The following is a 72,089-nucleotide window of genomic DNA, read 5'->3' on the forward strand; positions in this document are numbered from 1 at the left end:
TCAACGTTGCTCACACAAAAGCAGAAACTTATGTATATCACTACATAGGCAATAAAGGGTCCTCCTATTTTATTTTACCTAATTGCATGCGTTATGGATCTCTTGATAACTAACCTTATAGAGGCTCGCAGGAAAAAAAAAAACTAACATCCGAGTGGGCCGAACTATATAGGGGTAGAATTGGCTAGCTCAGTTCGAACTTCATTAGGTGAAGTGAACATGCAGGTTTGCCAAAAAAAATCTATATGAATACTTGTCCCGTGAATATTCTACACATGGTTGATTCACTAAAATACTTCTTGCGTTAACTTTCAAGACATTGTTGTATGACGCAACACAACAATTGGAGGAGAAATGGATGAATGCCTTGTCAGTCACATAAGCAAATAGGGGGGCGTGGCGGATCTAACTTTAGGTAGCAGGGTGCACAGGACCCCGGTAGAAATCAAAATCCTTTGTTAAACATCATTTTTTCACCACTAATGCACCCCCTAAATTTCCTTTTTATGTGTCGAGGCACCCCTTATGCACCCGGGTTTCAAATGCTCTGTCTCCGCCACTGGGGGCTGGGGGAGAATTAATATGAAGGGAAGAAGGCTAAGTGGTAGAGAGTGAGAGAGGATTGATCAGCAAGGTGGGAAGGTCAATGGAAACAACAGTGAGTGAAAATGGCGATTTATGTGGTCACAAAAGGTGCCCCACAACAGGTAATGTGTGTCTTGGCAGACAAGGCTTTGTTGGGGGTGCAATTTTCCGTCTTGGCAGTGTAACTAAATCGTGGAAGACAATAGTAGGTTGGGGAGAGGCATGATAAATTCTAAGAGTGGGAAAAAACGACAGAGGCATCAACGACATGAGAGAGGGAAGCATGTGACATACACTGGCACTCGATGCGGCTCTCACGGCTAATATTCTACATTGCGTGTCATGGTGCAATACAACCCTAGATCCATTTAAGAAAATGTTCCTCCATGGTTCTGAATCTTTTTATATTTTGTTCCTAGTTCTTGAAATCCTAACAATTGAAATGTCACAACACACAACCTATCTCATTTGCGAACAATGCTATGGGCGTAATGCAGGGAGATACTAGATAATATCCTCTCAGCAAAACACAAGTAGATGAAGATGGGCAACACAGGTATTCTAATCCACGGAGAGATTAAATAAAATCAATGGTAAAGAAAGGAGGCACTATTTCCCCCGAGAAGTGATGCACAGTCTTTGCATCAATCGATGCATTTGTTTCGTTAAAATTCCACTTGTTGAGCAGAGAAAATTTCTTGTCGCCGTCGCATCCATCATTACTCGGTAGCAGCATGCATGAAGTTCCTGTAGTATTTCAGCTCGCGCATGGCGCCTCCTTTCACGGGGTCGAACTCGCACCGGTAGAAGCTGAAGGCATAGGGTCGTTGTGAGCATGTAACGGTAGGCTACTTCAATTCTAAACAAAATGCATGAAAGACTGGCATATATATCTACACACGCTCGTGTGAGTGTGTGTGTTAAGATGTCCAGCGAGATTCTACTCGCTTTTAGTTTTTTTTTTTATTTCTAGGTATGGAGTAAGTTTTTCACGCACCTTGTGTCGACGCCTACGATGGTAATGGTGTTGGGGCTCTGCTGGTCAAAGGCGATGGAGTACTTGGTGGCTTTACGAACTCTGAAATGGGCGAACGACCACTCTGAACTGAAATAGGTCGGTAGGTAGCCTGCAGAAGGTCGATAGATTCAGTGAGATTCAGAGATAAAAAAAAGTGTAGATAGATTGTTTGGCAGATTCAGAGGTTTCTGTAGGAGTACCTTTCAGGAAAGACAGGGATGAGCCCTGTTTTGCAGAAGGAGATGTCATCGGTGATGCGGGCAGGAGCACGAAATCGCCGCCGTCCTCCGGTGACGAGCTTGGTAGGTCCAAGTCGGCGAGCCTGAAAACGTGCACCGTCGTCTTGTCGCTGGTGACGGCCAGCCATTTAGAGTCCGGGGAGAAGGCGATGCAGTGGATGGTCGCTCTGTCAGTGCCTCTCCTTAGCTACAAGGTAGTCAATGTCACCGGAACGTGAATAAAACGAAGTTCTGGTGTAGCACGACAAAGTAGAAAGTACTTTCACACTGCATACATACCTCTTGCAGCTTCGAACCATCGGCGGTGCTGAAGACGCGCACAAGCGTGCCCCGGGTGCCGGCGGTGGCGAGCAGCCGGCCGTCACGGGACAGCGCGATGCACGCCACGGCCGAGTCGTGCGCGCGCACGTCGACGCTACCGGGTGTGCGTCGCCGCCGGACCTGCACCTCGCCCAGCAGCTTCCGCGGCAGGGCGTAGGACACGAGCGACGACCCCGTGCCTTGCCCCTCCGTGGTCCCCGCCGCCATTGCGCACAGCCCCAGCGGGTTCGGCCCCGTCGTCACGTCCTTCTCCCTGCTGCCGCCGAAGTACAGCCTCGCCTTCTCCTCGCCGGCGACGAGCATGTACTCCCCCTGCAGGCGGATCCCGCCCACCGTTCTATGGTGCGAGCTCGTGACCGAGGCGACCTTCCCCTCCTTGCACATGCCGTTCCAGAAGTCGATCGCGTCGTCTTCGTTCGGCCGACTCGTCACGACGGCCAGCTGCGACCGCGTGAGCAGCTCGGCGGAGGACACCATGCCGCCGGGCGAGGTTACCGTGGGGCCGGACCGGTGCATGACGCGCTCGAGCGGCTCGCAGGAGAAGACGTGGAACCCGGTTTCCGTGGCCGCCACGAAGTGCGTGCCTTGCTGGTTGAAGGCGACGTGGACCAGCGGATCCGAGGCTACGACTACTCCGGCCGCGGGCGCGGACGAAGACGTAGACGCCATGACCGATGGGTTGCTCGATCGAAGCTTTGATTCAGGATTATATTCCGATCGATTTCCTAATTAATCAGCAGCCCGCCGTCGACGACGTCCGCTGTCGTTACCTATCGACGATCCGTGGTAGGGCATAAATCTTCCCCTTGGAGATTCATTAACCTGGTAACCATGTCGAACTAGGACATGCATGTCCGGAGCGGACTACAATGTGAAGAATTTAGACTCGGTACGGGACTATCGGCGTACCGCAAACTTACTTTTACTGACTCGTATATGGCCCATGGATCTTTGTGGTTTGTGGCCACTAGTAAGCATGCACGTGCCCGCACGTCTCGTAATATATAATATAAATATGTCCATTGAATACTATTTTTATTTATTAAGATTTTATTATCGATGCCACTTAAAATGGTCTCTATGTCTAACAGTGTGCGTGCGTGCAACAAAGAGATATTATTGTCTTTACAGAAAAAACTTTGAAGAAAAAAATAGTAATATTATCCACTATTTAGTTTTTAATGATATCAATAATGTTTCATGCGATCAATAATGTTTTGTACCACGATCATGACTTTTATAACTTCATTCCATACCAAGTAGTAATCAGAGTTAATTTTAAAATAATGATACAACGTTAAATAAGTATCATGATACAAAGCGAAATATACATGTTCAGTTGCGTCGGTCATAAAATTTTCCCTAAGGTACTCCATAAAATTTAAACACATGATAATCTGTAAGATTTTAAAATTTTATTGGCATCAATGTAAAAATCAAATAACTGAATACACTTTTACAAAAACCGTGAATGATTATGACATTCTTTTTTTAAACACTTGTGAGTCTGATCGGTCACATCCACTCTAAAAAAAACTCCCACACTCACTCTCAGTCTCTATCGTCACCTACCTCCCACCGCCCCCCGTGAGTTCTTGTGCGCTCCTCCCCTGTCTCAGTGTCTCACCGGCGCTCCACATCCGTCTAATCCCAAGCTCCTTTTGTCGATCTCGTCAGGCCGGCACTCCCCTTCCTCCCCACCATCGACGCGAGGAGCCCTCCTCTACCCGGCCCTCCTCGTTGAATCGGGTCGCCAAAGAGCCCGAGGAGGCGCTCAAGCTCAGCATGCTCACGGGCGACCCAGCCCGAGGAGGCGCGGGCCTCGCCTATGCTGGATCGGTGACCCCGACCATCGCTTGTTGGAGGGCTCCACAGCACCTGCCCCTCCTCACTTAGTACAATCGGATAAATGTTAATAATCTCCGAGGGCAACAGCGAGGACGCTCTGCTCCGGGAGGATGGATGTGCCGCAAGCTTTCTGGGCATCAAAATCGTGCTGAACTAAACCATTAACAAATTGTCGCATCTGCATCTGGCCCGGCTTGCTAGGTTCTCGGCCTCACCTGCGCCATGGACGATGGTGGGAGGTGACAGGCGAGGCTGCATCGGAAGAAGAACAATACGTACAGGCCCCCGACGGCGGGCGGCTCCACCTTCCGCGACAGGGTAGCCGGGGCGCCAGGGGCAGCGACAGGTTCCAATCTGGCGGGACTATCATGGTGAGCGAACGAACTGCTACTACCTCTCTCTTATGGGTGTTGCCGCTATTTGATCATCTTTAGTATGTGATTGATTCATGCTGTACATGTAACGCGGTTGGAGGATTGGTGAATTCGGGATTGAGGCTTGTACTGTATACTGCTCATGTTGGTAACATTGTAGTGTCAGTAGCCGAGTCATGATCTTTCTTTCAGTTTCTGAGTTCTAGGTTTGGCTTTTACACAAATGTTATTGATTGCAGGATTATAAACTGTTGGTCAATTTTGTATACTTTCAAAGCTACTCTATTCTCAAGGGTGTTGTACCTAACTACGAATATCCACGTGATGCTCCTTGTACTAAACTTGGACCTCTGATTTCATATTTTATTGTGTCTTACACAGTTGTTGCCTCTATCTCTGCTAACATCTACAAGGAAAAGAACAAGGAGCACAAGCGAACATCAATGCACAATGAAAATTAGTACTGGTGAGTTTCCATAGTTTAGAAATCTTTTTTAAAATGTTGATTGCCTTTATTAACTTTGAGTTTTGTCATCAGCATCGACCATTGAAACCTGATTTGGTAGTTCAGTTTGTCCATAGGGATCCAAGTGTAGACCCGGATGTTTGGTACCTTACTGAATTTTGCTGCTGAGATATAAGCTTAGAGATTTAGCATAAACATCGAATCTGAAAGTAGTTGGCGGCAAACCAAATGGAGCTGATAGCAGACAGTACCAGCTTATGAAGATTGCAGGAGTCCCTCATAATATTTTTAGCTCAGTTCCGGCTCCCCGAAGGCGTCAAGTACTCGGTTGCGTTCGAGCCGAAAAATAATCATGCGGTCTATATATGCTTCTCTCATTTGCTGAACATGGCATTTGTATGACGCATTTTGTTTGCACCCTGTGGTTCTGATTTACCGTATTCCTGCTTGCAGGTGTGGTGTGGCTGTGATACTGAAAAACGTGTTTCCTCTGTGGTTACTAAAAGGCGTGTTTCATCTGTCCCCTACTTGCATTAGTGTGGAATTCATCCACCGTTCGGTATTATGCAAAAAAAAAATCCTTGGGCAAGGATAAAAGGATACAAAGAATGGGTGTCTGGTCTATTAGCTGTCTGGTCTATTAGCTGTCATAGAATACTAGTAGTACTCTTATTAGACACTCCCTCCGTTCATTTGAACAGACAGATAGATCCGGTGACTATAAACTGTGTCACGCTGTACTTCATTTGAACTCCCAAAAACATCATATATTTAGGAACAAACAGATAGATCCGGTGAGTACAAATTCTGTCACGCTATAACTTATCTGTGGTTTACTAATAGAGCCTGATGGCTACTGCATTGTATGATGTGAACTAAGATTATGATCAAAATGTTACTTTCTGTGCATTGTATCTGTGAATTGTGAACAAAGATTACAATCAAAAAGAGGCATTCTCTTCTATCGTGGAGGCCTCAATGTATGGATATTCATTATTTTTAGTTGACAAATTACATCGATGAGCACTTCTGAATATTGTTAGAGAAGTCTTACCAATTAGCTAACCTGATTGCGTTATGATATCATTTGAACCTGTGGAAGTCAACCGTCCTTATGTACTTTCCTTCAGGATTTGGTGCAATGTTAGCAGATTTGATGTTTACTTAGCTAACCTTATTGCATTATTGTCAAACATCTGTCAGTCATATCATCTGTCAGCCAATTTGATTCAATGTTTGGTGATTAAACATACAAGAGATTAATTTAGTTCTTGAATAAGGAAGCATATGCAGAAAAATAGTTATTAAAAGAAGGGAAAAATGATGTTCGGTGATGAAACATACAAGTAGTTAATTTAGTTCTTGAATAAGGAAGCATAAGCAAAATTATACTCTAATAATTAAGCCAAAGGCAACCAACTCACCGATCATCAATCGATCAAAGAGCTGGACCGCCACCAACTGTCCAGCATATCCGCTCACCGCGCCGCTGCCGAAACTCCACGATCCACTGTGCATCCCTTTTGCCGGCGAGCACGAGGCTCCTCTTCAACTTTCAATCGATCTAAAAAAAATATGATAGCATCAGGATCAGATGGCACATGAAGACGAAATTCAATCATCAAAGGAGGAGCACTCACGAGATTGATCGATGGATCCTCTTCACGGCAAGCCAGACAGCCATCCCATCTCTCACGACCTGCGTGAATGGAATCATGTCCACCGACAAGGACAGACCTTTCCCTCCCCTCCCCTCCCCTCGCCGAGCAAGAGTCAAAGTCTAAGTCGTCACACACGACGCACGCGTTAGCTTGACCCCTCCTCTCATATTTATAGATGGAACATCATCAAGTTGGAGGTTTGAATTTCCAAGAATTCGGGTCACTGCTATGGCGGCAAGAAGAGGAGGTTTCACAAAATTTCAGTTATCTCCCTCTTAGTCGGCTGTTGTTAGAGGCATCGATTACATGGATGGACCGCTCAGATCGATCAATACGCAGCCCTGTGCCACGGATCGGTGACGTGGAGGTGTCTAACGTGACTGAAAACAGCGGGGCATGCAAAGCGGAGAATTGATTCTCTCGCATGTAGTAATTGCTCACAGATTCTTTTTGCCTAACTGTTCCGGCATGCATGCTAATCACATCCCCGTGTTAATTATCTCATGGTAATTGCCATTGATTTGTTTCCAAATAACTGCTCCGGCCTGCATGCTAATCACATACCCGTGATGAACGGGATTCTCAAATCGGTCAGTTGCAATGTTAGCGGAAGCACCGATGCTTGGACACATTCAGCGTCCGTGCACACGTACTTGCCGTGAAACCTGGCCGTGAAATCCACATGTAGCTACCAAAATTTTACATACGAGCTCATATATAGGTCACTCATTTTATTTAGCTATGTTCTTTGCTAGATTAATCAATTTGTTGGCTACCATCTGATGGATCAGCTGTTGGCTATTGCTTCTACTCTCTCCGTTTATAAATAAGTGTACATGCTGATTTTTAAGATATTATCAAATGGAGAGACAATTACATTGAAAAGATGGAAACTAACATCTCTCTTTAATTCTTCCACCTCCAATAAGATAAGCGCATGTAGAAAATGAAGATAATATGTGCTGAATATTATTGGATTTAATTTTCTTGCAGTGAGAGAAATAACTTTTGCTACTTTAAAGTGCATTGAAAATCTAGAAGTATTATAGACAAATTTTAAGACTAAGCGTCCGCTTATTTGAAGACGGGCGGAGTAGTTAACAACCAAATCGGCCATGAAAAGGCAGATGTAATTATTTTTGCTTTAGCTAGCAACATCACTTGAAGTCAATAATCATCACTACAACAAGAATCCCATTCAGCATAACTTTATTTCTGAAGATTATACACAAGTTGATCTTCAATTCCTATACTCGTGCATGTATAAATACAAGGAAAAATACATATAGTGGGATTAATCGACAGCCACCAGATTTTTCAAGCACACTGGCCAGAAAACACAGTGATTTTATACAATCAAGTCAGGTGGATGACAGAGTAAGCCCTCTCTCCTCTCCTCTCCGAGCAAGAGTCAAAGTCTAAGTCACACGCGACGCACGCGTAGATCCCCCACTACTCGTATATGTAGAGCCAATAGGTTAGAGGGGAGATAGGTTCGAAATTTCAGGGAAAAAAGCTGGACGCCAATTATCTATGGATTATCTATCTCTTGACACTAAGGAATGGAGGGCTGAGATGACTACTACCACGGATCGATGAGTGGACACTGGTATTTTAGAAGTTGGAACCAATCTGGGTGGACGCATTTTTTTGGCGCCCCAATAATTATGCCATGGTATAGTTATGGATTGACTAAAAAACAACCCTTAGTCTCTGGAGATTTCCTTACCTTGTAGTAGACCGGAAACAATTAGCCTCTTATGATACGCAAGATCGATCCGGATTTCCACTCTCTAGGGAAATAACTTAATTGCAGATAATGCTCAACCAGAGCCGTGCATGCATGCCGGGTAAAATGGATGGTATTTGCTTTTATTATTCATGTTGCCAAAACACTAATGCCTCACATTTTGGTTTTAAAATCGCTTCCATGATTTCAGGATGAAAACCTCTTGGTCGTCTTACCAGACCCCACCGGAGTTGGAGACGAGGTCCAACTATGTTACCCACCAGTTTAACACATGTATTTCAATTCAAACAAAAAAGTGGTACATACGTACATACAAGTATTCACACACTAAAATGAAGTACATGATCGGCAGATACTAGTGTGTCGTCGCCGGCGTCCGGAAGGAAATGGCACGATTGGCAAGAGTATGAGCAATCATGCTTTCTGGGTGGCGACCGTCAAGAACACCGCCTGCACCCAAGCCAGGCGAGTGAGAGCTGAGCACAACGTGAGGCAGATCTCTTGTTGATGTTCCTGCCTGCTACTATGAGGAAACTACAAGGCGGTTACGACTTTGAAGAAGATGAGCTAGCTTCTGCACGTTGTAATTGAGTTCTCACTCATGTGGTAATATGGCTGAACAAAACAATGCACTTATCTATTAGAAGCAGCTAAGCACATTCCATGCATCACTAAACACATTCCATCCATCACTGAATCTTCTCCAAGAGCAAATAGCAGGTACGAACCAAGATGCTGGCTCAAACGTGCATGATCGATCAACTCACATCGGCTACTCCTACCTCATTATCCTGACCGATTCCTGCTTTGCTTACATTTTCATGGTCGAACACACTTCAGTTTGAGAAAATTTCGGCATGCACTCTGCTACTTTCTAGACCACAGATCACACAACAAAAATAGCAAGACCAAATCTGACATTTCAAACATATGATCCAGCTCAGATCACACAACAAAAATGCAGTTTCAATAGTTACAACACTGTGCGTTTATTTGGAGCCCTACAGTAATTCCTAGTGTGTCATTGCAACGGTGCCTATCATCAATCCTCGAAGCATTTTTTTTATGGAACCTTGTCAGAGGGCGGGGAGCTCCCGCATTGCATTATAAGAAGAGGGAAAACGGTTCAGTTAATATAGGAAACCGGACCTAAAGACCATACAAGCCGCAGTTAATTAAGGAAAACCGGGAAAACCGAGCAGCACACGCCCTAAAGAAATGAAGGCACATCGTTCGAGCCAGAAACAAGAGTCCCTAAGCCTAGGACCTTCAAAGCCACATGGTACCCAGCCAAGCGAACAACCACAATCTCGAGAGCACTCACATAACAAGATGGGTGCTCGCGAACCTCAAGGACATGGCCAAGCATTGGCCTCTACCAACTCACGAACAGCCTGGGTCGTTGTCGGCGTGATATGCTTCTTGTACATCCGCAGATAAGTCTTCATTTTCTCTTGCACCTCTTCCACTGATCGTAGATCCCCGAAAGATTCTGCCAATCTATATTCAGCTTGCTTGGTAGTTGGGATGTTGCAAACTTTGTTCTTCTTGTCGAGAGGATCACTACGCCTCTCGGCACAAGAGGAATCCCCTTCAATCTGCACAAGAATCGGAGCATCGAGTAGCGAAAGCGGCGCAGTGCAACTGAAACTGCTAAAGAACTCATCCAACAAAGAGGACGAGACATGACCCATCGGTACGCCACTACCACCAAACTGAGAGACTCAGTCAGTTTCATGCCATTGCACAAAGGCACGATTTTAGCAACCATAGCTTGCTCCTCCACGCCATGGATCTCCATCTGGGGCCGAGCACCATCCAAACTCGGGGGAACATCTAAGGTCAGCGCCCTCACCTCCACCTCAAACGAACAACCAGCCACATTTGTCTCTTCACCACCGGCCATGACGGGAGACCCAGGTTCCTCATATCCGCCCGGCACCAGGGAGTTGGTGAGAGCAAGACTGCCAGCCAGAGCTTCCATCAGATCCCAAATTCTTAAGACCTGATCGGTCCAACCATGCACTGCAGCAACCAACTCACGAAGAGGCTGGAACACCTCCTCCAACCGAGCAGCAAAAAAGGCATGCAGTTCAGCTCCTAGCGCCTCCGCCTGAGCTGCGAGGAAAGGCTGGAACTGCTCCAAAGTAGCATCAGGCATGCTCGGAGTGGACGCGCCAGGATCAGGCAACAACCTCTGCCCATGAGCATTGATGAGGCGGGGTAGGAGGCAAGTCGCTGCATGGGATCGATGCTTGGCCAACAGACGTGACACATGCACGACCAGAAGGGGCAGGCGGCGGGCGCGAGTGGAGACGTGGAGCTCGATCGGCGGTAAGGTGCGCCTTGCAGTCTCGCTCGTGATGGCCGGAGTGCCCACATCTTAAACATCGGACAGAACCTCGGCAACCAGCGACGAAGTGGTCCGGCGTCAAGCATCGGAAGCATAGGCCGAAGGCCCTCCGTTTGAAGGAGGTGGCCAGCGCGGCCTCCTTCCTGGGAGGTGAAACCGACCCCTTCTCCTTCTCCAATCTTGAGCGACGCCGCCCTCCAACCTCCTCCCACACCTGCCCCACATCCACCAAATCCCCCGGATCAGCAGCCGGTGGCTCCATCACCTACGGCCTGAAGTTGGGCGGGAGCCTATCCGGTGGAGGTGGCAGCTAGGATAGGGTTGGCGGCGTATCCGGGGAGAGGATCTGATCGCCGGCGGACGGGGGCTCCTGGCACTGCGACCCTCACCCTCAATGCATTTTTGAAACAACACAAAAATACAGGACATAAACTTTTCAAGCCATGCGTTCCATGACGAAAATGTTCTTGCTGCCTACTCGCTTTGGCTTAGCTCTGATACAAATCAAATAACAAATACTTATACCTAAGATTCAACAACTAAAAAACATTCCTAGGATCTTTAGCTCCACTACTTGGTGGCCACCTGATAGCAAACTACTAATTAGAGCTACGGAACGCTCAACAAACACATAAGCCATAACATTTAATAATTAGTAAACAAATAGCATCGGGTATCTCAAAACAACTTCAGGCTCCAGGTGCCTTCTCCGTCATCGGGCAAAACATCAAACTGATCGACCATTGTTCAGTCCATCAGGGCACAATGGTTGTGGGCTTCCCCCTGTGTGTATCTCTCCACATCCGCTTGCCAGCTCATCATGCCCGTGCCACGCACCGGGAAATCGGGCTCATTCCATCGCTCCTTGAATGATATCTTAGTTAGTGGACTTTATTGGTCCGCTATTTAAGATGTCACCAAAGACGGACGTACTGCTTGGGTGGGAAAGGCAGTGGATGGCAGGTGATGGACGACACTGCAATCACATTGAGTTAGTATCCTGAATGGTGACATTCAACAGTGGTGACATTCAACAAGACATTACCTTCAGCAAATTCAAGAGCAGCTGCAACACCTGGACCTCCGCATTCAATGATGAGCATCTTCAGCCCTTGCTTATTCATTTCGAGCAATCAAGGGTTGCAAGTCCTTCTCAGCCTCCATACACGACTCCACAAATGTGATAGTGGCAATGTTTTAGCTCAGCTAATGTAGTGGTTTAATTTACAACTAATTATTCTTAACAAGTAGGTGTCATGATCATAATAACATAGGCTGGAACATGCATGCCCAAGAAAAAGGAAACTGCTTTACAGTCTTCAACTGAAAGGAAAACGAGTACTCAAAATGAAAATTGACAAGATGCAGGACGGCTGCATACCTGTCTTTTGTATGATGATAGTTACCAACCCAGTGGCACGTACCTCAACTCATTTGGCATGTCAGAGTGGAGGAAGCAACCATTGGGGCAACTGCAAATGTTTTGAGAAACATGCCTTGATTTGATCATCATTTGTAATGCAAGAGCCAATTGAAAATAGTATGAAGACTGTTAAATTTGATTTAGAAACAGACGGGGAGATAAAAAAAGCTCAGACATACAAGGAAGAAAGTAGGCAGTGTAGCACCATTAGCTCTCAATCCTAGCAAGACAAAAGCTCTTAGGCGGCAATTGAGAAAAAAAGTCTTAAGTTTATCATCATCACCATCATTTTCAAGTAGCAAACAAACTTCAACTAAATTAGATATGCATTAATTTAGTCACGATAATGAGGTCCGATTCTGCCATAGATGTCCTCGACACTTCTAGACGAGGGACCTTGTTTGTATTCGTCGCAACAACCAGCGATAGCTTTATAGTTAAATACATATAAGTTGTTTGTTTGTAATTTAAAAATGTAAACCTACAATCGAGTGACGAATGAACATAGCGATATAGAAGCAACAATACTACTTACCAAGCAAAAAAAAAGTGGGTCAGTCAGAAATAAGTGAATTACTCTTGTATGAATGGCAAATCACAAAAAACTGCCATGCATTAGGTGCACTTTATACAATCCTATTTTGCAATAGACCATTCGAATGTATAATTTGAATCAATTAATTAATGACCAGAAAGCAGGCGAAAAATCATATAATGCCGGGGAAGAGTTGATTCATAAAAGGAATGGTACACTTATCAATTTATGCCTAGAAAGTGCCAAATTTTCTTGCCAAAACGTTTTATATTTAGGAAGACGAATACTTTGCAGGACACACATGAAGAAAATATACAGGAAATCTATCAGCCAAGATTCACTTCGAATTTGGGCTGGGATGCTTCAGTCTTCACACATAACAGAAAACAACGGGTTTCAGAATCAAAATGTCAATAAGAAAATATTCTAGCACAGAGAAAAGCACTACTCATTAGACCCTTATAGTGTAGCTCGTTGAACCCTTATAGTGTAGATCGACGAGTCAATGACTTACATTAGCTAAGGCTCGTTGAAGCCGGTTTGGTGCTTGTGTGTTTCAGTCCAGAATGGACCCTTCTTTGGCATGCACCAAGATGCAGAGGCTCCCACCAGCACCAGCAAAAGCGAGACCGGCATGTACTACATCAGCACCATCACGAGGAAGAAATATAATAGCTGCATTCACAATTAACAGAGACAAGTTCAGCACAAAGCAAACTCTATTTGATGTGCAGCAAAACAGAGAGGTGGGGATCGATTAGGTTCAGTTCCATATTCTTGACCTCCTTGTCATCAGCCTCCCAGCCATAACCCAACACAGGTCAAGATGCCAAGCGTACCATGGGGGGAGGCGAAGCCACACCATTGTCGTCATCCTCCATAGCCCACTAGAGCCATTCACTAGCACTTACAGCCGCGATGCATTTGCTAGAGCACCTAGCGTGTATAGTCAAGAGAGACCCGTCTAGATAAGCATGGTCACACAACAGGCGTCGGTGTATCACTGGAACACAAGACCTGGCAATTTCTTCTCCTTGTTTTTTTTAAGGAACCTGGCCATTTCTTTTTTACCTGAAAGTCAAAACATACAGGTTAAGAAATTCAGTTAGTGTAAAAATTAAGTAGAACTAGATGTAGCTAGTATGTTTCTAAATTGCAACTACTCATGTTTCCATGTAAAAACTCTTCTCTGCAAAAACTATTCTCTACAACTGTGAGTGATGCCACTAAGCAGACACACGCACAAAAGGGTTCAAGCTAGATAACTAGGAACATCTAATGTTCAGAAACTTTCCTTTCCAAAAAAAAAGATATGACTCTACAATACATGTTCGAAAATCGAAGATTGATCATGTACTACTAGAGAAGAGCAGAAGTATGAAATGACTAAGATCCGTAGAAATGCACTTAACTAATTTAACACATTGCACAAATTGTAATGAAACTAAAGTATTTATTGGAAATAAAACTCATGATACGATAGGGGTGACCTCAGGATGTAAATGGGAATCCGTATGTACACATAAATTATTGTGAACATGTAAGAACAACTTGGTTCACACATGACTGTGCAGGAAATGTATAACTCAAAGGATTACTACCTGCATCCACGATGCAGGCAGCACCTCGTAGAGAGCACAGCGGCGAGTGACATGCTGGAGACAAAGTTAGTGAACTCCATATATGCAGCCATCGTTCAAAACTCTCATAAACGAAAGAAAATTGAACAAATGGTGGGCCATGAGAAACTGATACAAAAGTGAAGCCTCTCAAAGTGACTACAAAATAACCAACTAATGTAAAACAATGAAACACATCCAAGTGAGTAAGTTGTCAGCTTGCCTATCTCCGATGGAATAAAACTTGGAAATTCAGGCTATGATTCAAGTTGCCATAGCAGCCCATTTGTTGGGTCCATGTTTATAGAAAACAGAACCACGATTGAACCTGCAGGAAGAACACAAAACGAAGACCAGCGCTAGTGAGAGTAACACGAGAGAAGGAGCAGGGCTCACCTTGGTCCAGTATGTTCGAGGAGGAGACAGCCGCCAGGCAGCTCCTACTTGCAGCTCGTGGAGGACGAACAACCCTCCATGGCTCGCGTTGGCGACGACGAGTCCTGGTGGCTGACACCCCCTCGTCGACGTGAATCATGCTACCGCACAACCTCGGCCATGCGCGCGACACAGGTGGAGGGCACCAAACACCACCGTCCCCTCCTCCGAAGATAGTGCTTTCAGTAGTGGTCACCATGAGACCCATATGTTCCATGATCTACGCAGTCATGGGATTCCTTGAACTAAATGTCAAGCCTATTCTGTGGTACATCAAGTGCTCAATTTTTTTCTGGGACATTTCCTTGTACTCTGCATGAAATAAAATGAAGATGCAATCGGTAAATACTTCAGCTCATGATCACATCTAAATAGTGAAAATGATACATTTTTCATCCAATTCATCCAGGCGTTTAAATAAAAAAAATCAAGATCCCTTGATTGGAAAGCATGCGTTGAATTAACTAACTACAAGTCTCAAATGGTGGACAAGATAGCAACATTCTTGTGCCAACTATCTAATAACTACAACATTTTCGCATCAAAGTAGTTTTACTTAATCTAATAACTGAAGTTGATTAGCTGAAAAGATTTACATACATGAAACTTAGGAAGGCAAATACACCGCATAAAAGGAAGTGAAGTAAAGGACTGAAAAATGCATCCATATCCTATCATGAATGGGGAATTGTATCAGTTACAATATTAGCACAATCTCAGTTGATAGACAATAAAGGAGTCAGCGTCAGATGATTTGTAAAAGGTTCCACACATACTACATTTGAGATGTATACATCTACTAGCTTAAATCATAAAACACCAGAATCGATCACAAAGGTTAGCCTACAAAATTAAGATCTCTGAAACTTTACATCGAGCAGGATCAATTCTAACACTTTCAGTTATAAGCATAATAGCATGACAGACAGCGGTGCTTACATACAACAACCGGTGCATTGTACTGGTTCAGAACAATGAGATGATGACCTGTATCCATGAACGCACAAAAACTCATGTAGAATTTTCATTTTCACACACATATTTCAATGAATATCAGGCTAATTTTAATTAAAACACCAAACATCCTTCCGTCAGTCTAATTAAGGTGCAGCTGCTAGACAGATTTGTTCATCCAAAATTAAAAGAAAGTAGGTGTACTGAGTACACCTGACGCTGACGAACAAAGCAGCATATTCATCGGCCATCAAACCATTCGAGCTTGCCTAGCTACAACCAGTATCTTGGGATGCAGATTTCGACGATCTCCTGAACCGCAAAGACATCGACCGTCGAACAGAATCGGCCGGTGAGCTGCGGCTGCCGGACTGGGCGGCTCAGGTTGAGACAACAAAACACCACCGTACCCTCCTCCGAGGAGATGCTCGTCGCAGAGTACGGACGACGGGCCTCCGCTGCTCGCGGCGTCGCCCCGGCACGTCCTGGCACCTAACCGCCTAGGCGATGTGCAAAACGCGGCCAGGCGAGTTCGGCAGCGCCGCCCGTATCGCTGCACGCGCGCCGGCGAACAAGCTGGCAGCGACGCCATGGCTCCTGGGCGGGTGTCGGTCGATTGATTTGATGCGGGGGTGAGAGTGGGGGAGAAATTGGGGGCGGAGGGGAGGAAGTGCAGGCGCTGGGCGAGACTAGGCGGCCGGCGGCGAGGTGGGAATTGGAGTTGTCGGCAAGAAGGGAGCGAGCGGTGGAGGAACCAGGTTCAGCTCACAATCCTCCACAAACACTTGCGCCGGCACAAACCAGGTTCAGTTAAAAGTTCAGTTAGTTTTTAAATTGATGGAGACACAAACTGAAGTGGTGTACAGATAAAAGCTGCATCATAAACCCACATGTGCACCATTTGTACCGGAGCACCATGCCACAAAGAGATCAAAATTTGTACTAGTAGTACTTTCAATGGAGATCAATTTTTTTACTACTGTACCAACTTGAATTTATTCTGAAATATATGATGCAATTTTCATCTTATTCCTATCTGTTTATTGATTCATGCCTCATGGGGCTCCCTTTAGGATAGCCCTGGCATCTCATCCCCAACGTACCTGAACATCAAAACCCAATCTAATCAACTGAAAATATTAAGAGACACAAACCCGACTGTGACATGAAAATAATATCTCTATCTAAAAACATAATTACTGATAAGAAAAAACATTTTACAAGAGTGTTGGGATTGGAAAGAATAAGAGTGCAATGACTAGTACACAGACCTGTAAGTGGCCGGCGGCGAGGACGAATCGCCAGCAGCACTATGTATGCCACCGCTGCAAACTTCAGAGACTAGTACACCAACATCCAGCACTATATCTCCATCGGCTGCAACACCAGACGTTAGTTACCCAAAAAGATCATATCTAAGTGGCTAGAACCACTACTAATTGTAATAGAGTTAGATCAAGAAGAAACAAGTTTGAGATGTGAGCACCCACCATTGCCGCCGCCTATGGTATCACTTCGCAGATCATGTGTTTTGGAAAGGTAGCCTCCAGATATATCTACATCGGTTGCAGAACCAGGCGTTAGTTACCCAAGGCAATTGTACTGGAGTTATATCAAGAAGAAATTAGAAAATCATATACTTTCAACTTCCAAGCAGATCCTCGCCAATAATGTGCATGGAAGATACTCCATGGGATTCATACAGTGATGATGACGGTGCCTTGTGATGGAGGCTGAGATGTTTGTGGAGGAAGGATGGGGCGTTATTGGAGGATGGAGAGCAGAGCAAACGTGAGGAATTTATAGGAAGCCATGGCCGGCAGCTGCGAGAAGGGAGAAGTAACGGGAAATGAGGAGAAGCGACGGATTTGAGCATGATCCGCGTGATGAGTGCGAGGTGAGCCGGCAGCCATTGGATGAGAGAGGAAGGGATCGGGACTTGCACGCATGGCTGGTTTCTGGGAGGAGAAATTAGGGAGGTAATTGATTTGCATTGGTATAATTGATTGGCTTTAATTTATTTGCTCTAATCGCGGAAAGAATGGATCTCCTTTTCCTATCAGCTACTAGTAAGATGGATCACATTCCACAAAGCATGCATTTGCCAATCCTCCCTCTTGATTTGACACCAATCTATTAGAGCATCTCCAACAGAGATGCAACAATTTGGTGCTACAAAACCTACCTCGCGCGCACTGCAAACGTTTAGTGCGCGCTGTGCCGAATTCCCCTCCACCAGATGCGCTATTTCGCAGCGCGGGTGGCCCACTGAAAACAACGAAAGCGCTAATTTACAGCGCCACAAACACATTTTAATAGAAGATAGTATAAATAGAAGATCTAAAAAAACATTGAAAATACAATTAATATAGATAAACTACTAGTCTACTCGTCGTCTGAGGTGGTCTCAGTTCAGACGTTGTCCCGGCGAGCGTCATCGTCAACCCAAGTCGTGTCTGGGTTGACTAGCTCGCACTCGGCGATATCCCGACGGCGGCGCCGGTCTGCCCTGAGGTCGGCGAAGAAGGCCTCCATGTTGTCGACATGAGCTCCTCGTCGCGCTCGGCGATGGCGATCCGGCGCTGCGCCTGGCGATGTCGGCGACGTTCCTCGTCGTCGACGAGGCATGGTGCTTGCGCGAGGAACTCCACCTACTCCAGGGACTCGATGTATGAGAAGTTGAGGTCGCGCCACGGCCACCGAAGTCGCCACGTGGTCGCGTTGTAAGAGTGTGCCGCCAGCTTCGGCAAGTCGTAGGTGCCGAGGGTGAGGGGGACCCGCCAGTACGAAGCTCCACGTAGAACCTGCCGTTCGGACGCGTTCGGACACCGTGGAAACCAGACGACCCGCGGCTGCGCGGTGGCATCCCAGCGACGAAGGTTGAGCGGCAGCGGCGCGTGGGAGAGTGGCGGCGACGCATGGCGCGACGAAGCGGTGAGGCGTAGCGAGACGAAGTGGCAACTGGAAGTTTCCACGGCGGTTTGTTGTGCGAACACGCGGCGTTTTATAGCGCGCTCGAAGCGATGCGGCAAGTTTGGCGCCTGATATAGCGCGACAGCGTGCGCGAAAAAATTATTTTCCTGCGCCCGTTTGGCGCGTCCGCTCTAGAGGAGCGCGGGAGGATTCACGCGGTAAAAAGCGGTTGAAACGCGATAGCCCGCGCCGTTTCGCGTCCCTATTAGACATGCTCTTACACTATTGTTGTTAAACATACACATGCAGCTTTTTCTTTAGACATTAAACATAGCGATTTCATTAGTTTGTGATCAAGATTAGATCAAAGCCATCAACGTAAAACACAAACACTTTGTTGTATAATTTACTTAAGTTTCACACGACGGCCAACCCGTACGCCTTATGTAATTGCAGTGTTCTATGTATATACATTACGACTTTTCAATGTGAAGTCTCTATGTATAATAACCTTCTCCGCCACCCCACTATATATTTCGACCCCTTCTTGCACAATAAGGGAGGAAATCCACGGGTAAGAGACCCACGACGACGAGTATAATATTTATCACAAGCCTCCCTATCAATAGATTGGCATATTATGTATTTTCTATCTCGAAAGACTAGCTCACATATCCTCCTCGGTGACATCGGGACGTCTACAACCCAAAGTCGACCGCACTCTTCGTCGCCACCGCCAAGGACCTTCATCTTAATTTGTTGTGGTTGGTGTTGATTTTGTGCGTGAGGGCCACCTGAGTTGTTGCGGCTTCAGTCATGCTTGCTCAATATATATCATCTACGCCAACTGTCGCTGCTGGGCAATCCTAGTGCGTCGTGATCCGTTCCACCACGCGTCTTGTGCTCTAGATCTCATTTGCTTGTCGGGAGGAACTTGACCGGCAAGAGATGCATGGCAGTAATATAGCATTTGACTATAATTTATTATTCGTGATTTCAGTTTCTTTTGACTAAACTCTAGGTTCCCAGGAGGCTTTCTATGAAGATCCCATGTGTTCATCTATTTTGGAGGTCCTACAATGTCTACCCCCTTAGATATCCATCGTAAGTGGTAATTTTACGTGTCTTTCTTTTTTCTTCTATTATAATGGGCCATATGAACATGACAAATCGCAAAAGGAAGCCAAGTACATACATAATTTGTGTTAGTGGTTCCAAAGTGGGGGATTTTCGCAATGTAAGTCTACAATCTTGGTGCGAGATAGTCCTGTTTGTGAAGCACGTACCACTTTAGAGTTTGCATTGTCATTTCATGTTTACACCACCCTTCAATAATAATATGAGGACCCATGAAAAATGGGAAGTGTTTTGACCATTCCTCACGCAATTTTAGCCCAAACCCTATTTTGTGGGCCCCATGGTGTCTACTTACTTGCTTGACGTTCAAACTAGGTCCAACCTCTTAGACTGCTCAAGAACGTGTCGCTAACTGGTGCAACACACCACCGCCGAGCCTATCCTCAATATATCATCTCCACGTCCCGCGCAGCCGCACTCCACACGTCTACTCTCTCGCGAAACCACCCGTTGACGAATCTGTAGCGGTTGTAGGAGGAGATAGTTCAGGCCCTAGCCGGAGGTGAGACGAAGGAAGACGATGATGGATCATTGTACCTAGTGACATGGGTATGCCATATCGGGTCCTGAACATTGCTATCCTTGGTACGAAGCCCAGGAAGAAGTAGAAGAAAGCTCACGAAGAAATCCAGGTGAAGTCGAACATATCATGTTAAGATATCGTATATTAGCCCATATCGGGTAAATCAACTTGTACTGTAACTCGGCCTCGAGGTGAACTCTGAGATCTAGCCCGCTATATAAGATCTAGGAGGATCCACCGTTAGGGGGTTCAATCAGACGGAACACCTTATAACCCTAGTTTGACATAATACAATATCGTCGATTTTACCTTGATCATAAATTTTCGTCGGCTGCCTAGTTTGGCTGACCGGTTCGTTGATTCGTTAGTGTTCTCCTTCCCAGAAACCCAAGTCCATCATCATGGGCATTGACAATGTTAAGCATTTGTCACCTAGGACGGAGGATTTGTATGTAATTCAGTATCCATTTCATCTCGATTGTTTTCTTCGGTTTGTTTTTGTTGGTATCCCATTTTTGTTCCTCGACACTAAGGAAGGGTGGTAGTCAACCTTACTACGCAAACAAACTCCTCCCCATCCCACTCACCTAGAACTCGTCGAAGCTAGGCAAATGCTTGGTCAAATATGTGTTGCGCACCTCGTGTCCCTACCCGTTGGTGTCAGGTCCTTGGTCGTACAACATCTTTTCTTCCGCCACGCCGCCCTCCTTCGATCGCTGGGCCATCATAATCTCCGTCACGCTGCCCTCCTTCGACCAGACACCCCCTTATGTATGGGCTTGTGGTGTTGATTTCCGTACATGCTACTTATAATTCGATGATCACCTAATGATAGCTCTCAAATATTTTTTGACCAACAATGTTGCACCACCGGTCTCTGTTTATTAGTTTGAACTTATAGAACGGGGTAGAAAGAACGAGAAAGAAGAACACACTGGCTTTTTGATCAATCGTCGACTCAGATCCGCCTTAGGCTAATCATAATTTGAACCACTTGTGCCAAGTTGTAATTTTAGATGACATCTAGAATGATAGGACGGATGGAGCGGGTAATTTTAGTTACCATGTCACATATGGTATCCTCATCAAGGCGCGCTTGATTCCGTGAGGGAAAAATCAAGTGCTCGAATGTTGTGGGACTCAGCATGAGTTCCTTTAGTTCTCCGTTCTTGCATTAGTAACAAGGAATTTGTCGTTGACCTTGTAGAGAATCCGGTCGTTATATTATCACTTTCATCATATGCATGCCAAATGAAAGCACAATGAAACATCATTAAGCTTGAACAACTATCATTAAATGTGTGCACCCAATCTCCAACACGGAGGTGACGTCCCCATCTACTTGCCTCCCCCGCAGGACACCAACATCACATTGTCGTATTAACTGTCCGACCTTCTAACCGTGACATCAAACAATGCATGTACCCCGTTGTGCATGTTGAATGTTATTCGTAAAGACATCGAAATCTCTGAACATGTACTAGTTTTTCAATGCATAAATTCATCCATGTTTATGAAATTTGAATTTACTTAAATGGTAACCTCACTTAACGATTTCTCCCCTAAAGTGCCTTTAGATTCTTGATTTCTCGATTATACGAGCTAAAAAGGAGATACTTGAAACCAACTCAATTAAAATTCATGTAAAGATTCCAATTTTGATCATAACTAAATCCTTGGTTTCGATATTAATTAACTTTTCATACATAATGCTGCTTAATTTTTCATACGCTTATTAATTTAAACTGGTAGAATTGAGTAGAAAGAAAGAAAGACAAGACAAAAAAGAAAGAATGAGCTAGATTTTTTATCAATCATGGAGTCAGATCCGGGGAAATCCAACTCGGCTCACGGGTGCATATCAACTCGTTGTGTGAAAATACATTTTAAAGTGTCCAAAATTTATTAACAAATTGTTGCACGTATATCTAGAAAAAAGAACATCAACAGATAAATTTCGATGCTCCAACACAACTACGTACAAGAAATTTTTTAATTTTTTTATACATGACATATAAAATGTTGTTTTCCCAGGAAAACTTGTGTACCAACATAAAATATCAGGATGTATATCTGAAATTTTATTTTTATTTTTTTGACATTTTTTTAAAATAATTTTTTTATTAGGTACACATGCACTTATGAGCCAAAACACCACCTCCTCAGATCTGCCTCTGGCTAGTAGGTAGATATATTAGCCTCACCAACTCACGCACGAAGCTATAGGCATTTAGATCGATCAGGTAAGTGGTGGAGACCCCTTTTGCTAGGCTTGTTTTTCTTATCTACGTGATTTCTAGGTGATCAGCTTGGGATTTTTGTCTGCTTTGGATGGAGTCAATTGTCTTTAGGCACGAGCTATCTTTCACGTACACATTCAAAATACGGCCCGTACAACGGTATCTAGCGCTTCGATCCATATAGCTTCAGAAAAAACAACTAGCTAGCCATCTCTTCTGCTCCTAGCTGAAGTATATCAATTACTTTCCAGCCGCTGAAGTGGATCCATTACTTACCGACAATTTGAACATAGCAGTTCAGACGCAACAATGCACAATATCATGAAGTCATGATAGATGGCATACTAACTTATGCTGGCCGGCGGCCACAGTGTAGTCTCAGCGAGTGATGACCGAATGACACCACATGCACTCGTCGGGTACGGTGTGGCGAGGACATTGGAGGCATAAGAGCGGAGCTCTTGCTTGTGGTTGGCGATAGACGAGGTGCCGTGGAAAATCATGCTGCCAGAGCCCCAGAGTGAGAGTCCACACACCACACCGGCGACAGCTAGAGGCGGACATGCATGGTTCATTGACCAACGGTGACAAGACGTAGTTCAGAAAGCTCTTCGCCGTCACTGGTGATGCCAGGTCAGCGAGCACCGCAAATGTCACACGCGGCCTTGGCGTCGGACATCGCCATGGCCCGATGGGCAGGCCCGCTTATTCGACATCTTGACATAGGAGCACGATATGCCTCGGCTTGGCGATGCTCTCAACCAGCTCTAATTCCTACTCTACATATATGTCCATCATCGCACCAGACACGAAGACTATGAAGCAGTTGTCGAAGCTCTATAAGACAGAACACCCTTACCGGTCGTGGAGGCCTTTGTCTCATGGGTAGGAGCAAAGCTCTATTGTTTCATCATATATAGTTCAACCCCTTAACCCTAGACACATGGCTGAAGTCACACTTACAACTCTTACTTAGACTTTATGCATGCAATAAGTAGGGCCATCCGAAATGATCATTAGATAGTATTCATGAAGGTGTGAGGTGGGGAAACGTGAGACATGACCGACGCTAAATGAGGTGCTCTAGTCCGAGATCCACTTCACGTCTTCGATTTCTGACTTTGGGTTACTTTCGATGATTTGAATTCATGCATGCTGATCAACCGACTTGGGTTCCCGCATTGGATTTTCGGCAGAAAAGAGTGAGGTAGAGAGCTGGTCTCCATGGATGAGGTCTGCTGAGGTGCAGAGCTCCGTGTGGTTAGAGTGAAAACCATGTACACGGGCCATGACATGGTAAATGGCTAGCGATTAATTTTCACATGGAAAAGCATGGCAAAAGATTGATAGCATGTCAACGGACGCGCTTTTCATGTAGTGTATAATATAATTTATAATGTTTGTTATTATTGTTTCAAGTTGTAGAGCTAAGCTAGGCCAGTCCCTCTTTCCTAGCTAGGCAGTCGATCTGATAGTGTCTGCATTCATGCATGGATCAGTTAACTCCATAGTATCAAAGCTCGCTATAGATCTTAGCCCACACACTCCACGTATTTGCTAGCCATGACTAGCAAATATATGTAGGTAGCTCAATTGATCCTTCCTAGCTGTAGTTCGTGTGCACATATTTACTAGCTAGACAATTACGGTGAAGCTATATGATTGAAGTGGCAGTGTTGTAGATGTCCCCATGGTCATATGAGTTAGCAGACCTGGTCAACATGGTTGATTTCGAGTCGTAATTTGCGAAGAGGTTTATATGTGTGGCCCAATGCCTTAGGAGTAGGGAGTAGTTTTGGTTCTCTACTTCCGTCTTTAATGTATCTCGTATTCAGACTCAGTCTTTTAATTTGTACGAAATGAGTATGTGGAGTCGAACCAGGTATATACGCATGCGTATATGAACTTGATGCTAGTAGCTAGCAACAACTTAGCCAGCAACACAACTTAGACATGTATATACACATGCAAATATGAACTTGTCAGTGCATCTAAATGATGAGCTTCTCCCATATTTTACCCCTTCTAGGGGTCTAAGGCAGGGAGGCCTAATGCCCCTTTATTTATTTATTCTTTGTGCCCAAGTTTTTACTGTCGTACTGAATTTTTTCAGTGGTAACTATATTGATAGAGGAATAAGGATGAGATGCCATTCTCCCTGAATTAGGTCCAGTCACTTGTTGTTCTCTGATGAAAGTCTAATTTTATGTGTGCAAGTATCTATGGAGAGTGTTATGGCCTGGACAAAGTGTTATGGCCTGGACCTAGTTCGCCAGAATGTAAAGCAAGTGTTGGGAATTCAAGTGAAACCTTTGAGCGAGCGCCACTTGGGTTTGACGATGGCAGTTGGTAGAATTAAAAGTGGATCATTTGATCATATTGCTGAATGTATTCGATATAAGATCCAAGTATGTGAAAGAGCTAGCTCTTTCGTGTGCGGGAAGAGAAGTTCCTTTTGAACACTGCGATTTTCACTTATAGCATGCGTTGCTTTAAACTGATGAAGAAAGTTCACAAGACCTTGATGTCCACCATTGGGAAATACCCGATTGCAGTAGTTCTTTGCATCGTAATTCTCTGCATTTGGTCTCTTTGAACATACTTACAACACCTATGGTAAAAGGGGGAATGTGGTTTAGGAAGCTTGAGCTATTCAATTTAGCACTGATGGGCAAACATGAATGGCGGATTATGTAGAACCCGAACACCCTCTATACGCGAGTTCTCAAGGGTACATATTACCCAGACAATGATTTCATGCATGGAACAGTTCCGAATAGAGCTTCTACTACTTGGCGCATAAAGAGATGCCCTCCAATTGTGGCTTATTAAGCGTGTATGTTATGGTTCCTCAATTTCCATTTGGTAAATGAATCCCTGGAATTCAGTGGATGCAATCATTGATTCGGCTCGGAGAGGAAGATGAAAAGGAGAATCTGAACAACATCGGACCTGTTTGGGTAGTACTAAAACAAATGCTCCATTTCATCCCTAATTTTCGTGCTGTAATTAATTTCCAGAATATATGGTGGCTCTCCCCTATAAAGTTGGAAGTTGATTGGGCGCGCGGGGAAAAATTACTCGCCCCTAAATTCCTCCACCTACACCGCCGGCTAAATTCCGGCCCCCTTGACAAGGATCCGCTGGAGAAAGGTTCGGGCTCCGGCGCGGCAGAGGATGGGAAGACTGGTCGTCACCGGCGGAGTATGAGGAGGTCCACGGCGACGGCAGTGCCCCTACAGCGGATGGTGGTGACCGGGCCGGCTTCGCGCGGGGCAGATGCATCCGGCCAGCGAACTCTCCGTTCACCGCCGCCGGCGACCACAGGGTCTGCAGCGCGCCGTCAACCTCATCCGGCCGCCAAGGACGGCTCCGGCGCCGGCCACCTCTCCCCCGCCGCCTTAGCCTCCGATGGAAGCAGCCACGGCGGGATGGTCGTGGTGGGGGACTGAGAGGTGGTTGCCCGGGATGATATGCCCCTCCTCGCAACCAGGACGATCAGGCCCAGGTCGAGGGAGACGTCCTCGACTCCCACATTGGCATCTGAAGGTCGATTTTTTTTCTGTCTGCCTAGGATTTGGGTGCTGCTTACTGCTATTAGTGAAGTGTTGTGCAAATTCTTGTGCAAATTTGGTCTGCTTAATGCATCTGTGGGGCCACATATTATATTTGTTGAAATACAAATAGAATGATTAAATAGTTTCGCTTGTCTGCTTACTGCATCTGTGTGGTCACATATTGTATTTGCTGAGATACAAATTACTAAATTTGTTTTTTACATGGTATTGCAGAAAGTAGTAGAGGCTAGAATCTCTTCTACATTTTTTTGTTTTGCTTGTGCTGATATGAACTAAGACTAGTAGAGGATGATTTGTTACTGGTACTTGGCTGAACATATCGCAAAGTGTGTAGTGTTAATATCCATGCTTAACTTGCTTATTTGCAATCCAAAAAATGCAAGAATAAAAGCTAAAAATAAGTCTGTAGCGAATTTGATCCATAATGGTTCCTATTATCTCAAGTTGGGCATCTGATGTGTTTGATTTATGTGCATGCTTTGTTAATTTTACTCCCATGTGTTCCTGGTGTAGATGATTCCATTGTTTCATGGTCTTTGATACTCTGTATTGACTGTTTCTCTACCATGAGTACATGCTATCTTTCAGAGTTTCCATTTTGAGCACATCGAATGCTTCATGAATTGGTTCTAGATGTAATGCATTGATTGATTCAGGTAGGTTTGAGTGAGTGGCTGCTACTTTTTTTGCTGAGGTTTGAGTGTATGCCTGATACTTCTGTTTGCTGTTTATTATGCAGCAGTTGTTCTGCTTTTATTTTCTGCTTATTATGCAGTAGTTGTGCTCCTTTTTGTTTTGACTGTTTGCTATGCATTGACAGTACTAAAAACTTGTTCATTTTCAGGTTCATAGCTCATCGGAGGAGGAGGAGCTCAAGGGAGCGAAGTGTTGGTACTGGAAGGCGGCTTCGGAGGGGAAGCATGAGGAGGTGGAACAATTGCAGCCTAATGATCATGATGACGGCGACAAGGAGAATGTGTCGTATGGTGATCAGCTGACTGAGCAGGCCTCAAATCGGCAAGATGAAAACATGAAGCAGTTGGAGAACAATGAGAATGCTCCTGAAAAGGTACCGAAGCTGAAGTTAGTAATGTGGTTTCCCATTGTCTTAGGTAGGATATCTGGAATCTGAAATGCTGCCCTGACTAAATACAGGTTGTTGAAAGGCAGAACAAGGTGAATGCAGAGCAAGGGGAAAGCTCAAGGGAACCATTCATAGGCCATTTAGAGTGAGGATCAATGTCAGTTTTATGACTGAATCCCACATTCCAAGTTTTTGTGAAAGATTGTACTGAGTTGCTGATTCACTCTATGTGCTGCATGTAGGAAAGACAAGTGTTGAAAGAAACAAAGCCAGAAAGAAAACAAGACTGGCCGAGAAGAACACCATGCAGTACTGAAGGATGAAAATAGACAAGTGATGGTAAGTTGAATGACTCAATAGTGCATGACAACAGCTTCCCGATTTGTTAATGTTTGACAATCCATGGTTGTTCATTGTTCTTTTGAATGCACTACTATGATGCAGCAAACTGGAAGATGTCCTGATGGAAAGGGACGAGATAAACTGGTGAGCATTTCCCTATGCAAATCAATTAGTGAAATAGTGTTTAGTAATTGTTAACTTTTCCGATTGGAGGTTAATCTGTGGTGGGTCTGTTACCAAATCAAAGCCTGTATATTTGTTGAATGTGGTGCGTTGCCAGAGTAGTAGGGGCTGAACGCAGTACATAATAGAAGTTACAAAATTTTAAGTAATAACCAAGCTTGCCTTTCTGGATTAGCGATGTCTGCTTCTTTCCTCGCAAAGCTACTAAGGCAATTAGCTGAGCGAATGCCAAAATACTACTTGGTTGAAGGGATATGTCTGCTTGGTTTGGCAATAACTCCTGAGTACTGGCTCTTTGGTGTTAGATTGTTTTTTTTTTTTGTATTGGGCATACCTGCGACACCGATTGTGCCATTGCACGTAGGTAACACAGTTTTTGTACATGAATGTTACTTGTATGCTCCAAAGGAAGAACCTATCTATACATTTTCTTTGGTCTGTATTGGGAGTATATTCTGGAGCTTAATTTCTTGCTGCTTCTTTTGTCGTGTACATGGAAAGTTTATTCCTAAATGTACGCATCCATACTAAGTTGCTTCTCTGATGAAATGGTCTTGTGATCCCTACACTTGTGGGTTTTGGTGATCCCTTTACTCTAGTACTTATTTGACTTGTTGTTTGGTCGAGTTGATGAATGTAAAGCTTAAACCTGGCTTGCATTGAGTGTGGGCTGAACCAGGAGCTTTTTGGAGCTGATCTCTCTGGTAGTTGAGGAAAGTAGTTAGATATTTTGTCAGTTAAAGCCTCAATGCATACAATATTTTTGAGTGTTAATATCCATGTTTAATTCTGTAGCGAATTTGATCCATAAGGCTTTCTATTATCTCAAGTAGGGCATCTGCTGTGTTTGATTTATGTGCATGCTTTGCTCATTTTACTCCCATATTTTGTCAGGCACAATGTGTTCCTTGTGTAAATTATTCCATTGTTTTATGGTCTTTGATACTCTGTATTGAGCGTTTCTCTACCATGTGTGGTCCTGCTCTAGCCTCCTCGCTGGTCCGACCAAGACCCGAGAGGCGTATGAGCACCTCTGACCCGACAAAGCTGATGATCCAAGCATGCTGCTGCTCCTTGCCTTCACCGACAGACCTTTGCCAAAGAGAGGAGAGGTAGTAAATCCTTCATTCATATCTATGTTCGTTTTGTGTGTTGAGGTAGTAAGAGCTTGCACAATTTTTTTTACTTATCCAAGGCAGATTAATAATTTGAGCACATCGAATGCGTCATGAATTGGTTCTAGATGTAATGCATTGATTGATTCACGTAGGTTTGAGTGAATGCCTGCTATTTTTTGCTGAGGTTTGAGTGTATGCCTGATAATTCTGTTTGCTGCTTATTATGCAGTAGTTGTTCTGCTTAGTTGTGCTCCTTTTTGTTTTGACTGTTTGCTATGCATAGACAGTACTAAAAACTTGTTCATTTTCAGGTTGAAAGCTCATCGGAGGAGGAGGAGCTGAAGAGAGCGACGTGTGGGTACTGGGAGGCGGCCTCAGAGGGGAAGCATGAGGAGGTGGAACAATTGCAGCCTAACGATCATGACGACGACGACAAGGAGAATGTGCCGTATGCTGGTCAGCTGACTGAGTAGGCCCCAAATCGGCAAGATGAAAACATGAAGCAGTTGGAGAACAATGAGAATGCTGCTCAAAAGGTACCGAAGATGATGTTAGTAATATGGTTCCCATTATGGTGGTTGTAGTGCTTACTACTTGCCTGCTTCAGTACGTAGGTAGCTTTTGTATGCATCTGAACAAAACAGAGATGATATTAGCTAGAGTAAGCACCAATATATGCTTCACTCGTGTATGTGATCGCTGCTGGTATAGATAATTTTGTGACACAAAACAGATCTTTTCCATCTTTTGTTTGGTGGAATGCTTTGATGTATAAATAAACTTGTAGTATTTCATATGTATCCATCTCCGTTTTATTAGATTAATGATCTTTTCTTCATTTTCTCTACTAGGTATAGGTACTAATGTATGCTGTATTGAAACAGATAACCAGTGAGTGGATTATCACGTCCCAATAATTCTTCTATTCTGGTTAACGCAAAACTCAATGGACTTTGGCCTGCACGCTTCAACCAAGTCGTCTCGGAGCTGCCCTGGCGACCGCCTACATCTCCGAGGAAGACATGGACACGATGTGCAGATGGAGCAGATCATCTGCAAGTCCCACTAAAAGGTGACTCTTTTTGTATCTTTGTTTCTGATCCGGTTGCAGAAATTGGTCAGTTTGCAGGTAGCAGTTATAAGGCAAAGTCTCACACTGCACTTTCAAGTTATTTGTGAATAATTTTATCCTCAAACATATTTACTTCAGTTCAAACAATAAGCTGCACCGAAGTGCCAGCGATATCTTCATGCATTGATTCTTCTTGTCATTTCTTTGTATGCTACAGGGGAGAGAGGTGTAGCCACCCAGAAAGCATGGCGGCGTGACTGGCTTGCTCGCCGGAGTGCGCGTGCATCTATTGGATGGTGCGCTTTCGGTTCCGTCGAACTTGCCGGTCCGCGTCGCGCGCATGGACATCAGAGTGAAGTACGGCTGCCTGCACACTAGCGAGGGAGTGTCAGTCACGAGGACACGACGGCGGCGACGCGAGCCACAGGGGCCGTCATCCGCCACGCTCTAGCAAGGAGCGTCTCCTTTGAAGAGGGGTGGCGTTGTTCGTCGGTCTCCACCTGGGGCTTCATCGCGTCCTCATGAGCGCAATGGGGAGGGAGCCGCATCAATGAACAAATCCGAGTGCATCGCTGCCTCTCTGGTCTACTTCACCACTTCCTGTACATCTCACCAAGGTGTAGCTTCAGGTGCAGCAAGGTATACCTCCATTCCTGGAGTCGCCGGAACAAACTATCGACTTCATGCTAGAACTGCAGGTTACTCGGTTACATGCTCCATTTTTCTTTAGCGTCAATAAAAACTTGTAGTAGTCCATACTGTATGTTTCCAGGATGTTCTTACTTTAATTATGCAAAACTTCCTGTAGGCATTACTGGAGCGGAACCAGGATGTAAAGTCTGCAAGTGGTTTATAAAGTTCAAACACTGTGTACACGGTGAAGCTACTCAGTTTAGGCGAGTCAGTGACTCCCATGGCATCTATTTTTCTTTTAGATGGTTCTGAACATCTGGTTGTCATGTCGTTTTGCATTCTATGGTTTTATTTGGCGCTGCTATCTTGTGCAACTATGAGCTCCCTGTGCAGCTTTATTTTGTAGGCAAATTTCTTGTTTATGAGATGATGTCGACATATACTGTGGCCAAATGACTGTTAAATGGGCATTCCTTTTTTTTGTTGCTTTTGTGGATTATCTTAAACTCTCTTAATCATTTTTCTTGATGGTTAATGTGAATGATTGCATATTTGCGTAGAAGTTTAAAATGTCAGATTAGTTTCCTCGGATGAAAGTTTTTTCGTGTAAAAGCTTTTTCGTTCATAGTTTTACTATGCCTAGTTCAGGTTACTTAAATATTGACATAAGTCTTGAGTAATGGTACAGAATCAGTAATTCCGTTACCAGCAATAGAGCATTGTTATTTCCTGTAGAACAGTTGTCTTAAATGAAATATATGTTAAGTTTGGCCGTTGACATTGTGCTTGCTCTTTGGCTACTTCTCTTTTGATGACAAAGCTGGTACTGCATATATCATGAACACCATGTTAGTGCATTGATGAAATGTAACAACTCTTATGGAAAACTGCACCATCGGTTTATTCATCTTAAATTTCTTATATTGTGTGTTGTGACTTTCAGGTAAAGAAGAAAAGATTAGGAAGAAAAGGCTAGGTCCTCCGCTCTGGCAGCACACCACCACATCTTGTGCGGCCTGGATCACACATATACAATCTAGGTCTGAAACAAACAGAGTGACACCAAACAGGTACACACAGGTTATTGGGAGCCAATATATAAGGTTGTTGTATGTATATACTGATGGAGGGAAGATACTTTTGTCACAGAAAAACACAAGTCAAGAATTGTTCTATATACTAGTGTTCCAAATTGTGTGGTAGAAGTTTTTTATGTTTTGGGCGTCCTAATTTATTCTTCTAGATCTCGATCTGCTGACCAGCAGTTCTTGTTCAAGGATAATGAAGAGGAGGACGAGAAGACATGCAGGGTATCTGGACCTGTAGCTGGTTGCAGCCTGCATCACTTGGAAGCTGGAGGACAAGGAGGAGACAACATTATATGCCTAGCTTGGTCGAGCTATCTATGCGCAGCAACTTCCTACACTGTAATTAGCTCTGCGATATGGCTTACAATGCATTGAGTCAAGACTTCAGTTTCGAAACTGTTTGGTAAGGCAGCATGTTTCATACTGTACATCAAGTTTCATTTGTTGTTCATTGTTCTGAATTGCGGTACCTCTCTTTGATTAGACCCCTGATCGAGTTGAACTGTAGGAGGTTAACATTCATTGTTCTTTAGTGTTTTTCTTATCAACAACTGTTAATTGTTATTTTCTATGTGATGTGATTGTTGTAAATGTAGTGGAGATCTTGCCAAAATTTTGAGTAATCTGGCCAACTGAACTTTGATTGATCCAGCTAGCTAAGCTGTCTATTTTGGAGTGTGTATATAGTCTGAAGATAGGAACCAGCACCAAAAGCAAGTCTTGCGTATGAAACTGTATTTGGGATTGGTGATGCTTTGCATTTCCAGCACCAAAAGCTAGTAATTCCAGCTTATCAAAACCGATACGGCAGTATTTTGTTGAACAAAGAATGTGGTTTGCGACCCAAAAACAAACAAGCTTGCTGTTGACACCAGTTTCAAGTCCACACCGCGGATGGAAAACCAATGAACTTTGTTCCTGCCATTTTGCAATTTATTCTCTCCGGTGAAACTTTGCAAGGGTAAAATTAAGCTCGGGAGGTAAATTAGAAAGTTCAGATTTGTTGATCGGTAATTAATTAATTACCAGCCCGCAAACCATAATTGGATGACCATCACAAAATGTAATAGTATGTATAATTGGCATTCTCATTTGTCCCGTGAGTCAATGAGTATGATTATTCAGCCAAACATGGAAGTTATAACGCGAGGCTCGTCCCCTCCTTTTTCTTTGGTGACGATCAGTATCATCCACAATACATTATGGGTTTAATGTACTCCCTCCGGTTCATATTAATTGACTCTAATATGGATGTATCTAGACACATTTTAGTTCTAGATACATCTATATTGAAGTCAATTAATATGGATCGGAGGGAGTATTTAGTTTAAGGCGTGGGCGAACGCCGGCCGGTGGTGATGGCACCCCTTCTCTGGGATTCTACTAGGAATGATATGATCTTGCCATATTTCTTCCTCCTAGGTGAAGCAATTCTGTTTGCTGCATAGCCGTCATATGAGTGCATCTCACCGTCATATGTGGAGCACTGTATAGCGTGGTCCTCGTCGTTGGCTTTATCGGCAGCCGGCCGGTTGCGGCCTTGCGGGCACCTCTCCACATTGATCAAGAAGATAATCCATCTTCTGTTTTCGCCGGCGACTTGTCGTGAGGTAACCGAGGCTCCTTTCTATATATGAATCAATCATTCCGTTGGATTTTTTTTTTGTTTGCTAGAGAGAAAGGAACTTTATTAATCAAGCAAATGAAGCGCATCTTCGGGTCCATAGCTCAACCTCAAAACATCGTACAACGTTGCAATGTTGCCAAATCTGCAAGAAAACCACTAACCCTAACATGTTCTCGTTCCACCTTAGCAAAAGACATCTCGGTGTTTGTATGCATTATTTGGCACATCTTGAAAGAGCGTGGACGTCGTATACGAGTGGGTGGTTAAACTTACCAAAAAAAAAGTCAATTTCTCCATGTTGGGTCAGATCAACCGTAGATATCTCCTTGTCGCAGACAATAAGAGCATCTCCAACGGGCGCGGTAAAACCCGCGGGCGCAAAATAAACCGCTTGTTCGGCGCGCGCGGGCGCCCGCGCGAACCTCCAGCGGATGCGCGCTAAATTTTTTGCCGCGCCCACACGGGAAAGTTGGCGCTTCGGCTGGCGCGCGCGCTATAAAACGCGACGCGGGCGCGAAGCCAACCGCCTGAAAAGTTCAGTTTCTCCTCCGTGTGTCGCTTTCCCTCCGCCTTTCGCCGCTCTGCCTGCCACGCCGCGCCCGCGCCGACGCTCCGTCTCCGACGACAATGCCTCCGCGCCGCCGCTCCTCCTCTGGCTACCGCGGTGTTTGCGCGCAGCCGATCAGACGCTTCGACGCCGAGATCCGCTCCGGCGAGGAGCGCATCCGCCTCGGCACCTTCGACACGACGCACGAGGCGGCGCGCGCCTACGATGCCGTTGCGTGGCGCCTCGGCTGCCCCGCCGGCATATGAACTTCGATGATGTTTGGACGCGCAAGCAGGCGGAGATGCTCGCGACACCATCGCTGGCCATCACGACCGAGCAGCGGCGGCGCAACCGCGAGCTCGAGCAGCGCCTGCGCATCGCGGAGCAGGACGAGCGGCGGAGGACCAATTTGGTTGCTTTGAAGCGCAGCTGGCCACTGTCAGTGAGGATGGATGGCCGAATGGAAGCGATGGGCCAACAGGGGGAAACAGAAACTGGTGCATGTGTTTCTTTTCATTTCTTTTTTAAGAAAGAAAGAAGAAGGAGAAGAAACTGAACGGAACGGAACGGCGGAGGTCCCACGTGGCGATGGATCCGTTATCCGTAGCAAAGCGAGAGATGGAGGCTTTGTTTCAAGTTATCCGTACCAAAGCAGCGCGGCGCGAGCGAGCGCGCGCATGGATATATGGGAGAGAAATTAAAGAAAGGATATTGCAATTACGTTCTTGGCACCATTTTGGTGGACCATGCTATTGACTGTTGAAGACATTATTTTGAAATGGCTGACTTGCGCCAGGATGAAAATTTAAGATTTAATCTTAATTAGTTGTATGCATCCGTAATATCTTTAGGACATCTAGCTGTTACAGAGGTTGAGTGTAATCGATATTAATATATTTCATTTGTCAAAAAAATTTAATCATCTTTATCACATGGCCAACGCACCATTGAGCGGAGCAGGGTGGAGCTTGTGTTGGCGTCCTCCTGCTCAATGCCCAGCCTCGTGTTCTCGTTGCTTCCCCGCCAAAGGTAGGGACTTTTTCGACCGGAAAAGAATTTCTATTGACCCGAGCCGGACGTAGTACGTGTGAAACGGAGGGGCGAGTCTCACGATGGCAATTTTATCCACGGATCCGGGTATCCACGGATATTCGACCCACCGGGCACGGGTATGGAGGGTTGAGTGTGTCCACGGATTTCATGGGGCGGATATCCGATAATTCATGGAGCGGACACGGGCAGAGCTTTTGCTCCATGGATATTCGATGGATATCCAACTGACATGTGGAACCCACATGTCAGTGACACATGCGATTTTACCTATGATTGACTGTCCTTTTCAGGCCCAAATCACCAAACCCTTAATTTAAGCCTTAATGATTTTATACTCTAAATAATCACGGAACCGTATTGTGCTGGTAGGGCTTCCACCGGTCGCATTGACTGTGGATCTTCGTTGATTGCTCCGCCTCCTCGATAATGTGATATATTGTTGCTTTGATATTCCTATGAAGTTTCGACATAATTACGGCTGAAATGCTACTGAAATAATATCGAAATGCTGCCAAAATATTCATGTTAGCTTATTATTGATGAAATGCAAGTGAAATATTGCTGAAATGGTACTCAAATTTTATGGGTATGGATATCCATGGATATCCAGGTATCCATCGGATTTGGATTTGGAGCGACATCCATGCCCATGGATACTTTCGTGGGAGGGGTAGAGCGAGGCTGATGAATTTGGGCATGGATCTGGTTTTCCTATATCCGTCCAAACCCGCTCCATTGCCATCCTTAGGCGAGTCAACATTGCGACTTGGCGCATAGCGTCAGCGAATCTGGCGCCGCAGTAAAGGCCGCGGTCAGCGCGCGCATGGATGGGAACGAAGACGCCGTGGCGAGGAAACGAAGCAGACTCATCCAGCTAGCTAGCGAGGGGAGGAGGCGTGGACGCTGAATTGACCGCCCAGTTGACAGCCACGTGCGCGCGGATTCATCGGATCGGATCGGATCGCAGTTGACAGTTGACAGTTGACAGCGACGTCCCTGCGAGCGGCGAGGCGAGCACGCGTGAGGCCCAAAAACACTCACACACCCGCTAGCTAGCTGGCCAGCTGGGGCTGTACGGTGCCGAGGCGGGAGTCTGGTTCCCGACCGACCCGGCGCCGCCCATTCACTTCCGCAGTTTGCAGCCTACCAGATCCGCAAGCTGCACCGGGCCGACACCCGCGGCGTGCTGTACCTGTCGTACCGCCTCAGCGCCGTCTTCGTGCCGCACCGGTGGGCGACGAGAGCTTCCTCCGACGAGCCCTTCGTTGCGTACCCAGCGGCGCGGTCTTATGGTCATCAGCCGTACGATTACATGCTAGTCCCAGCGTTGATGCCGCCGCCGCCAACGCCACGAGCTCCGGGGCACATGTTAATGGCTCCATCGTCTCCGCGAGCTTCCAGTGGGCATATGGCCTTCCAGCCATCGTCTCCACAGGATCCTGGACACATGGCCCTACCGCCGCGCGCCGCTTCCAAAAGCTTATGGGCATCTATCGATGCCGCCGCCGCTGCCGCCGGTAAAAACTTCTGGGCACGCGACGCCTCAAAAAACGGCCGGGTACGCAGCCACCTCGCCGTCGACGACCGGAAAGAATAACGGCCACCCGGACTTTGGCATCGAGCTCAGCGCCGGGCTGGAAGGCGACACCAGTGGCGGGGTGATGGTCGGCGACACGATATCGGACGGCGCGGCATATAATGCCGGGTACAGGGCAGCCATGGCCCGCGAATGGAGAAGGGGCGTGTACTAGGCTGTAGTAATATTTTTACCTCCGTGCTGGATTTCATGCAGGGGTAATCAGTTATAATTAAGCTGAATAAATAAAGTTGGTTTGATTAACCTGAGAGGTAGTGTGTAATAATGTGGCCGTGATCAGATGAAGCTATGTGTTTGTATCACTGGGTGACCAAAATCATGTTGAAGGCATAAACCACGAACACCACCTAACTCGGGAGGCGACGAAATTCTAGTCGCCTAGTTCCTCCACCAATAAAGCTACACTTACGGGCAAACTTCCTACGCAAATTTGTTACGGGCTTAGGTGGAGAGCATGCGGAGCCATCACGGCCCTAAACTCACGGCGACAAACTGATTTTCAACAAATCCCCTGCAGCCATGTCAGCCTGTAAGGCAATTCCGTAAACATTATTCCGTAGGTGTAGCATTTCTCTTCCTCCACAACCCCGCATACCAGCCAGAAAACTGACGTGCAGCTGCCAAGGACGGCGGCGGCTAGGACCTAGCTGCTTCACCTCTTATGCCACCCCGTCGACCTCCACTGCCGATGTGAAGATGGCATCCTCAGCTCGAAATGTACCCACCCCACTGGCCTTGATCTTAGCGGCTCCTCATTGGATTTGGTGTCTAGTCGGGTGACTGGGTCCGGCCGTCGGGAGCTCTAGCCAGGAGAGATCTTTGGCTGACAGCGGCGGTCACGACGTCGGCGGCGTTTCAGGCGTCGTGTTCCTCCTTGGAGGGGACGTCGTGTTCCTCCTTGGAGGCGACGTTGAGGTACGTACATCCCCTTTGCCTCCTTCCCCTATGCCCAGGTGAAACCCCTGAAATCCTCAGATTTGGTGGTGATAGCATTCTAGAATCGTATTCTCTTTGGAGGTTTCGTCTTGGGAGTGTGGGAAGGTGGTCGTGCTACGTGTGGTTCATGATCTGCGTGTAGCGTTGTTTCCTGAGGCATTGTGTTATTGTGTTTGATCGGTGTTGTACTGCTTTTCGACGGGTCGGCACCCTCAGCCTGGGCGAGAGGGAATACAATTCCCCTCTTTGGCAGATGCTTCGAGCTTTAGGCTTTTCACGACGACATTGTTGCCTTGTTCTTGCAATGTATTTTCATGGTGATCTTCGTCCTAAACCTTGTGTCTTGCTGGGTGGTTGGGAATGTGGCCGATGGCAACACTCGTGGGTATCGCTTAAAGCGTTGTTCCTTGGCAAGTCACCCCATTTCTGTATGTGTGTGATGACCCACAAGTATAGGGGGTCGCAACAGTCTTCGAGTGAAGTAAAACCCAAATTTATTGATTCAACACAAGGGGAGCCAAAGAATATTTATAAGCTTTAACAAGTGAGTTGTCAATTCACCTGCACCTGAAAATAGACTTGCTCGCAACAATTTATCAGTAGTAACATTTATTTTTGTACCAGTGGTAGTAGTGAAGTAACAGCAGTAGCGAAATAAAAATAGAAGTACCGATGATTGTAGTAGACAACAGGATTAAAATATTGTAGGCACAGAAATGGATGAACGGGCGTTGCATGAATGAGAGAGTCCATGTAATATCAAGACATAGGCATTGCAAGTAATAATGATATAAGCATCCTAGCATAATATATCCATAGGCGTGTATTCCTATTTAGTCGTGCGTGCTTGCAATGAGAAACTTGCCCGACATCTTTTGTCCTACCAGCTGGTTGCAGCGGGGCCTCTAGGGAAAGTACTGGTAGTTAAGGTACTCCTTTTAATAGAGTACCGGAGCAAAGCATTAACACTCCGTGAACACACGTGATCCTCACATCATAGCCATCCCCTCCGGTTATCCCAATTAAACGTCACTTTGGACCTCGGGTTCCGGACAACAATATGTGTATACAACTTGCAGATATGATCAAAAACAATAATTATCCTCATGAATCAATAACATGTTCAGATCTGAGATCATGGCACTCGGGCCCAAAGTGACAAGCATTACGCATAGCAAGTTGCAACAATGTCAAAAATACTAACAACAGATACTAGGCACTATGCCCATAACAAACTTATAGCTATTACATGACCAATTTCATCCAATCCCTACCATCCCCTACAGCCTACCGCGGGGAATTACTCACCTATGGATGGGGAATCATGGATGGTTGATGGAGAGGCGTCGGTGATAGCAATGGCGATGATCTCCTCCAAATCCTCATCCCGGCAGGGTGCCAGAACGGAGTTTCTGGTCTCGGATTGGGGTTTCTGGTGGCGGTGGAGCAGCAGAACTCTTTCTGGAAAAACGTCAAACCCCCCTCGGTTTTCAGGTTAGGGTCTTCTTATAGTGCGAAGGAGAGGTCGAAGGGGTGGCCGAGGCGGCTAGACCACCCCTTGGCGCGGCCAAGGCCTGGCCCGCGCCAAGGGTGGGTGTGGGCCCCTCGTGCCCCCCTCTCGTCTTCTGACTCCGGGGAGTCTTCAGGTAAAATATTGGTTTTTCTATATTTTCCGGGAATTTTCGGAAAGTTGGATTTCTGCACAAAAACGAGACACAAGAGCAATTCTGTTGAAAACAGCGTTAGTCTGCGTTACTTGTATTCAAAACACACAAGATAGAGGGCAAACAACAGAAAAAGTGTCCGGGAAAGTAGATACGTTTTGACGTATCAACTCCCCCCAAGCTTAGCTTATTGCTTGTCCTCAAGCAATTCAGTGACAACTGAGTGCGATAAAAGAAACTTTCACGGACCTATTTGCTTCATATAATGTATATATTCTCACTACATGATCAAATGCTCATGCAATTCATAATAAGAAGCATGCAACTAAGAATACTCAATAGTTATGCAAGTCATGAAAGGATACCAACACAATAACAAGAAACATGAAATATAAGCATATGTAGGATTGCAATATTCATAATATGATATGATAAAGTGGTATCTCGCTTGCCCTATTTGTGGAGCAAAACATAAATGCCAGGGCACCTCTGAAGTTCAAGAGAAGGCTAGAAGTAAAAATATCGAAAGATTCAAGCATCACAGTTATACCACAATTAATCTTATTCTAGGACAAGCACATTAAACTAAGAATGACATCTATGCTTTCAAGAAAATGCTCGGAAAACTGATGGTGACTCAACATATAAGTATGAGATTGGCCCTGCTCAGAGGGAAGTAAGATTTCTCATGTGCTAGAGCTTTTCATTTTGAATGCAATAGGAGTGTTGAAAATATTTTTTTTTTGAGAAATGCAACTCATGTCAACGGTAGTAATAAATAATATGGCGCATGCATAACACTCCCTATAAGTTGCTTGCCTCATGCATAATATACTAATAGTGCTCACACCTTGTCCTAATTAGCTTGGATTTCCATGGATTTTCATCGCATACATATGTTTCAACCAAGTGTCACAAAGTGTAACATCCCAAAAATTTCAAAACAAACAAAATGAATTTCCCTAGTTCCAAATTTTGGAAACCAACAAAAACTTTTATTAAATTAAGTTTGATACTTAGAGATCTTGTTTAATTCTTGTTCTATTGCCATGATTTCTTGTTTAATTAGATTCTTAAATATTCTTAAACCCTAAAACCTCACACCCCTTTTTACCATCCAAGTTAAAATAAAATAAAAAGAATTTTAAAAAAGAAAGAGACATATGTGCTTATGGCTATTTTTATAAAACTTTACCCTAGGCATTTCCACTTTGTTTAGAGGTTTGGAAAACCTTCCTAAACCTTATCTAGTACTTATCAAACCCACTCCAAGTTGTTTCCAAAGAAAATAAAAAGAAACTAAAAATGCCATAGAGGCATATGAGAGTAAATTAGCAAATTTGTGAATTTGAGGATCTTGACCCTAGGACTTGTTGTGAATGGTTGGATCACTCCTATATACCATTTCAACACTCAACAACACCATTTGGGTCAAGCCAAGTCAAATTAAAATTCAAATGCAACATATGCATAGAGGCATATGTGACACATAGCCATTTCACAAAATTTTGCCCTATGACTTTAAACCTTGACCAAATGATGTGAAACCTTCTCCAAACCTAATATAACCTTAAATTAACCCTAACCCATGCCCAAGTAAAGCAAGGTGAACAATTTACAAAAATAATAAAATTTGACACATCATCTCTTATGTGTTATGGCCATTTTTGCAAATCTTTGAACAAGACCTTTTGAAATGGATTCAATGGTTTGGAAATGTTTCTAAACTAATAAGAATCACATTAGAGTCAACAAAAGTCAAATTAAATGGAGAGAAATTAAATAGGGAGAAAATCCCAATTTCACTCACATACACATAAGACCAATTTTGCAAATCTTCACCAAAGGCCACCATTGCTTGATCTATTGTTTGTAAAACTCTTATATATGATAAACAAACACAATTGCATCAAAGAAACCAAAATCAAACCAAAGCAAATCTCAAAACCTTCACACATATGATAATGGTCATATGTGCACTTTATAAAATGTTACCCACTTTACACCCCTGGTTTTGACTTTTCCTAAACCAACATTGACCAACTCTTGCCATGTCATCCAAGACCTCATCAAGATGAACAAGTTTGATGTTGACCATTAGGGTTGACTCTGCCTAGGTTGACCAGAATAGAAGAGACAAGAGGAGACCTTGAAATAAAGAGAAGATCAACCCCAAATTTGAAAACTTGCAAATCAACACCAAATTGACCACCACCACCACCATTCTATCTCTATGATTATATGAATGAGATCCACCAAAGGATTTTCCAAATTTTGAAAATAATTTTCTTTCGGCCATTAGATCAAACACCTTGTGGGCAGAGTTGAAAATTGTGCCCATGCTAGATTTTTGGCTTGGACCAAGTCCAACCCTGCCCTCTCTCGCAGCTCCGGAGATTCACCTCACCCCTCGAGACCGGTCCCCAGCACCTGCCAGCCCTCCACTTGCTCACCTTGACCAACACATGACCATGCCCGTGCTCACCATGTCCTCTCCATGCCATCACCTCCTCCCTTCACCTCAGCTGAGCCACCTCATGTCCCTGAGCTTTCCCTAACATGGCTGATACTGACCATGCACGCCCTTGACCGAGACGACGTCGACACCGCCCAGGCCACACGCGCCCAGACTCGCCCACGACGCCCAGAGCACGCCAGGACATGTCCCTGGACGCGACAGGACGCCGTCGTGCCCCGTCGACTCAGCTCTCCCCTCCCTCTCTCCTTGCACCTGCACGACCCCCTTGACCTCAAAAAGCCCCAGGACAACCCCATTGGCTCGCCGTCGCCCTGTCGCCGTCGTCACAGACGACGACCGTCCGCCACGGTCCGCCAGTACACGGTGACGTGCCGCCTGCTCTCGACCACCCCTGACCTCTCCTGGATGCGCGTCGTGCTCACCGTGACACCAGGAACACGCCGCGCCCATCACTTGCCCCTTCGCCGCCCTGGAACGCCGACGCCATCGACGACCTGCTCCGCACCCTCGGCCAACCCTCGCCCCTATAAATGCCGACGCTCCCTGGACGATTTCTCGCACACCAACAAGTTCTCCTCTCCCTCCCGAACCTCCTCGACCTCTTCCCCTCTCCGATTACACACCACCTCACCGGAATTTGGCCGGAGCCCGCCGCCGCAGTGGCTCGACGCCGCCGACGATCCCGAGCACTCCCGGAGCCGCAACGACCCTCATTCGACTCGTCGTCATCGACAACGTCGATCGCCCGCCTCGCCGACCCCGCCGGACGCCGGTAAGCCCCTCGCCGCGACCCCTCTGCCGCCGGCTAGGGTTAGAGCTCGTCGGAGCTCGTCCCCGACGAGGATGAACTCTGGACCGTCGATCCTCCCTCTAATCTAACGGCTCACCTCACTGCGTACCGCTTCGCGTTTTAGCACTCGCTGACGCATGGGCCCTACCTCGTCAGATGGCCCGCGGCGTCTAAAACGTTAGCTGGGCCGGCCCATTCGCTCCCTCGCTGTGCAGCCCACTTAGCCTTCCCGCCAGCCCACAGTTTGAATTTAAAAAAATTCCAGAATAGATAAATTTTGCAATCTGATGTCAAATTCAAAAATCAATAGGGACAATTCTACTGGGCCAAAATTTACAAACTTTATATCTTTGGAAACCTTAGGAATTTATCTACACCATGCCACTGGATTCAAACCCATATCTGTTGTAGAATTAAAGTGGGAAAATAAACAAGACAGAGACTTTTCTGCCTTAGATTAATTCTTAAAAATCAACCAAAAATGCTTTTGAGTTGATTCCAACTCCTATAATTCACATTTCACTTATACTAATTGTTTATGCAAAAATATGCCATGCTTACTTTGAATGATCATGGCCTAGTTTAATTAAAGGACTTTATGGCTATTTCTAGTCAAGGATATTGTCCAAAACTATTAAGAAATCTTATGGGAGTGTTTCTCTCATTTAAATCTTGTCATGAACAATTCAAAATGAGGTAGAGACTTTGATCATTTAGGTCTCATATGAATTGTTGATGATCTTAAATCTTTAACATGTTAGGATTAAATGGTATGAGGTGTTCACCTCATTTAAATCATGTTTCTCAAATGGTAAATGTGAAGTATTGACCTTGGTCAACATGATCTCACCTTTATGAATTGAGGAAATTAAAGCTTAACAATGTTCAATGAGAGGAAATTACTTCTCCCAAACTAAAGAGAAACCCTAATCCACACTTCGATGAGAGGAAATTATTTTTCTAACACTAAGTAAGGAAACCCTAGCATAATTTTTGGTAGTAATGTTAAGTAATGATGCTAGATCATTTGGGTGAGCCATTAAGGCTAATTAGGTCTACTTAAGTATTGTTTGGTGATTGTATCCTCGTATTCGTTTATAGACGCTAGTACCGGAGACTATCAAGAGGAGGAGGTATTCTACCAAGAAGAAGAAGAGAACTTTGACCACTACCCCAATCAAGGCAAGCTAATATTATTGCAAGATAATACTCTTGCAAAGTGCAAAGCTCACCATGAGCAAGGCATTACCCCATTTTACTTTATGCTTATGATCCTATCTCCCAGTTTTATTTTACAAGCTTTATTTACTTTTGTTTTATCAAAGTACTTTTTGATTTATGATTTACTTGGTTAGTACTGGATTAGTACAAGAGTATCAAGGTTAGCCTAGAAGCAAAGCAAAGTACTTAGCACCCCTCATACCTAGATGCTAGTGCTAAATTAAAAGTGACTACTCTAGTTGGGAACTCGTGAAATGAAATGACTTTGAAAACCTTGGAATGATGAGTCATTCTATTGAAAGATTTTGAAGGTGAATATGATCTGTGAATGACTTGGTGAACTTTACAAAGCCGATGGTTGGGTTCGGATGCGATACCATTCCAATTTTACAAGTACCCCACAATACCTGATATGGGTAGGGCTTAACTAGAAGTTTATGTATCTTAGTATGGGTTCCCTCTAAACAAGCGTCATCGGGGTTATGCCAAGGGCTGCCTCCAAAGAAATATGAAATGATGTGAAATGATGTGAAATGAGGTGAATATCCGGCCCAAGCCACTGTGCGGTTCCCGAGCTGATCGTCTGTCTTCACTGGGAGGCCAAGCTCATGGGGAGAGGTGCCTATACTAGGGTATGTAAGTGAAAGGTTATGGTTGATAGTCCGCACATGGAGTGTGATAAATCAGGGCCGATTAACCACGACGGATTATTGCAAATGTTGTGGCACAAGTGTACGACCTCTGCAGAGTGTAGAACTATTCGAATAGCCGCGTCCACGGTTATGGACGGTTGGAAAGGCCATACTTGTTCCGTCATCGGACCACTTTCAAAAATGTGACATGTGAAGGGTGACTTGTGATTTGAACTTGAGATGGTGAATTTGAATTGAATCACCACGAGTTGTGGGAATGACACTAATGTTCCCACTTGAGTAAGTTAGGCAAATGAAGAGGTTTTGTTTACTAAAGTGCTTATGAAATAAAGCGGCTTTACGCAAATAACCTTAGAGCTTAGAACACTCTCAATAGCAATGTTAGTACTTACAATAGTATTAGTTTGCGAGTACTTTAAAGTACTCACGGCTTTGTCCCTGGCTATTCAAATGGCCGGACTATGAAGAGGAGTACCGAGAACCCGGAAGAAGGACGAGCGGGACGTCTACGACAACTAGGATCACTCCCGACGTCAACGGTTGCTCGTGGAATAGATGGACCACGACCGCTACTACTTCGCTTCCGCTATGTGTTTTGTAATAGGATCTCTAGATCCACTATGTTGTATTAAGACTGGATCATGTGATCCTTTGTTGTAAGACGATTATGTATTGTAATGAATGATGTGTTGTGATATCAATCTATTATGTCTCGCAAAAACAATATTCCCGGGATTGCGATGAATGGCATAATAGGCATCTGGACTTAAAAATCCGGGTGTTGACAAGTTGGTATCAGAGCCATTGTTTGACCTTAGGAGACCCTAGTTAGAATGGACGTCTGAAAAACTTAGTTTCAAAAACCAATGAAGTGAATATTTGTGAAAACTTGTTCTTACTCTTATCCTTGAGATCTTTTTCAAAAAATGAGAAATCTATACTCTACTTTCTTTGCAAGCCTACATAAAATTTTGCACACTTGACTACTTATTTAACTTACTTATCCTAATTGCTCACAGGAGTACCAATGGGAGTTCTATCAGCTTGGTCCCGGAGGCGACCTAAGGTTCGAAAAGGATTTGAAGCAACTAGTGGAATATCTAGGACACCCGTATCCCGAGTTCTTCGGAATACCCCTCAACAACCACTCCGGAGAACCACCTCGGTGGGACGTTTCTACCGATCTACGAAGGAAGCTTGGAGCCCCGGTATGGGAAACCATCCGGTTTTTACGTAACGGGAAACACTTGGAAGGAAGGACTAGTCAGAGCTATGCAAGAAGCAATTTTCCGTCTGTGTGGACAAAATGAGAATAAGATCAAGAACACTCGCTTCATCTACTACCCAAGACATGACTCCATGGGAAGACCGATGACCATGCCCCCGCACACGGAGATGAAGCACTATGTAGCACACCAGGACTTCAGGCTGTACAAAACCCGCAGGGATTTGGACAACGCCCTAGCCTCTCGCCAAGCACATCACCCGTGAAGACGAAGAATCCACCCGGAAGAGTAGTATCACCCCAACCCTTAAGTAGGTGTGAGTTGTATCAGGATTCCCCTTGTATCGTAGAGCGAATGAATGGTTCTTCAAACCAACGGTGTGTTAGATTTGTAATGTGTGATGCTTGGTATGAATGAAAAAGTGTTGTTGGTTTTTACCCCCGCAACACTACTCAAAATTTCAAATTGTGAACTTTTTAAAATTTAACAAAACAAACCATAGAAATTTCCCTCTTATCTTATCATCTACCTCGATATTCGAGATGGCCCCACCAACCCGCAGCGCCAATCAAGACGCCATGATGCGGATGTTGCAAACCATGCTCGGAGGATAGGCAAGGCTGAGCGAGCTGAACGCCAAGCCAACATTGCAGCACTTCAACGGCTTGCAAACAACAATCAAGGCCATCATGATCACCCGGGATCAAAGTTGAAGAACTTTCGAACACCAACCCACCTATTTTCAACAAGACCGAAGAACCCCTTGATGCTGATGACTGGCTCCAGACAATGGAGAACAACCTCGAAGTTGCGGGAGTTGAAGCCACAGAGAAAGTGCTGTTTGCCACGCACTACTTAGCAGGACCAGCAAGAGCCTGGTGGACCAGCACCCGTGCCATGAATGCAGGACAGATGATGACCTGGGAAGACTTCAAGCTGAAGTTTAGCAAGTAACATGTGCCCCAAGGACTGATCAAAAAGATGAGAGACGAGTTCCGGGAACTCAAGCAAGGAAGAATGTCCGTGGTGGAATACCGCGACAGGTTTCTTACTCTATCAAGGTACGCCCCGGATGAGACCGACACCAATGAGAAGAGAAAGGAAAGATTTCTGAACGGACTACACGATGAGATGCAAATTGTGTTAGTGAACATTCCGTTTGCTGACTTGGAAGCCCTGGTGGACTCTGCCATACAGATGGAAGGGAAGCTACACCAAGCCAATGAGAACCGCAAGCGCAGGATGATGAACCAGAATGGACCCCACCATACCCAGAAGTACCGCAACAACTCTGGAGGATTCACCCCAAGGCACAACAAGCCAACTACTCAGAATTATCGCCCCAACTACACCAGCAACAACGGAGGACCCCCGAAGCCCGGAGGCAACAACACCAACAACCACCCCAACAACAACGACAACAGCAACCCTAACAACGGCAATCGCAACAACAACAACCACAACCACCCCAATACTGCCCCCGTGACTGGGAGTAACGTTGTTCCCGTTGATGGCGTGTATTTCACACGTTCGTTGGGCAACCCCAAGAGGAAGGTATGATGCGCACAGCAGCAAGTTTTCCCTCAGAAAGAAACCAAGGTTTATTGAACCAGGAGGAGCCAAGAAGCACGTTGAAGGTTGATGGCGGCGGGATGTAGTGCGGCGCAACACCGGGGATTCCGGCGCCAACGTGGAACCTGCACAACACAACCAAAGTACTTTGCCCCAACGAAACAGTGAGGTTGTCAATCTCACCGGCTTGCTGTAACAAAGGATTAACCGTATTGTGTGGAAGATGATTGTTTGCGAGAGAAAATAGTAAAAACAAGTATTGCGAGCAGATTTGTATTTCGGTATTAAAGAATGGACCGGGGTCCACAGTTCACTAGAGGTGTCTCTCCCATAAGATAAAAGCATGTTGGGTGAACAAATTACGGTCGGGCAATTGACAAATAGAGAGGGCATAACAATGCACATACATGGCATGATAAGTATAGTGAGATTTAATTGGGCATTACGACAAAGTACATAGACCGCCATCCAGCTGCATCTATGCCTAAAAAGTCCACCTTCGAGGTTATCGTCCGAACCCCTTCCGGTATTAAGTTGCAAAGCAACGAGACAATTGCATTAAGTATGGTGCGTAATGTAATCAACAACTACATCCTCGGACATAGCGCCAATGTTTTATCCCTAGTGGCAACGAGCACAACACAACCTTAGAACTTTCGTCACCTGTCCCAGGTGTCAATGCGGGCATGAACCCACTATCGAGCATAAATACTCCCTCTTGGAGTTAAAAGCAAAAACTTGGCCGAGCCTCTACTAGTAACGGAGAGCATGCAAGATCATAAACAACACATATGTAATAACTTGATAATTAACATAACATAGTATTCTCTATCCATCGGATCCCGACAAACACAACATAGAGTATTACAGATAGATGATCTTGATCATGTTAGGCAGCTCACAAGATCCAACAATGAAGCACAATGAGGAGAAGACAACCATCTAGCTACTGCTATGGACCCATAGTCCAGGGGTGAACTACTCACTCATCACTCCGGAGGCGACCATGGCGGTGTAGAGTCCTCGGGGAGATGAATCCCCTCTCCGGCGGGGTGCCGGAGGAGATCTCCTGAATCCCCCGAGATGGGATCGGCGGCGGCGTCTCGGTAAGGTTTTCCGTATCGTGGTTTTTCGCCTCGGGGGTTTCGCGACGGAGGCTTTAAGTAGGCGGAAGGGCGAGTCGGGGGCCGACGAGGGGCCCACACCACAGGGCGGCGCGGCCCCCCCCTTGGCCGCGCCGCCATGTGGTTTGGCCACCTCGTGGCCCCACTTCGTATGCTCTTCGGTCTTCTGGAAGGTTCGTGGCAAAATAGGCCCCTGGGTCTTCGTTTCGTCCGATTCCGAGAATATTTCGTTACTAGGATTTACGAAACCAAAAATAGCAGAAAACGAGAAGCGGCACTTCGGCATCTTGTTAATAGGTTAGTTCCGAGAAAATGCACGAATATGACATAAAGTGTGCATAAAACATGTAGGTATCATCAATAATATGGCATAGAACATAAGAAATTATCGATACGTCGGAGACGTATCAAGCATCCCCAAGCTTAGTTACTGCTCGTCCCGAGCGGGTAAAACGATAACAAAGATAATTTCTGAAGTGACATGCCATCATAACCTTGATCATACTATTTGTAAACATATGTAGTGAATGCAGCGATCAAAACAATGGTAATGACATGAGTAAACAAGTGAATCATAAAGCAAAGACTTTTCATGAATAGTACTTCAAGACAAGTATTAATAAGTCTTGCATAAGAGTTAACTCATAAAGCAATAAATCAAAGTAAAGGTATTGAAGCAACACAAAGGAAGATTAAGTTTCAGCGGTTGCTTTCAACTTGTAACATGTATATCTCATGGATAATTGTCAACATAGAGTAATATAACAAGTACAATATGCAAGTATGTAGGAATCAATGCACGAGTTCACACAAGTGTTTGCTTCTTGAGGTGGAGAGAGATAGGTGAACTGACTCAACATAAAAGTAAAAAGAATGGTCCTTCAAAGAGGAAAGCATCGATTGCTATATTTGTGCTAGAGCTTTTATTTTGAAAACATGAAACAATTTTGTCAACGGTAGTAATAAAGCATATGAGTTATGTACATTATATCTTACAAGTTGCAAGCCTCATGCATAGTATACTAATAGTGCCCGCACCTTGTCCTTATTAGCTTGGACTACCGGATCTTTGCAATGCACATGTTTTAACCAAGTGTCACAATGGGGTACCTCCATGCCGCTCGTACAAAGGTCTAAGGAGAAAGCTCGCATTTTGGATTTCTCGCTTTTGATTATTCTCAACTTAGACATCCATACCGGGACAACATGGACAACGAGATAATGGACTCCTCTTTAATGCATAAGCATGTGGCAACAATTATTATTCTCATATGAGATTGAGGATATATGTCCAAAACTGAAACTTCCACCATGAATCATGGCTTTAGTTAGCGGCCCAATGTTCTTCTCTAACAATATGCATGCTCCAACCATAAAGGTGGTAGATCTCTCTTACTTCGGACAAGACGGACATGCATAGCAACTCACATGATATTCAACAAAGAATAGTTGATGGCGTCCCCCGAAACATGGTTATCGCACAACAAGCAACTTAATAAGAGATAAAGTGCATAAGTACATATTCAATACCACAATAGTTTTTAAGCTATTTGTCCCATGAGCTATATATTGCAAAGGTGAATGATAGAATTTTAAAGGTAGCACTCAAGCAATTTACTTTGGAATGGCGGATAAATACCATGTAGTAGGTAGGTATGGTGGACACAAATGGCATAGTGGTTGGCTCAAGTATTTTGGATGCATGAGAAGTATTCCCTCTCGATACAAGGTTTAGGCTAGCAAGGTTATTTGAAACAAACACAAGGATGAACGGTACAGCAAACTCACATAAAAGACATATTGTAAACATTATAAGACTCTATACCGTCTTCCTTGTTGTTCAAAACTCAATACTAGATGTTATCTAGACTCTAGAGAAACCAAATATGCAAACCAAATTAGCAAGCTCTAAGTGTTTCTTCATTAATGGGTGCAAAGTATATGATGCAAGAGCTTAAACATGAGCACAACAATTGCCAAGTATCAAATTATCCAAGACATTTTAGAGTTACTACATGTAGCATTTTCCAATTCCAACCATATAACAATTTAACGAAGAAGAAACTTCGCCATGAATACTATGAGTAGAGCCTAAGGACATATCTGTCCATATGCTACAGCGGAGCGTGTCTCTCTCCCATAAAGTGAATGCTAGGATCCATTTTATTCAAACAAAACAAAAAACAAAAACAAACCGACGCTCCAAGCAAAGTGCATAAGATGTGACGGAATAAAAATATAGTTTCGGGGGAGGAACTCGATAATGTTGTCGATGAAGAAGGGGATGCCTTGGGCATCCCCAAGCTTAGACGCTTGAGTCTTCTTATAATATGCAGGGGTGAACCACCGGGGCATCCCCAAGCTTAGAGCTTTCACTCTCCTTGATCATATTGCATCATACTCCTCTCTTGATCCTTGAAAAGTTCCTCCACACCAAACTCGAAACAACTCATTAGAGGGTTAGTGCATAATAAAAATTCACATGTTCAGAGGTGACACAATCATTCTTAACACTTCTGGACATTGAATAAAGCTACTGGACATTAATGGATCAAAGAAATTCATCCAACATAGCAAAAGAGGCAATGCGAAATAAAAGGCAGAATCTGTCAAAACAGAACAGTCCGTAAAGATGGATTTTATTAGGCCACCAGACTTGCTCAAATGAAAATGCTCAAATTGAATGAAAGTTGCGTACATATCTGAGGATCATGCACGTAAATTTGCTTAATTTTCTGAGCTTCCTACAGGGAGGTAGACCCAGATTCGTGACAGCAAAGAAATCTGGAACTGCGCAGTAATCCAAATCTAGTACTTACTTTTCTATCAAAGACTTTACTTGGCACAACAAAACTCAAAACTAAGATAAGGAGAGGTTGATACAGTAGTAAACAACTTCCAAGACACAAATATAAAACAAAAATACTGGAGTAAAAACATGGGTTGTCTCCCATAAGCGCTTTTCTTTAACGCCTTTCAGCTAGGCGCAGAAAGTGTAACTCAAGTATTATCGAAGGGTGGTGCACCTACAGCGGGGTTTGGAGTTTTCTCAACCATGCATAGTATATTGTATACATAAGTTTCAGCATCTCCCTTTTCATTAGTCTTGGGCTTGCTACTCTCATCAAACAAATTTTCAGGAACAAGCCAAGCATAGTTATGTTCTAGTGCATCATTCATAGCTAGGAGTTTACATGGTATTGGTGTTTTGATCTCCCCACCATCATTAGCATTATTTGTGTACCTTATCCTATCCATGTCAATCTTTTCAAGGAGACTAACAAAATTAGTATGAGAACCAAGCATATTAAATTTAGCGAAGACCTTTCTAGCCTCTCTTGCTAGACCACCAAATTCTCTAAGAAGGGTTTCTAAAACAAAATCTTTCTTTTCCCCCTCTTCCAAATCACCAAGTGTAAGAAACATGTGTTGGATTATAGGATTGAGATTAACAAATTTAGTTTCCAACAGGCGAACTAAAGCAGCAGCAGCAATTTCATAAGTAGGAGCAAGTTCTACCAAATGTCTATCTTCAAAATTTTCAACGGTACTAACATGACTGAAAAATTCTTCTATATTGTTTCTCCCAATGATAGACCCGCGTCCTACCGGTATGTCTTTTGTGGTAAAATTAAAAGGAAACATGATGAAATAAGTAAATGCAAGTAACTAATTTTTTTGTGTTTTTGATATAGAGTACAAGACAGTAAATAAAGTAAAACTAGCAACTAATTTTTTTGTGTTTTGATATAATGCAGCAAACAAAGTAGTAAATAAAATAAAGCAAGACAAAAACAAAGTAAAGAGATTGGGAAGCGGAGACTCCCCTTGCAGCGTGTCTTGATCTCCCCGGCAACGGCGCCAGAAAAAGAGCTTGATGGCGTGTATTTCACACGTTCGTTGGGCAACCCCAAGAGGAAGGTATGATGCGCACAGCAGCAAGTTTTCCCTCAGAAAGCCAAGGTTTATCGAACCAGGAGGAGCCAAGAAGCACGTTGAAGGTTGATGGCGGCGGGATGTAGTGCGGCGCAACACCAGGGATTCCGGCGCCAACGTGGAACCTGCACAACACAACCAAAGTACTTTGCCCCAACGAAACGAGTGAGGTTGTCAATCTCACCGGCTTGCTGTAACAAAGGATTAACCGTATTGTGTGGAAGATGATTGTTTGCAGAGAAAATAGTAAAAACAAGTATTGCGAGCAGATTTGTATTTCAAGTATTAAAGAATGGACCGGGGTCCACAGTTCACTAGAGGTGTCTCTCCCATAAGATAAAAGCATGTTGGGTGAACAAATTACAGTCGGGCAATTGACAAATAGAGAGGGCATAACAATGCACATACATGGCATGATAAGTATAGTGAGATTTAATTGGGCATTACGACAAAGTACATAGACCGCCATCCAACTGCATCTATGCCTAAAAGTCCACCTTCGGGTTATCGTCCGAACCCCTTCCAGTATTAAGTTGCAAAGCAATAGACAATTGCATTAAGTATGGTGCGTAATGTAATCAACAACTACATCCTCGGACATAGCGCCAATGTTTTATCCCTAGTGGCAACAGCACAACACAACCTTAGAACTTTCTGTCACTGTCCCAGGTGTCAATGCAGGCATGAACCCACTATCGGGCATAAATACTCCCTCTTGGAGTTAAAAGCAAAAACTTGGCCAGAGCCTCTACTAGTAACGGAGAGCATGCAAGATCATAAACAACACATATGTAATAACTTGATAATTAACATAACATAGTATTCTCTATCCATCGGATCCCGACAAACACAACATAGAGTATTACAGATAGATGATCTTGATCATGTTAGGCAGCTCACAAGATCCAACAATGAAGCACAATGAGGAGAAGACAACCATCTAGCTACTGCTATGGACCCATAGTCCGGGGGTGAACTACTCACTCATCACTCCGGAGGCGACCATGGCGGTGTAGAGTCCTCCGGGAGATGAATCCCCTCTCCGGCAGGGTGCCGGAGGAGATCTCCGGAATCCCCCGAGATGGGATCGGCGGCGGCGGCGTCTCGGTAAGGTTTTCCGTATCGTGGTTTTTCGCCTCGGGGGTTTCGCGACGGAGGCTTTAAGTAGGCGGAAGGGCGAGTCGGGGGCTGACGAGGGGCCCACACCACGGGCGGCGCGGCCCCCTTGGCCGCGCCGCCATGTGGTTTGGCCACCTCGTGGCCCCACTTCGTATGCTCTTCGGTCTTCCGGAAGGTTCGTGGCAAAATAGGCCCTCGGGTCTTCGTTTCGTCCAATTCGAGAATATTTCGTTACTAGGATTTCTGAAACCAAAAATAGCGAGAAAACGAGAACTGGCACTTCGGCATCTTGTTAATAGGTTAGTTCCAGAAAATGCACGAATATGACATAAAGTGTGCATAAAACATGTAGGTATCATCAATAATATGGCATAGAACATAAGAAATTATCGATACGTCGGAGACGTATCACCCGTCAACCCCAAAGACAAGTCCACCGTCAACTGCTATGAATGTGGAGTTGTGGGTCATTACTCCAATGAGTTCCCCAAGAAGCTTGCCAAGATTGCCGCCAATACCGCAGCACCTGCTCAGCAACAGCGCCGCTTTGCAGGAAGAAGGAACCATAACAACAACAACGGTCGTTTCTACCACATGGCTGCCAATGAAGCCCAGGAAGCACCCCAGGCCATGCCAAGTATGATGTCCGGTTAATCTCGCCCCTCAATCTTTCTTAGGAACCTAACTTTTCTTAAAATCACGGGACGAGATTTGTTTAAGGGGGAAGGGTTTGTAACATCCCAAAAATTTCAAAACAAACAAAATGAATTTCCCTAGTTCCAAATTTTGGAAACCAACAAAAACTTTTATTAAATTAAGTTTGATACTTAGAGATCTTGTTTAATTCTTGTTCTATTGCCATGATTGCTTGTTTAATTAGATTCTTAAATATTCTTAAACCCTAAAACCTCACACCCCTTTTTACCATCCAAGTTAAAATAAAATAAAAAGAATTTAAAAAAAGAAAGAGACATATGTGCTTATGGCTATTTTTATAAAACTTTACCCTAGGCCTTTACACTTTGTTTAGAGGTTTGGAAAACCTTCCTAAACCTTATATAGTACTTATCAAACCCACTCCAAGTTGTTTCCAAAGAAAATAAAAAGAAACTAAAAATGCCATAGAGGCATATGAGAGTAAATTAGCAAATTTGTGAATTTGAGGATCTTGACCCTAGGACTTGTTGTGAATGGTTGGATCACTCCTATATACCATTTCAACACTCAACAACACCATTTGGGTCAAGCCAAGTCAAATTAAAATTCAAATGCAACATATGCATAGAGGCATATGTGACACATAGCCATTTCACAAAATTTTGCCCTATGACTTTAAACCTTGACCAAATAATGTGAAACCTTCTCCAAACCTAATATAACCCTAAATTAACCCTAACCCATGCCCAAGTAAAGCAAGGTGAACAATTTACAAAAATAATAAAATTTGACACATCATCTCTTATGTGTTATGGCCATTTTTGCAAATCTTTGAACAAGACCTTTTGAAATGGATTCAATGGTTTGGAAATGTTTCTAAACTAATAAGAATCACATTAGAGTCAACAAAAGTCAAATTAAATGGAGAGAAATTAAATAGGGAGAAAATCCCAATTTCACTCACATACACATAAGACCAATTTTGCAAATCTTCACCAAAGGCCACCATTGCTTGATCTATTGTTTGTAAAACTCTTATATATGATAAACAAACACAATTGCATCAAAGAAACCAAAATCAAACCAAAGCAAATCTCAAAACCTTCACACATATGATAATGGTCATATGTGCACTTTATAAAATGTTACCCACTTTACACCCCTGGTTTTGACTTTTCCTAAACCAACATTGACCAACTCTTGCCATGTCATCCAAGACCTCATCAAGATGAACAAGTTTGATGTTGACCATTAGGGTTGACTCTGCCTAGGTTGACCAGAATAGAAGAGACAAGAGGAGACCTTGAAATAAAGAGAAGATCAACCCCGAATTTGAAAACTTGCAAATCAACACCAAATTGACCACCACCACCACCATTCTATCTCTATGATTATATGAATGAGATCCACCAAAGGATTTTCCAAATTTTGAAAATAATTTTCTTTCGGCCATTAGATCAAACACCTTGTGGGCAGAGTTGAAAATTGTGCCCATGCTAGATTTTTGGCTTGGACCAAGTCCAACCCTGCCCTCTCTGCAGCTCTGGAGATTCACCTCACCCCTCAGGACCAGTCCCAGCACCTGCCAGCCCTCCACTTGCTCACCTTGACCAAGACATGACCATGCCCGTGCTCACCATGTCCTCTCCATGCCATCACCTCCTCCCTTCACCTCAGCTGAGCCACCTCATGTCTCTGAGCTTTCCCTAACATTGCTGATACTGACCATGCACGCCCTTGACCGAGACGACGTCGACACTGCCCAGGCCACACGCGCCCAGACTCGCCCACGACGCCCAGAGCACGCCAGGACATGTCCCTGGACGCGACAGGACGCCGTCGTGCCCCGTCGACTCAACTCTCCCCTCCCTCTCTCCTTGCACCTGCACGACCCCCTTGACCTCAAAAAGCCCCAGGACAACCCCATTGGCTCGCCGTCGCCCTGTCGCCGTCGTCACAGACGACGACCGTCCGCCACGGTCCGCCAGTACACGGTGACGTGCCGCCTGCTTCTGACCACCCCTGACCTCTCCTGGATGCGCGTCGTGCTCACCGTGACACCAGGAACACGCCGCGCCCATCACTTGCCCCTTCGCCGCCCTGGAACGCCGACGCCATCGACGACCTGCTCCGCACCCTCGGCCAACCCTCGCCCCTATAAATGCCGACGCTCCCTGGACGATTTCTGCACACCAACAAGTTCTCCTCTCCCTCCTGAACCTCCTCGACCTCTTCCCCTCTCCGATTACACACCACCTCACCGGAATTTGGCCGGAGCCCGCCGCCGCAGTAGCTCGACGCCGCCGACGATCCCGAGCACTCCCGGAGCTGCAACGACCCTCATTCGACTCGTCGTCATCGACAACGTCGATCGCCCGCCTCGCCGACCCCGCCGGACGCCGGTAAGCCCCTCGCCGCGACCCCTCTGCCGCCGGCTAGGGTTAGAGCTCGTCGGAGCTCGTCCCCGACGAGGATGAACTCTGGACCGTCGATCCTCCCTCTAATCTAACGGCTCACCTCACTGCGTACCGCTTCGTGTTTTAGCACTCGCTGACGCCTGGGCCCTACCTCGTCAGATGGCCCGCGACGTTTAAAACGTTAGCTGGGCCGGCCCATTCGCTCCCTCGCTGTGCAGTCCACTTAGCCTTCCCGCCAGCCCACAGTTTGAATTTAAAAAAATTCCAGAATAGATAAATTTTGCAATCTGATGTCAACTTCAAAAACCAATAGGGACAATTCTACTGGGCCAAAATTTACAAACTTTATATCTTTGGAAACCTTAGGAATTTATCTACACCATGCCACTGGATTCAAACCCATATCTGTTGCAGAATTAAAGTGGGAAAATAAACAAGACAGAGACTTTTCTGCCTTAGATTAATTCTTAAAAATCAACCAAAAATGCTTTTGAGTTGATTCCAACTCCTATAATTCACATTTCACTTATACTAATTGTTTATGCAAAAATATGCCATGCTTACTTTGAATGATCATGGCCTAGTTTAATTAAAGGACTTTATGGCTATTTCTAGTCAAGGATATTGTCCAAAACTATTAAGAAATCTTATGGGAGTGTTTCTCTCATTTAAATCTTGTCATGAACAATTCAAAATGAGGTAGAGACTTTGGTCATTTAGGTCTCATATGAATTGTTGATGATCTTAAATCTTTAACATGTTAGGATTAAATGGTATGAGGTGTTCACCTCATTTAAATCATGTTTCTCAAATGGTAAATGTGAAGTATTGACCTTGGTCAACATGATCTCACCTTTATGAATTGAGGAAATTAAAGCTTAACAATGTTCAATGAGAGGAAATTACTTCTCCCAAACTAAAGAGAAACCCTAATCCACACTTCGATGAGAGGAAATTATTTTTCTAACACTAAGTAAGGAAACCCTAGCATAATTTTTGGTAGTAATGTTAAGTAATGATGCTAGATCATTTGGGTGAGCCATTAAGGATAATTAGGTCTACTTAAGTATTGTTTGGTGATTGTATCCTCGTATTCGTTTATAGACGCTAGTACCGGAGACTATCAAGAGGAGGAGGTATTCTACCAAGAAGAAGAAGAGAACTTTGACCACTACCCCAATCAAGGCAAGCTAATATTCTTGCAAGATAATACTCTTGCAAAGTGCAAAGCTCACCATGAGCAAGGCATTACCCCATTTTACTTTATGCTTATGATCCTATCTCCCAGTTTTACTTTACAAGCTTTATTTACTTTTGTTTTATCAAAGTACTTTTTGATTTATGATTTACTTGGTTAGTACTGGATTAGTACAAGAGTATCAAGGTTAGCCTAGAAGCAAAGCAAAGTACTTAGCACCCCTCATACCTAAAATGCTAGTGCTAAATTAAAAGTGACTACTCTAGTTGGGAACTCGTGAAATGAAATGACTTTGAAAACCTTGGAATGATGAGTCATTCTATTGAAAGATTTTGAAGGTGAATATGATCTGTGAATGACTTGGTGAACTTTACAAAGCTGATGGTTGGGTTCGGATGCGATACCATTCCAATTTTACAAGTACCCCCACAATACCTGATATGGGTAGGGCTTAACTAGAAGTTTATGTATCTTAGTATGGGTTCCCTCTAAACAAGCGTCATCGGGGTTATGCCAAGGGCTGCCTCCAAAGAAATATGAAATGATGTGAAATGACGTGAAATGAGGTGAATATCCGGCCCAAGCCCTGTGCAGTTCCCAGGCTGACTGTCTGTCTTCACTGGGAGGCCAAGCTCATGGGGAGAGGTGCCTATACTAGGGTATGTAAGTGAAAGGTTATGGTTGATAGTCCGCACACGGAGTGTGATAAATCAGGGCCAGTTAACCCTGACGGATTATTGCAAATGTTGTGGCACAAGTGTACGACCTCTGCAGAGTGTAGAACTATTCGAATAGCCGCGTCCACGGTTATGGACGGTTGGAAAGGCCATCTTTGTTCCGTCATCAGACCACTTTCAAAAATGTGACATGTGAAGGGTGACTTGTGATTTGAACTTGAGATGGTGAATTTGAATTGAATCACCACAGAGTTGTGGGAATGACACTAATGTTCCCACTTGAGTAAGTTAGGCAAATGAAGAGGTTTTGTTTACTAAAGTGCTTATGAAATAAAGCCGGCTTTACGCAAATAACCTTAGAGCTTAGAACACTCTCAATAGCAATGTTAGTACTTACAATAGTATTAGTTTGCGAGTACTTTAAAGTACTCACGGCTTTGTCCCCGGCTATTCAAATGGCCGGACTATGAAGAGGAGTACCGGAACCCGGAAGAAGGACAGCGGGACGTCTACGACAACTAGGATCACTCCCGACGTCAACGGTTGCTCGTGAAATAGATGGACCACGACCGCTACTACTTCGCTTCCGCTATGTGTTTTGTAATAGGATCTCTAGATCCACTATGTTGTATTAAGACTGGATCATGTGATCCTTTGTTGTAAGACGATTATGTGTTGTAATGAATGATGTGTTGTGATATCAATCTATTATGTCTCGCAAAAACAACATTCCTGGGATTGCGATGAATGACATAATAGGCATCTGGATCCACTATGATCACTCCTGACGTCAACAGTTGCCTGTGAAATAGATGGACCACGACCGCTACTACTTCGCTTCCGCTATGTGTTTTGTAATAGGATCTCTAGATCCACTATGTTGTATTAAGACTGGATCATGTGATCCTTTGTTGTAAGACGATTATGTGTTGTAATGAATGATGTGTTGTGATATCAATCTATTATGTCTCGCAAAAACAACATTCCTGGGATTGCGATGAATGACATAATAGGCATCTGTACTTAAAAATCCGGGTGTTGACACAAAGGGGTACCTCCTTGCCTCCTATACAAAGGTCCTAGGATTTCTCAATTTTGATAAATTTCAACTTTTAGGACATCCATACCGGGAAAACAAGGATAATTGATATTTGGACTTTTGTCCAGCTGAAACTTCCACCATGTGAACATGGCTTAAGTTGGCGATGTTCCTCTCTAACAATATGCATACTCCAATCTTTGTAACTCATGGTAAATCTCCCTTGCTTCAAACAAGATGAGCATGCATAGAAATTCACACTACAAAGGCAAGTTGATGGTGTTCTCCACGACAGCATAGTTATCACACAACAAGCAACTTATAAGAACTGAAATGCATAAGACATAATATTCACCACAATAGTTTTTAGACTACTTTTCCATGAGCTATAAATCACACAAAACAAGTGGTAATTTTGAAGGTTTAAAGGTAGCACACAAGCAATTTACTTTGGAGTGGTATTGAAATACCACATATAGCTATGTATGGTGGACACAATTGGCTCTTTGGTTTTTAGTAGTTGGATGCACGAGTAGATCTCATACTCAGTACAAGTGAAGGCTAGCAATAGACTGGGAAGCGACAATCAAGAAAACAGTAACTATCATAATAATTCTTGCGACGGATAAAATTAACGGAAGCAAAAAAGTAATACAAGAACTCTGAGGCAAGATAAATCATCGAGGCTTAAATGACTTTTGTTTAGTCTTATGCATGATTGAGCATGTGCCAAGTCGATTCGAATGAAACATTCATAGGAGGATACCACAATGTCATACTGTTATATGAATAGAGCAATGCAAGCAAACATCTACATGACATGATATCTACTATTAGTAAATTGAAACTAATCATGAGAGAGCATAAACTACCGAGCATCATTAAGTAGCATACACCTTACACAAACAAACTAAGCATGTCCACATAAATGAGTATATCTACAAAAATGAAAACAAGTAGAGTTCATACCAGCCTCTCACCACAACTCGAATTGTCGTGACTGTCATTATTGCTCTTCACTTGTGTGGATTGAATAATATGAAATGATAATCAAGCTCCAATGAAGTCACGGAAGACCGTTAAACCCTGCAGCAACTTTACAATACCAAAGAAGAAAAACAAATATTTTGGGTTTTCGATTTTTAATCAACACACAAAGCAAAATCTTTTTGGATGTTCGCATAGCAAACCATAATGAGAAAGTGAAGCAAACTAAGAAGAAAATGAAGAGAAATACAGGAAATATTTTTGTTCTTTTTGTGTTTTGGAAAGTAGAAACAAAAGCAAGAACAACAAAAAGAAATAAAACTAACACAAACACACAAACGCAACAAATGGCAGAAATCTACCAACCCAGAACAGCAGGCAAAGATCGATTTTTCTGAAAATGTTCTGTAACTCATCTCGAAAAGTGCTCAACTAACGAAAGTTAGATAAGGGGGCATATGCTCAAGAATTGGAAGCTGAAAATTCCATTCTGGATATTTACACAAATTTTTATGGTGACAGCACAGAATCTGTTTTTAGACGGCAACTCCCCAAATTCTTACCTCCTTCCTATTAGAGGCTATCCTTCGTATGAAAACGAAATAAATAAATTAAGGAGAGATTATTACCGTAGTAAAAACTCCCAAGATTAAAATAAAAATAAATTACAGAAATAAACTAACAAGAACAAAAAGAAAGCGAAACATGTATATACAAAGTTTCGACGGAATATGATATGTAGATGAGCGAGATGTTAGTATACCTCCCCCCAAGCTTAGGCTTTTGGCCTAAGTGTAGATCAACCCCATGGTGAGTAGTGGATCCAGGATGGTGGGTCATCTCTAGCATGATCGTACCCCGTCCCTCGTTAGGAAGAAGAAGCTGAAGGACCATAGTCGAAGTCAGGTTGCTGGTATCGGAATCCAGCAGTGTTAGAGGGCTAGACGAAGTTATCTTCGGCCTCCCCTCCATCGTCATGTTCATGTAGCCCCTGCCCCTCATCCTCATCTGAGAATCTCCTCCCCTGACAAATCTATTTATAGAGTTTCAGCAATGGTTTGGGTCTCTCCTTGATTTTTCTGCATGATCCCCAGTGTGGTACTCTGATAGCTGCACAGAAATCATCGAGAGGTAAATCGATAGCTATATTATATATTTTGTAATGAACCATGGGGTTAGGAAATTTCCAACTTAATCGGAAGTCCTGCACTACAGACATAGTTAGCTTAACACGTTGCTATGGTTCACCATCAACAAAACTTTCCAACCCTGCATTGGAAACCAAAGTCCGGAAATCCTGCAGAATTTTTGTAGCACTAAAAAATTCCACATGTTGGTTGAGTTGATATTCATTGCCTTCCATCTTGGTTGAGTTGATATGCATTGCCTTCCAACACATGGACAAAGCGAAGGAAAAAACTACTTCTTCCCGGTGAACCTTCATGACTTCATTCAACTCCAGCTCATGTTGGTTGAGTTGATATGCATTGCCTTCCATCTTTGAAATTTTAAGCAAACCTCATAAAAATGATTTTAAGACAAACAAATGAAGCAGAACACTATGGAGACTTATAAGAGGACTAAACATGCATCAAAACAACTTATCACATCATAATACAAGCATGCAATTATCATGCCATCTAAAGCAGCAAAATATTCAAGGTATACTCCACCAATCAAAATTCTACTTGGATAGTCGGAGGAGTCACATACCGGAGAGCAAATGCTTCAAATTTCAGCAAGAAATATGGGCCGAGGAAGGAGATCAAAAATTTACGATGAAGAATAGCAAGAGCACGGGTTAGCGCAATGGTGGAGTGTTTTTCTGGGAGAGAGAAGAGAATGGCAGAGGAGGAAGCAAGTGGAGGGCCAGGAGCCCCACACCTGGCCTTGGCGCGGCCAGGGTGTGCCCCGCGCCACCACATGGTATGGCCAGACTGTGGGCCCCCCTGGGCTGCCCCAGGTGCCTCTGTGCCCCTTTTCATGCGTAAAAACATTTCTATACATTTTCTGGAATTTTTTGAGAAACTTTAATTTTGGGCAATTTTTAGAATTTGAATAATGATTCTATCGTAGGAAAACAATTATCGATTGATGAAAAACCAAATCAAAACAAAACTTAGGGAACGACTAGGAAGCGCGCGCGCTCTGCGCTCCGCGTCAGCGCGTGGGATGGCGCGCGCGAGATAGCGCACAGGACCGCTCTGCGCTTGACACGTGGCTGCGCAGCAACAACCTGTCCCCCCGTCCAACTACCCACCATTTAAATATTCTCCACGTCTACCTACCCCGCATCATTAAAAAACAGTGCACCGCGACAAAGCACTGCATGAACATCGCGTGGTGCAAAAAACGTCCAAGACAGTTCAAAGTGATAAAAAAAAAGGCAGCGCGTGAGCAATGCACTGTCAGGACACCACGCGGTGCAAAAATAACCCAAGGAAGTGCAAAGCAGTACAAAAAGGCAGTGCACGGGCGGTCCACTCTGAGAATACTGCGCGGTGCAAAGCGACCAAGGCAGTGCAACGTCGTACAACAAGGCATTGCACGGTTGGTGCACTGCCAGGACACCGCGCGGTGCAAAAGTGACTCAAGGCAGTGCAACGTGTACAAAAAGGAAGATGCACGGACGATGCACTGTCAGGATACCTCGTCGTGCAAAGGGATGCAAGGCAGTGCAAGATGGTACAACAAAGCAGTGCACAGCGGTGCACTTCATGACACTTCGTGGTGCAAAAGCGACCAAGGCAGTGCATGGTTGGTTCACTGCCAGGACACCCCGCGGTGCAAAAGTGACTCAAGGCAGTGCAACGTGTACAAAAAAGGAAAATGCACGGGCTATGCACTGCCAGGATACCGCGCGGTGCAAAGAGATCCAAGGCAGTGCAATATGGTACAACAAAGCAGTGCACGGAGGTGCAATTCACGACACTGTGCGGTGCAAAAGCGATCCAAGGCAGTGCAACGCCGTACAACAAGGCAGTGCACGGTCGGTGCACTGCCAGGACACCATGCAGGTGCAAAAGCGACTCAAGGCAGTACAACCGAGGCATGAAAGGCAGTTCAAATAAATGTTCGTCCAAACCTATCAAGATGGGATCTAGTTTTGTGGATCTCGATGCGACTAGCACAACCATGAAAACGTAACTTTATTTGGATACTCGGTTTGCAAGATATTCCAGTTTTCGTATTCGAATCTACATAAATAAAAAAAGGGAAAGCCACGTTGCGACCTACTCCGCGCCTGCCACGTGTCGCGCTGGGATGATCAGCGGGGGCCTTCAAACGCACCAGGTCGCGCCACATGTCAGCGCGCGGTGCGAAGCTGAGCGCCCTCCCTTAAAGGGCGCCCTTATAGTAAAAACGTGAAACTTACAACAACTCTAAGACATTCTAATATAAAGTCAATCAATGGTACACTGGTGAAAACATAGTTTCATTCATAACAAGGTTGATCAAGTCTTGTTATAAAAAAAAATATATGAAGCAAAACTTTGCATTTCACACAATGATTATGTTACCTCAATCTCAGATGGGAATAGTTCCAATCATATTATTCTCTTTCTTTGGCTTGGGCAAAGGAAAATGAAATTTCCCAATTTGGATGGTATCAACATTAATAATTGAATTTAATTAGACCATATTTCACATCAATCTTCTTGGGAAAATAAACCGTATGCTCTTTGTCATCAACATTGAAAGTTACTTTTCCTTGGTTGCAATCAATAACAGCCTCTACAGTGTTAAGAAAATGTCTCCCAAGAATAATAGACATATTATCATCTTCAGACATTTCCAACACAACAAAGTCAGTTAATATCATACAATGATGAGCAACTTGAACAGGAACATCCTCACATATACCAACAGGAACAGTAGTAGACTTATCAGACATTTGCAAGGATATATTAGTAATTATTAATTTTTCTAGATCAAGTTTCTTATAGAGAGAGAAAGGCATAACACTAACTCCTGATCCCAAATCACATAAAGCAGTTCTAACATAATTATTTTTAATGGAGCATGGAATAGTTGGTATACCTGGATCACCAAGCTTCTTTGGAACCTTACCATTAAAAGAGTAATTAGCGAGCATTGTGAAAATTTCCTCATTTGGAATCTTCCTCTTATTAGAGACAATATCTTTCATATACTTTGAATAAGGAGGCATTTTAATAGCATCAGTCAAAGGAATTTGCAAAAACAAAGGTTTCATCCATTCACATAACTTATTATAATGTTCTTCCTCCTTTGATTTATGTTTCTTATCAGGAAAAGGCATTAGTTTTGGCACCCAAGGTTCTCTCTCACTACCATGTTTAGTAGCAATAAAATCTTCCTTAGTGTATTTTGTATTCTTAGTATGATTTTCAGGTTCTTCTTCAATTTCTTCCTTATCGGAAGCATCATTTTTATCATTACCACTTTCAGTTTCAGCATCAGAAATAGATATAATATTAGGATCCTTAGCAGGTTTAGAGGATTTTACAACAGTTTTATGTTTCTTCTTCTTTTTCTTAGACTTAGTCCTAGTATCATCGACTCGTCGAGAATCTTGTTCAATTCTCTTTGGATGTCCTTCGGTATATAGAGGATCCTGAGTACGTAGAAACACCACTTCTATAGTTCTTATTTCATAAGCATGTTTTTCCCTAGAAGAATTAATTAGCAAATCTTTTTGCACTTTAGTGAGCTGATAAATTTGAGTTTGAACCATATGGAAATGTTTAACAAGCATTTTAACATCATTAGAGGTTATTTCCACAATATCATGCAAATTATTGATAGCTCTAGAATTTTCCATTAGGTGATGTTCCACTCTCTTATTAAGATTATCTTGATTAACAATATAATTATCAAATTCATCTAAGCATTGATTAGGAGGTTTGGAGTAGGGAATATGTCTATTATCAAAGTGTTGGAGAGAGTGTACCTCAACAGTGGAAGAACGATGGACTGGCTTACATAATTCTTCTATAGGTGGTAGATTCTTCACATCTTCAGATTTAATACCCGTCTCTTTAAGAGATTTCTTGGCTTCCCTCATCACTTCATCATTTAATTTAATCATTCCCCTTTTCTTCGGTGTTGGTGTGGGCTCTGGTGTAGTCCAATCATCATAATTCTTGCTTATTTTGGCCAATAATTCCTCAGCTTCAACCGGAGTTCTTTTCCTGAAAACACAATCAGCACAACTATCCAGGTATGTCCTAGATTCAACGGTTAATTCATTATAAAATATATCAAGGAGTTCATTTTTAGCTAATGGATGTTTAGGTAGTGCTCTAATTAAAGAACAAAATCTTGCCCAAGATTCAGGCAATTTCTCTCCTTCTATCTGCACAAAGTCAAAGATTTTCTGCAAAGCAGCATGTTGAGCACTAGCAGGGAAATATTTCTAAAAGAAGTCATTAACCAAACCAATAGGACTATCAATAGATCCAGGAGAAAAATTATCATACAAAATTTTAGCAGATCCTTTCAGAGAGAAAGGGAAAATTTTAGTGACAAAATAAGTGTGTATCTTAATATCATCGTAGAATAAATTGTTCAAAGTAGAGAGTTCATTCATATGTTTCATAGCACTTTCATTTTCAGTACCATAGAAAGGTTCTTTCTCAATAATAGATATGTAAGATAAATCCAAAGAGAAATAATAATCCTTATCTCTAATATTTATGGGATATCTGGCAAATTTAGAATCATGAGACAAATTATATCTAACAGCTCGTCTTGCAAGAAGACTTCTCATAGCACTTGCATCTCTAGTAGCATGACATTCTAAAATGAAGTCATCATCAAGTTCAATATAAGTTTCATCAAGATCATCGCTAGGATTCCCCCTAGCTTGAGGTAAACTAACAAGTGTAATAGTATTTTCAGCATTTTCAATTTGTTTAGCTCTAGCAATTGTAGTATCTAGGAAAGGCCCTAACAAACCACTCTTATCAAGCACAATAGAAGCATCATCAAAATCATCAAGAACATTATCAGATTCACCAGAAGTAGCAGTAGCATGTGGCGGAGTAAGAATCTTACTCATAACAGATGGCAAATCAAGAGCAACAGAGGTGTTCAGAGTTGTACCTCTTCTAGTAGTGGATGACAATATAAAGAACTTCGATTCAGGAGCTTTCCCCATAATGAATAAATTGCAGCGAACAATATCACCTTCAAGTGGGCTTGTAAATAAAGCTACGCTCCCCGGCAACGGCGCCAGAAAATAGTTTTGATGACCCACAAGTATATGGGATCGCAGCAGTCTTCGAGGGAAGTAAAACCCAAATTTATTGATTCGATACAAGGGGAGCCAAAGAATATTTATAAGCTTTAACAAGTGAGTTTTCAATTCACCTACACCTGAAAATAGATTTGCTCGCAATAGTTTATCAGTAGTAACAGTTTTATAGCGGTGGTAGTAGTGAAGTAATATCAGTAGCGAAAGAAAAACAGCAGTAGCGATGATTGCAGTAGACAACAGGATTAAAATATTGTAGGCACAGGGATGGATGAATGGGCATTGCATGAATGAGAGAGTCCATGTACTATCAAGACATAGGCATTGCAAGTAATAATGATATAATCATCCTAGCATAATATATCCATAGGCGCGTGTTCCTATTTAGTCGTGCATGCTCGCAATGAGAAACTTGCACGACATATTTTGTCCTACCAGCCCGTTGTAGCGGGGCCTCTAGGGAAACTACTGGTAATTAAGGTACTCCTTTTAATAGAGTACCGGAGCAAAGCATTAACACTCCGTGAACACACGTGATCCTCACGTCATAGTCATCCCCTCCGGTTATCCCAATTAAACGTCACTTTGGGGCCTCGGGTTCTGGACAACAATATGTGTATACAACTTGCAGATATGATAAAAAACAATAAATATCCCCATGAATCAATGACATGTTCAGATCTGACATCATGTCACTCGGGCCCAAAGTGACAAGCATTACGCATAGCAAGTTGGAACAATGTAAAAAATACTAACAACGGATACTAGGCACTATGCTCATAACAATATTATAGCTATTACATGACCAATCTCATCCAGTTCCTACCATCTCCCACAGCCTACAGCGGGGAATTACTCACACATGGATGGGGGAATCATGGATGGTTAATGGAGAGACGTCGGTGATGATGATGGCGATGATCTCCTCCAAATCCCCGTCCCGGCAGGGTGCCAGAACGGAGTTTTTGGTCCCGGATTGGGGTTTCTGGTGGCGGCGGAGCAGCGGAACTCTTTCTGGAAAAACGTCGACCCCCCACCCTCGATTTTCAGGTCAGGGGATTCTTATAGTGCGAAGGAGAGGTTGATGGGGTGGCCGAGGCGGCCAGACCACCCCTTGGTGCGGCCAAGCCCTGGCCCACGCCAAGGGTGGGTGTGGGCCCCTCGTGCCCCCGTCTCATCTTCTGGCTCTGGGAGTCTTCAGGTAAAATATTGGTTTTTATATATTTTCCGGGAATTTTCCTGAAAGTTGGATTTCTGCACAAAAACGAGACACCAGAGCAATTCCGCTGAAAATAGCGTTAGTCTGCATGAGTTGTATTCAAAACACACAAGATAGAGGGCAATCAACAGCAAAAGTGTTCGGGAAAGTAGATACGTTTTGGACGTATGAGTGTGTTGTTTGGGGAGCTTCTCTCCCTTCCAATGATTCGTCGTCCTTTTAACCAGGGCGAGAGCCTGCTTCGAAGGTGGAAGCAGATGGATCGATGGCTTCTACAAGCTAGGAATTGACGAAGGTGGGAACTTTTTCTGTTGGTGTGCTTCACGGTGTTTCCTTGCATATTTTGTGATCGCTCCGACAAATGAAGACCTCAAAGATCAAGTTGTGCTCATTTATAGCCATAATTTTTATGTTTTTTAATTATTCCCTAATCTACTGTTTAAGCACCTTGTAACATTCATTTTTTGTATTCGTTAATTCAAAACCAGGCTCATTTTGAGCCTACCGTCTAATATATGTGAACTTATCAGGGTTTCACAAGTGAAAAAAATAAAGAAGCATAGAGATTGACGAACCATAAGTAATTCCACCTATTTCAAGCCGTGTGCGCCACCCCTATCCTTCCCGAGGCCTCATCGCAGTGAGCAATGCCATCAACCTAGCCACGAGTCGCCATGTTGGTTGTTGGCCGCCAAGCCTATCGATGTTGGCATATACCATGACTCAGGTTAGTCATAGTCGGATACTACCTCCATAGTGGGTTGTATCATAAGTGTTGTAAAATAGAATGCTACTATCATCTCTTTCATCAATTAATAAGATTTCATGTCATTAAAATGTTTGGTTGGCTTTGCATGTTGTTATTATTACTACCTATGTTAGTCCCCACTATGAGTAATCTCAAGAGCATAGAGTTTCCACGCCGCCCTCCATGCCGATGCTTCTACATGGACGAGCACGTTCTTGATCCGCACTAGTCGGTGGGATCAAACATTTCTTTCTTCTTCTACTGGTTGCCTCCCCATCACCAGATCTCACTACAACACAGGCAGATCAGCTAGGAAGAGTAAGTGGGGTCAATTGATACCATGGCCATATTAAATTACCTGGTAAGTTGTTATTGATGAATATAGTTATACTTAATAGAATTAGACATTGGTGGCATGAATATGGTCCCAATGATCTTCTCTATTGGGTTCACGTATGTTAAAACGAGGAGATCCGGACCACCCGTTCACGCCTCAAATTTGCAATATTTCTTGCCCAATTGCAGCATCATACTATGCTTTTCATCTAGGTGTTTCGAAAACAAGAAAAAAAGTGTCAACATTCCTGAAACACAAATACATCAAAACAAACATGTGTATGAAGCAAATCCCCAATTGGGTATTAACAAATCGTCAAGAAGAATCGTCACACATATGCAACATGGACGCCAACACTTGCCGCACCAACGTTACAAAATTTCTAGCACACCTAGAGTTGTCCGAGTATCTTACCCATGTGTTTGCAGAAAAACACGCTGCAACATGTTGGGCAGATGTCAAAAATTCCAAATTACTATCCTTCATGTTGGAGAACCTATGATATAGCCCGCCGTATAGACGACCCCACTACACCACCTCCAAGTCCCCCAATTCACTAGTTGGGAAAGACCTACTAGTGGCATACCAAAATCGGCTACTAGCGGCATGCACCGTGGTGCATCATTATTTTCATGTTAGTGTATGTGGCTACCAGGAATGTGGTACGCCACTAGTAGGTGGCGGCACCACGGGTAACCCTGGTGCTACCTACTAGTGGCATACCACTTTCTTGGTACGCCACCAGTAATCAACTAATAGTGGCATACCTGGTAGGTGGCTACTGGTTGCATACCGGGTAGGCGGTACCCACCAATAGTGTGTACTACTTGTTTAGTGTGCCACAAGTACCATTCAACGTATAGGCTATTTCCTATTAGTGAGTTGACAAATGACCCGAGCTAGAGCCAAATCTCTCCGACATAAGGTCAACTTGCTCCTTTGTACTTCTAATTTCAACACACCTTTGGATGTGCTACCTCATTTCAATATATTATGTGTTCTCAGGCAACAACCACAAGAATATCCATTGGACCAAGGCATCGAAACTGACAAAAGAAAGGAGGAGGACAGCTACAAGTTTGAGCGCCAGTACTACCGCCTAGGGCTGGTACTACCGTCCCAAGTTTGGTACTACTGCCCATCTACCAAACTCTTCGTGGAAACTCTACAGGATCGGTGATCCCGCTAACAAGGGGTAACCTTTTCAATTCCCATTGATGATGGACTTGGGTTTTCAGGAAAGGAGAGCGCTAGTGAATTCAAAGACTGGTCAGCCAAACTAGGTAGCCGAAAAAAAATATAATCAAGGGAAAAAAATCGCCGAGATTGTACTATAAAACTAGGGTTACAGGGGTGTTGCGGGTTGTGAATCTAAATCCCCCTCGGTGGCTCCTCCTAGCCCTTATATAGTGGGCTAGGTCTCAGAGTCCACCTTCGGGTCATTTACATTGCGTCGGTTTACCCGATATGGGTTTTGGCTCCGCAGTATTCTCCATGGGTTTCGCCTATTCCTTCCTGGATTCACACCAAGGATGGTAAAGTCGAGTACCTAATATGGTATACCCACTTCACCCTCCGCCTCCCAACGGTGTTGCCGCCCCGCACTCCAGGAATGATACTACCGAGCTACTACTGAACCGGACCCCGACAAGCTTGGACACTGATGAGTGCAGAGCACATCGTTGGGGAACCCCAAGAGAAAGGTACGATGAGCACATTAGCAAGTTTTCCCTCAGTAAGAAACCAAGGTTTAATCGACCAGTAGGAGAAAGAAATCACTTCTGAAGGTGTTGCTAGTTGCCTTTTGGCAGGGCGCACTACCGACGTCAGCAACAACGTGGAACCTGCACACAACATAACCAAAATATTTTTCCCCCAACTTACAGTGAGGTTGCCAATCTCACCGAGTTTGCTGAAAACAAAGGATTAACCGTATAGTGTGGAAAGAGATGTTTGTTTGCAGTGGAATTAAATAAAATAGTGCTTGCAGTAAGTAAACATAATAGGATGATTTTATCAGAAATGACCGAGTTCCACAGTTGACTAGAGGTGTCTCTCCATAAAGATAAATAACATGCTGGGTGAACAAATTACAGCTGGGCAATTAACAGAATAAAATCTATACATGACAAGATGATTACTATGAGATTCATTTGGGAATTACAACATAATACATCAGCCGTAATCCAACTGTGTCTATGACTAATAATCCACCTTCCGGTTAGCGTCCACACCCCTTTCAATATTAACTTGCAAGCGACAGATTATCGCATTAAACAATGTGTGTAAAGTAAACAATAGAATTATCCTTAGACAAAGCATTGTTGTTTTCTCCCTAGTAGCAACAACACATCTACAACCTTAGAAGTTATTTTGACTCTCCAAATTACTAGAGGCATGAACCCACTATCGAGCTTAAATACTCCCTCTTGGAGTCACAAACATATACTTGGCCAGAGAATCTACTAGCAACGGAGAGCATGCAAGATCATAAATAACATGTGACAAGTATATAATCGATCTCAACCATAGTATTCAATATTCATCGGATCCCAGCAAACACAACATGTAGCATTACATAAAGATGATCTTGATCATGATAGGCAGCTCACAAGATCTAAACATGATAGCACAACGAGGAGAAGACAACCATCTAGCTACTGCTATGGACCCGTAGTCCAGAGATGAACTACTCACGCATCACTTCGGAGTTGGGCATGGCGATTTAGAGGCCTCCGGTGATGATCTCCCTCTTCGGCAGGGTGCTGGGAAGAGCTTCAGAACCCTCCCGAGCTAGGGTCGGCGATGGCGGCTGCGATGGAACTTTTCATGGATGGAGGCTCGGGTATTTAGGTTCTTCCCGAACAGGTGGATAAATAGGCGGAAGGGCGAGGTCGGTGGGTACCCGAGGGGCCCACACCACCCCTAGGCGCGGCCAGGGGCTTGGCCGCGCCCAGGCCTAGTGTGGCTGCATCGTGGCGCCCCTTCGTCTCTCCTCCGGACTCCGTCTTCGTTATAGCAAAATAGGAACTTCGGCTTTTGTTTTGTCCAATTCCGAGAATATTTCCTGTACAACTTTTCTGAAATAGAAAACAGCAGAAAACAGGGAACTGGCACTGTGGCATCTTGTCAATAGGTTAGTTCCATAAAATATATAAAATTGCAACGAAATGTAAACAAAATATATAGAAATTGGTGTAAACAAGCATGGAGCATCAAAAATTATAGATACGTTTGCAACGTATCAGCATCCTCGAGCTTAACTCCTGCTCGTCCTCGAGTAGGTAAGTGATAACAAAAATAATTCTTGAGGTGACATGAAGCCAACACAATCTTGATCAAGTTATTGTAAAAGCATTGTGAGCTGGGATCAAAGTACTATAAACATAGGCATGATAGATATAATTCTAACAATAGAACTTAGCAACTATGTTACAACATGAGAAGTAACTCAAATAAAGGATCATGAATAATTGTGCACTGAAAGCAACTATTTGTTTTTTAGCATAGAGAAAACATAGCAAAGTGGTACTCAG

At 44.0% G+C, this 72,089-nt stretch overlaps 3 protein-coding genes and 1 pseudogene across 4 annotated transcripts in view; 3 read left to right on the forward strand and 1 right to left on the reverse strand.

Moving 5' to 3' along the window:
• Positions 1–1,304: 1,304 nt before the first annotated feature.
• LOC124672953 (autophagy-related protein 18d-like) lies at positions 1,305–10,423 on the reverse strand. Its single transcript, XM_047209104.1, has 7 exons — positions 9,971–10,423; positions 9,642–9,860; positions 2,407–2,856; positions 2,122–2,283; positions 1,804–2,029; positions 1,583–1,712; positions 1,305–1,395 (listed from the first exon to the last, which is right to left on the reverse strand). The coding sequence occupies exons 1-7, from the start codon at positions 10,421–10,423 to the stop codon at positions 1,305–1,307; spliced, it is 1,731 nt and encodes a 576-aa protein (XP_047065060.1).
• Positions 10,424–25,806: 15,383 nt separating this feature from the next.
• On the forward strand, positions 25,807–27,542 carry LOC124669721. Of its 2 annotated transcripts, XR_006992305.1 has the most exons (5): positions 25,807–25,943; positions 26,817–27,041; positions 27,128–27,213; positions 27,299–27,395; positions 27,501–27,542. XR_006992305.1 is itself a non-coding variant. In XM_047206284.1 (3 exons), exons 1-3 carry the CDS (start codon positions 25,863–25,865, stop codon positions 27,203–27,205), a joined length of 384 nt encoding a protein of 127 aa, XP_047062240.1. In that variant the 5' UTR covers positions 25,807–25,862; the 3' UTR covers positions 27,206–27,214. The 2 variants fall into 2 exon arrangements, 1 of the variants encoding a protein (XP_047062240.1); XM_047206284.1 differs by lacking the exons at positions 27,299–27,395; positions 27,501–27,542 and having other exon boundaries at positions 27,128–27,214.
• A 6,386-nt stretch (positions 27,543–33,928) lies between these two features.
• Positions 33,929–36,470, forward strand: LOC124672954 (annotated as a pseudogene).
• A 26,381-nt stretch (positions 36,471–62,851) lies between these two features.
• Positions 62,852–72,089, forward strand: part of LOC124672957 (autophagy-related protein 18d-like) — a 26,787-nt gene continuing 17,549 nt past the window's right edge. Inside the window, exons 1-2 of the mRNA XM_047209107.1 lie at positions 62,852–63,069; positions 69,559–69,661. Coding sequence (XP_047065063.1) covers positions 62,852–63,069; positions 69,559–69,661 — 321 coding nt within the window. The remainder of the gene's footprint in view (positions 63,070–69,558; positions 69,662–72,089) is intronic.

Source organism: Lolium rigidum, chromosome 7, assembly GCF_022539505.1.
Source record: "Lolium rigidum isolate FL_2022 chromosome 7, APGP_CSIRO_Lrig_0.1, whole genome shotgun sequence".
Lineage (NCBI taxonomy): Eukaryota > Viridiplantae > Streptophyta > Magnoliopsida > Poales > Poaceae > Lolium > Lolium rigidum.

Excerpts from the sequence above, each read along its gene's own strand:
- LOC124672953 (XM_047209104.1), bottom strand. The coding sequence starts at position 10,423 with ATGCCTGATGCTACTTTGGAGCAGTTCCAGCCTTTCCTCGCAGCTCAG. Across the intron at positions 2,857-9,641 it reads CCCAGGCTGTTCGTGAGTTG|CTTCGATCGAGCAACCCATC; the intron begins GTAGAGGCCAAT and ends CCTGAATCAAAG. Across the intron at positions 2,284-2,406 it reads GCGGCAGCAGGGAGAAGGAC|GTCCGGCGGCGACGCACACC; the intron begins GTGACGACGGGG and ends GGCGAGGTGCAG.
- LOC124669721 (XM_047206284.1), top strand. The coding sequence starts at position 25,863 with ATGATATGCCCCTCCTCGCAACCAGGACGATCAGGCCCAGGTCGAGGG. Across the intron at positions 25,944-26,816 it reads TCCCACATTGGCATCTGAAG|GTTCATAGCTCATCGGAGGA; the intron begins GTCGATTTTTTT and ends GTTCATTTTCAG. Across the intron at positions 27,042-27,127 it reads ATGAGAATGCTCCTGAAAAG|GTTGTTGAAAGGCAGAACAA; the intron begins GTACCGAAGCTG and ends GACTAAATACAG.